Source organism: Ixodes scapularis, unplaced genomic scaffold (genome assembly GCF_016920785.2).
Source record: "Ixodes scapularis isolate PalLabHiFi unplaced genomic scaffold, ASM1692078v2 PGA_scaffold4__175_contigs__length_147842914, whole genome shotgun sequence".
Taxonomy (NCBI): Eukaryota; Metazoa; Arthropoda; class Arachnida; order Ixodida; family Ixodidae; genus Ixodes; species Ixodes scapularis.
The window spans coordinates 64,685,226-64,757,314 of record NW_024609879.1 but is presented as its reverse complement, the minus strand read 5'-3'; the positions used below and the strand labels follow the sequence as shown (position 1 = coordinate 64,757,314).

Below are 72,089 nucleotides of genomic sequence, written 5' to 3'. Positions count from 1 at the left end.
TCTTTCCTTTTTTCTTGTATTCATTTTGTGCTGCATCGGGGCGACGCGTGTTTTAAAATGTGGGGTAATGCCGCGTGCGGGGCCAAGCGGCAACGAACCCGACTCCTGCGAAAAGGCCTTAGGTTCGATTCATGAGGGCCGCGAAACTTGTATTATGGTGTTGTAATAATAATTTTTGCAACGCCCAATACACTTCGGGTTTACAATGTTTCAAGGCCGAACATTCTAGTTTGAATGTTCGCGAATCCCGTGCCTCTACAAAAGGCGCTGCGCGTGGCTTTACGAGGGCAGTTCTTCGTCAGCGCTCGATCCTTCTACTACGCTGACATCGACGCTCGCCTACGACGCCTGTTATTATTCTTATATTGTTTTGGGCACACGTTCGCCACATTACACTTTTGGTTTTTCCAGTTATTCGCCGCCTCACCATTGCTCATTCGTGACAATATTCCTCTTCGGGCAGCTGCGGCTGCCGCGGCGACGTCGGTCGCCGCATGCGCCGTGCGCTCGAGGGTCTCTGCGGAGTCGAAGCCGGCGCGCCTCCGGCGTCCCTGACTGTTTCGCCGGGGCATGAGCGCCCGATTGCCCTGATCCTTGGTTCGTGGGCTGCCATCCAGTTAGGGTGCTCCGATTCTTTGGGAGAGATGTCCACCCCTTCCACTTTACGACGTCTATCTTGTCTGATGGCGGCAGGGCGGGGGCTCGACCGCGCTGCGCCCGGCTTCGCTCCCGCTGGGGCGGCGAGGCCGACGTCGTCCTTAGGCCTCGTTATTCCTAGCGGGGCCGCCGGCGTGGCAGCGAAGAAGATTCGACAAAAAAGTTGGTCCACTTTTTAGAGTTTGGTGTCCCTGGGTTACGATGACCTTTGGCGACAGAAGACGTTTGCCGGTTTAAGAACAAACAAATCTTTATCACCACAATTATCAAAGAAAAGAGCTGCTAAAATCCATCCTGCTGCCGCCGTGATCCCAGCCAGTCTCGCCGTTCGGGTAGGGTTCGTGATTCTTGTCTGGTACGCACCACTGCGTGCGTCACGCTGCGTTGGATCACTGTCACGCGTTTTGACGTGGCAGGCATTCCTGTAGCTATCGCTTGTCCGCTACAAGGGCTACCTTCCCCCCCCCCCCCCCCCCCCCCCTAGAGGAGTCTCTAGGGTGATGTTTTGTCCACGAGACGAGCGATTTTTCTTGCACTGGGTGATTTTTAGGGGTGGTGCCAAGTGTGGGGAAGAGGAGGGCCAACATAGAGGCTGGACGCTTGAAACATCTGTTGGCTCAAGATGGGCAGGTTTAAGGCGGTCGATGGAGATGGAGTCTCGCCGCCCGTTTAAATCTAGCAGAAAGAACTTCTCTCATTTGTCCAGCACCTTCAAGGGACCGCTGTAGGGTTGGTCAAGCGGTTTCTTGACTTCGTCTCGGCGTGCAAAAAAATCTGTGGCCGAGGTTAATTCGTCACGCACATACGTCGGGTGGTGGTCGTGGTGCCTTGTTGGTGTGGCACGAAGGTTCCGCGTCACTTCTCGAAGCTGTGTGACATAGCTGAGAGTAGAAATAAGCGGAGTGGCAATCATTTCAGCTGGGAGGCGAAGCTTCTGTTCGTAGACTAGGTCTGCGCAGCGCATCCGACGTCTGTCTTGAGGGTGGTGCGCAAACCTAGTAGGACGATAAAAAGCAGTCTGGCCCAGTTATTAGGGTCGCTGTGTGCTTTTAGCGCGGCCTTTAATGTTGAATGGAACTTTTCCCCCAGGCCGTTAGCAGAGGGATGGTACGCTGTGGTACGAATACGAGATGTTTCCACGAGTACCATGAGCTCCTCAAACAGCCTCGATCCGAACTGTGCGCCTCGGTCGGTAGATATAGTTGACGGAACGCCGAAACGCGATATCCAGCCGTCGACTAGGGTCTTCACAATTGTTTTCGCGCAGATGTCTGTGATGAGGAAGGACTCTGGCCAACGCGTGAATCTGTCTATGCCCGTGAGCATGTATCTGGCCCCTTGCGATGGCGGCAAAGGGCCTACAATGTCCAGGTGAATGTTGTCGAAACGAGCGGTGGTTGCCTTCATTGTAGCAAAAGGTGCAAAGGTATGTCGTTGAACCTTGGAACGCTGACAAAGAAGACAAGTACGTGCCCACGCGTGCACATCTTTGTTCATTCCCTGCCGAACAAAGCGTCGAGCGATGAGATGTTGGGTCGCTCGGATGCCGGGATGAGAAAGGCTGTGCAGCGAGTTGAAAATGGGCCACCGGAAAATGGGCGGTACCACTGGTAGAGATGTACCTGTGGACATGTCGCAGATGACCGTTCCATCGCAGCCTGGCAGTAACACGTCGCGTAGATCAAGGTTGCTGGACGCAGAAGGTAGTCTCAGGATCTGCTGTTTGCCCTGCTGGGCTGCTGCTAGAGCAGCGACGTCTACAGCGTTGGGGATGGCTTTCCAACGAGTGATCAGAGACAACGCATCAGCAGGTGGGTTGTCAGTGCCCTTGATGTGGAAAATGTCACTAGTAAATTCTGCAATAAACGAAGGATGTCGACTTTCCCTGAAGGAGAGACGGCTGTGTGTTGCTTGGATCGCGAAAGTGATCGGCTTGTGTTCTGTAAGGATGTGAAATTACCGACCCTCTAGGTAGTGCCGAAAATGCTTGATGGTGAGGTAGGTACCTAGGAATTCTCGACTGAACGTACTAAAGCGGGACTCTGCTGACGAAAGCTTCTCGGAAAAGAATCCTAGAGGTTCAGCAGCTTGTTGGTGGACCAACAAGCTGCTGAAGCACTCCGCCGACAGCGACCTCTGAGGCGTCTGTCATCACACAGAGAGGCGCACCAGTTAGCGGATGCGCTAATTGTGCAGCTTCTGCGAACGATGACGTGATCGCCCCGAACGCTTCCGCTGCTTTTGGAGACCATGGTAGAGGGGAAGAGTCGCGCTGATTTCCCTTCAAGAGATCGGTCAGGGACAGCAGAACAGTTGCACAGTGCGGTAAAAACGCCGGTAAAAATGCACAAGTAGGAGGAATTCTCGAAGCTTCCTGCGCGACGTTGGTGTGGGGAACTTTGTGAGCGCGTCGACTTTTGATGGAAGTGGGTGGATGCCTTTGGAGTCAAGGTGGTGGCCTAAAATATCCAGTTCGGAAACGCCAAACTCACATTTGGCCTTGTTGATAATGAGTTCATAGTGAGCCAGGCGCTGGAACAGGATCTCTAGGTGTTTAAGATGTTGCTCGGCATCAGCGCTAGACACCAGGATATCGTCGAGATATGCCAAACAAAGTGTCAGCCCACGGGTGGCGTTGTCGACGAATCGCTGAAATGTCTGTGCCGCGTTACGAAGGCCGAATGTCATCCTGACATGCTCGAACAGGCCAAACGAAGTGATGATAGCCGTTTTTAGTATGCTGGTTCGGTCTACAGGGATCTGGTGGTAAAATTTGAATAGATAGATTTTGAAAATATAGTTGTCCCTTCCAACGATGCGGTGAAATCCGTAATGTGTGGTAGGGGATAGCGGTCTGAAACGGTGGAGTTGTTCAGCGCGCGGTAGTCGCCGCAAGGCCGCCAAACCCCGGGGGATTTCTTCTGCACCATGTGGAGGGGGAATGCCCATGGACTTAATGAAGTCCTGATAATGCCGAGCTCAAGCATATGCTCAAACTCAGCCTTTGCGATCTTTAACCGATTTTCCAGGAGTCTTCGAGGTCGAGCATTAGTAAGAGGTTCGGTCGTAACGATCTGATAAGGGACGTCATGTTCCACTGGCTGTAGAAAGTTGGCAGGACGTGTGAGCGTAGGAAACCTTCGAAGCACATCTTCAAACTTTTTGGTGGGTGGAGTGCAACGTTGCTGGAGTGATCATGAGGTTTCTATGCCTTGGACTTCGAAGTTGGTTGTTGACTCCCCAAGGCGCAGTCGCTGCATGTCCACTAGGAGTTTGAAGTGATGAAGGAAATCTGCCCGTAGGATTGGATGCGTCCCGTCAGCCACCAGAAACTCCCATCCCAGAGGTCGTCGCAAGCCGATGTTTAGTGTTAGTGCTCGTTCGCCGTAGGTGGCAATGGCAGACTTGTTCGCCGCTTGCAAAGTGACGTTGGAACGCTATGACTTGCTTGAGATGGACGTCACTGGTAGGATGCCAACCTCGGTGCCGGTGTCGACTAGGAACCGAAGACCAGAATTCTGGTCTGATATGAAAAATAGACGGCTGGCTTCGGAACCGGCACCACTCGCCGCCTCTACTGGTGGGTCTGGGCATTTTCCGAGGCCGTGCAAGGTGGAACGCACTTTTTGGCTTGCGCGCCGAAAGTGCAATGGTACCAGCACGTACCTTGGGAGGGCAAGGGAGAACGATACCGACACTGTTGAGAAGTCGATCTGTGATGTCGGTGTGTTGAAATACGGGTGGTGAGGGCAGCGATCTGAGCAGACAGGCGACGTCAACGCCGACGTCAGCAGCCCTAAGGCCGCTGACGTCCGCTGGGGCAGTCGTCACGCCAGCAGGTGAAGTCGTGAACGGTAGTGGTCCGATCTGATTTTTGCTGATTTAAAAACAAACCGATCTTTATCACCACAATTATCAAAGAAAAAAGGAGCGGCTAAGCATCCATCCTGCTGCCGCCGTGACCCCAGACAGTTTCGCCGTTCGGGCAGGGTTTGTGATTCGTGTCTGGTACGCGCCACTGCGTGCGTCACGCGGTGTTGGATCACTGCCACGCGTCTTGGCGTGGCAGGCATACCTGTAGTCATTGCTCGTCCCCTACAGACCTTTCAGTTCAAGTAGTGGTAGTCCAAGGACCAAACTTTGCTTTTCTCATCACAACCATAAGAAATCTCCGCAGTTCATGTGCTGTGAAGACCGAGCGCTCGAAATGCCCTCTGGCGACCCTCCACGGTTAAAGAAAGCAGATTCAATTTATAAGTTATTTGTGTCTTAAAATAATAAAAGAGTTTTAAGTGCCAAATCAACGAAAGGCATCAGGCCCGCCCCAGCGAAGAACCGGGGAATCATTTTTACCACCTAAGGATGTTCTGACGTGCAACCGCAATATCGGTTGCACGGAGTCTTCTTCGAAATCAGCCTTCGTCGGATTGCGGGCACCTCACCCGGCATTCAAACCCGGATACGGCGGGTCCGTAGGCCGGCGCTTTGCCTCGAGACACCAAGGCGGCTATGTGTGTCCAAACAGCTTTGAATTGGGCTTACCTTTCTCGTTGCGGCGCTTGACAAGCTGCGACGATGAGTGCATTGACCACGACGTCTACCGGAATGATGTCCATGAACAAAGTTTTGTCTCCCACGATGGTTGTTAACAGACCTGTGATGCCCTGTGTTGAACAGCGGATAGTTAGGGTGTTTGTTTAGGTATTTCAGATTTGTTTACATGAAGCTGTGAAAGCTACAGAAATTCCGTTTCTGAAGGTAAGGTATGCGGTCAGGGGGACATATTATCTTTGACTGATTGTCACGATAAGTCGGCTAATTAACTGCAATATGGTAATTAACTTCTCGATTAGATAAAAGAAACCTAATGTTCTAATTATATACTTGCTGAACGTCACCAAAAAACCCTAAATAAATCAATTTTGCAAATAATTTCAGCACGCGGAAAGGACGGTGCAGCGCTAAATTTACCACTCTTGGAGCAGACGAAACACTACCGGTGCGATTACGCTCCCGTGCCTGCTACATGAGTAGTAACTTCAGCGCTCTACTGCGCTTCCCACATGCTCGGAAGACTTCTGAACGTTACTGATTTAGTGCTTTCCATTAACGCTCAGCAAGTTTCCATTCGGACCCACATAGGTTTATTTTCTCTAATTAAACGTAATTAACCATTTCCACTCAGTGTTTCAACTTATCGCGATGATTATCCCCTGTATGATGTCCCTCTGGCCGTATTACTCACCTGTACACATTTCGTTTAAATAGCTTTGAAGTTTTTTTTGTTTTTTTCTTTTACAAACTTGTGAATCCTCAAAAACACCCAGTATAGCAGTTTCACACTCTAGGAAGCGATGAAGCACGATAGGAAGCGCACTTAGAAAACAAGCAATCCAGCGTTTAATAAACTATTTAACGTGACATTTGACCAAGTCAAAATATTTCAGAGAGCTATAATGCGCCTTCACGTCCGTAAACACACATTTAGATAACTTTCACATAAGTCTACGTTTCTATTCTCTATGTTGGCATTCACATGCCTGATAAGACACTCGGAAGTACTTAACTTTATCAGCATTTTACCACACCTCGTTTTTCTATGTACAAACTATGTAATTGTCATAAGTTCTGCTCTTTGTTTTTTTTATTTGGGGACGCTTTGAAGGTGTAGTAAGAGTATATGAAAAAAAAAAAACGCAGACAAGTTGGTGAATGACATAAATTGTGAGCCCGAGACAAAGGAATAATAAGAAAACGAACAGAACAATAAATTTGAGGGTTGGTTGTTACGTCTATTTTTTTATTATTCCTTTGTCACCTGTTTAAAATGAAAGCAAGATTTGCCTTGATGTATTACGAACACATGACCGTTAACTACTGTACCACAAACTGGATGGCCACCTCTAAACTACCAGTGTACTTTAAAAACAGTTTAGTTTATATACTCGTCTGTGTCATAACCGGCGTCAAAACATGAAAAAAAAGGAAAATACAAATACAGTCTGGGCGTCAGTAATCAAACCAATCAAATTTCAGTTGAATCGAATTGTGAAATTGAGTGCAGTCTTTCCACAAGCACGCAGCTAGGAGGAGCATTGCTTCTGTATAAAAGCGGGAAAGCCAACATTTTTTTCCTCAATCAATCATTACAATATGAAACGAAAATATACAGGGTGCTTCACGAAAGGTGGACAAATTTGATGTTGCGAAAACTACGCAAGAATAATTACCAAGCTAATTATCCCGTACTTTAATCATTTTCCTAAATAGTCCCCTAGCCCAAAATAAAAGCGACACAAGCCTTTTTTTTTTTTTTTTTTTTTTTTTGCGATCCGTAGTTTTAGCAATATTGAATTTGTTTACCTTTTGTGAAACACCCTGTACGTACCACCCAATTCCTGAATTTAAATTAAATTGTATTTGTCAGAGTGCGCAAGAAAAACATACTCACTGAAGCCACCAACAGGTTTGCTCCTTGTTGTCCGTCCACCCAGCCCTACGGTAACGCCAAAACCAAATATTATTTACACATCATTTACACTGTGAAGAATTTGGTGGCTATTGCACCTTACGGATCAGTGATGTTTGTGTGCAAGGTGTGGACGACCGTCTGACAAGCATATTGCGAGAGGCTCTGGAATTATTTCGCACTTTGAACGTGGTGATCATATGATGGCCGACAGTGGGTTTTCTCTCGATCCCGCTAGGGGAGCGAAGGGAGTGGCATTCAGCATGCCAGCCTTCCCCCGAGTGAAGGTCCAGTTATCTGAACAAGAGGTGACGGAGATGAGGAGGATTGCGTCTGTCCTCATTCACGTGGAGCGGGCAATCAATGGGCTAAAATCCTACAGGATTTTGAAGCAGGAACTTCCCATACAGTGTCGCAAGGATGCAAGCTACATTTTTTTTTGTACGTGCAGGGCTGTGCAACTTGAATGGGGCCATTAATCAAGAGACGTTTTCCCCAACAGTTCGCCCATATGAAAGTGAAAAGGTGACTGACGACCACTGCATACTGGCAGCATCTTAGAGGAGTGGCCATGGCAGCTTTCTATCCTCATTTCAAGCCTTGTCGCGTTTCGTTCACAATGCAAGCAAGCAGCTTTGGCCTCCACTCGATTGCACTGCCAGTACGGGGCCTTCGGCAATCGCCTGTTCACCTTTATATAAATCACGACTCTAATGATAATTAAAAAACTTATTTCTGTAAACTTGTCTTTTTGTTACCACTGCCTCAGAGAGCTGCAATGTTAAAGTGGATGGCGTGAAGCATGAAAACGTTTACAGGCCGGTGTAAAGGGAAGCCCCTGGTCAAATGGATGACTGGTTGCTCCATTGTTCACATTTACTTCATGCAAAAGTATGTATTTTTTCCCATATCATGCAGGCTGTTGCTGGATCACTGCCTATGCAGAAGCCGTTAAGCTACAAACCACTCCTCATGAGACGTTTCCTTGGAATGCGAAGGTTTATTTCGTTGCTGTAGGGGTACAATAGTGATAATAACGTACATTTTCATGAATGGCTCCCTACCTCTCTGATAAGTATAAAACTATTTCTGTGCTGAACAAATTAGAATATTGATTGCTGATAGCAAATAGAGATATTGCCACAATACTCCTGATTCGCTAAGGTTCTAGAGCTCAAGTCATGGTTGAAATGCAACTTCTTAGACCATTTTAAATAATGGTGTTTTATTACTGTTTACCGAATGTTACCGCCAAAACTTTGTTACCGCCAAAACTTTGAAGAATCACACACTGTATAAAAATAAAGAATACGGCAGTGCCAGTCACCCTCAGTCCTTTACATACGTGCAAGCTGCTTGTACTCACTTGAGAGCTCTATCTTTTCGGAGTTTACTTCATTCACAAATGCCGGCAGCAGGCTCTTAAAGTAAAAGTTGGTCACTCTTTGTAGGTGGCCTTTCATGAAGTTCTTTTTGTAGGGGACAACAACAACCTCGTCATGGCCCTCTGTACATACGTAGAGATGGCCGACGATTTAGGCAGTGCAGTCCATTCTGAACTCAACTTGATGGTAGAACTTATTTCGTCCCTTTGGTTGCAACTCAAAAACCGCATCGCCATTCTTTTTAGAGCGCAGCTCTTAGGGGCCCGTTCCGGCTTGAGCGGCGTCGCCGTCGGCGTCGGCGTGACCAAGGTCACCCCAAGGTCATCCCAAGCTCACGTGACCCCCAGGGTCACGTGACCCCTAAGGTCACGTGACACCCAAAGTCACGTGACCCCGAGGTCACGTGACCTCCCGATGACGTCATCGTCACTGATGACGTCACCGGCATCCGCATCGTCATCGTCATCATCACTGATGACGTCATCAGTGACGTCACTGATTACCTCGCCGGCATCCGCATCGTCATCCTCATCATCACGGATGACGTCATCAGTTACATCACTGATGACGTCACTGACATCCGCATCGTCATCGTCATCATCGCTGACGACGTCATCGGAGTCCGCATCGTCATCGTCACTGATGATGTCATCAGTGACGTCACTGATGACATCATCGGCATCGTCACGTGACCCCCAAGGTCACGTGACCCCCCCAGGTCACTTCACCCCCCCCCCCCCAGTACCCTTCCCTCCTCCTCCTCAAGAGCTGTGCTCTAATTCGGTGTTACAGGGAGTTGTAAACGGCTTTCACTTTTTATGTCATACGTTCCGGATTTTAGTAGTTCTTTACAGTTCGGTACGTTCGGACACTTCATCTCTAAAAGAGCTTCAAGTCCATCAAAGATGCCATCGGGGTTGGCTGCAAGCCATGGGAGTTCCATACAAACAACCAGACCCGTTTGTCGCACTGTGCTGTGGTAGTCAAGCATATCTTTCCTCCTAGCTATGGGTTAACTGCGGCGGCCATGCTCCGTCGCTTGATTCCCTCGAAAGGACGGATGAAGTATGTCCTTCACATTCTCGGAAGGGTCAGTTGATGATAGTATTGCTATTCCCTTAACCATCGACGACGTTAACCGCATGGGGCGGCTCTCGTGCCAAGTGTTCAATTGCCTTGGTCCGCTGTTTTTTTTTTTTTTTTTTTTTTTTGCGGCGCTGGTCTAGATTTGGTGAACTGGCGGCAACCAGCTCGTTGTATGCCTCCCAGCAGGCAGGACAGCTGCTCGAAAGGGTGGTTGCATCTTCGTGGCTGTAAAGAGCAAGGGGATTTAATGCGTCGCATTGAACTGCTGAAGGGTCTCGTGGTGCCATTAGTGTCTCTTCGAACAAGGTCCCTGATTGTTTCATGAGCCCTGCAAGGGGGCCGTTTTCAATGTGATGGAGGTGCTCTTCATATGTGGGAAACTGCAGCACATTCACGGTCCCAAGAATTTCTGTTTTACTCATTTTCTTCGAATGAAATATTGTCGAGGCTTGTTCGTAATACATTTTTCTTGGTGTCTCAGTTCCAGGTGGCAGCTTCGTCAGTGCAAGTTGTGCCCGTCATTTTGTTCAAAATTGCATGCTCCATCTTCCCCGAGATGGCCCCAACATGGCTGCACACGACCGCCTGGCCAGCCATGCAGGAGCAACGTCCTGTAACCACCCAACTAGTGGTTTACACGCATGACCATGCCTTGTGTGGAGCAACATCAAAGGACTGGGATCTACCCCCTTCTGCTTTGGACAGTTCCCACGAGGCCGCTTGTTAGGTAGAGATATGAATCTGGGCTCTTGTAGGCTCTGACCTCCTGAAAGTCGCAGGCCTTTGAGTGGACAGAGTAGAAGACAATATCCGACTTCTCTATGGGTGGCCACGACTTTATATTGTCCTCCTATATTGACACCTCTTGAGGATGCACAAACGGCATCAATTCTGAAAGGAATAAAAAAGGCAATCAATGCTTACGACTCCTGTATATCGAAGTATCGGTCAACATTGACTTCCCGAGATAGGGCAAAGGAGCTATTTTAAGCAATATTTCACTTTGTAATTCAATTTTGTAACTTAACAGATTTATCATGGTTCCTGTCTTTCCTGGCACTGCTACTCAATAGTGCATTTGCGTACTGGTGATAACGTGCGGCAGAGTTAATTAAACGCTGCATTTTAACATTTCGTGCTCGCGGTCGGCATTATTGAAAACGGCTTGTGTTGTATGGCGAAGTCGCTAAAAGAATTCCTATATTGCGTCTCTTTTTTTTTTCGCTGTACAGCGTAACCTCGCCACAGAGTAATTTCAGATGCAGTGACCCTGGCAATTTTTTTACTTATTCCGAATAGTAATTTTACCAAGTTAACGGCTCATCATATAAAGTTGCCAATCCGTTATCTAAGAGACCTTCACCCTCAAGAGAATATGTAATATATGCGCCTATTTTACTCGAGCAGTAAGCTCTAGCGCAGGTGAGCACGGTCATGTCATCTTAGAGGCCTGCCCGACTTCCTGACTGCAGTGATTTCCGCCAGCCGAGAGGACATTCACGAACTACAGCACAATGTAGCGCATGTCATTAAAGATTGTTTAACTTGTCTTGTGTAAAATATCTCTAATAGTCACTCTCCCAACAACCCCCCCCCCTTTATTTTTATTATTTAGGGCTATGATAGGTCGGTTCGGTGGGCAGACCAGATGCATGGGCTTCCGCCTTTCCACCGAACCACCACGCCTGTCCTACTTCCATTTTTTTTCAATTGTAATAAAGTATGAAGTCGCAGTTATTTGTGCGACCTCAAATCTGCCCAAGCACAACTCGGGCGAGTGGAGTTTGAAGCATACCGCCTCCGTGATCCGTCGTCGCTCAACCGGAGCTCTTGCTACGACTCCAAAGCACGCTCTTAAAGCGCGATGCTCGACCGTGTTCGAAGCGAGCGGTAAAGCTATGCTTCAACTCCGCAAGGTCCAAGTAGCGCTGAGGTCTGAGGCAGGACGGCAGTTCAAAGCGTAGACGGCTCTATCTCGCGGTCCTAACGTCTTAATATGTTTTACCGATGTGAATGCTACGGTTAATTATACTACAATTCTGTAAACAAAATTATTAGATATGCTTACCGTCAAGTACCAGGAAATCCAAAGAAACCCAGGCGTCGCTTGTGGAAACCATCGCCGTGGCTCGCAAAAAAAAAACAAGCTTGACAAAAAAATATATAGGGCTTCTTTACGGTCGCAACGGAGCACGAACTGATTAAAAAAACGTCGGGATAACTACCCACCGACTAAAACTTACTAAAAGTCCACAAACCATATAAAAGCGGAAATCGCTGACAACATTCACATTGGGTTTGCTGGGCGATTGTCAGATTTGCCAACACCGGGTCCTCGGAGACACACCGCACGCTAGGCGGCACCAGGATCATTCAAGATGGAAGCGCCATGTAGCAACACCACCTAGATAGCTTTCAAGCCTGTGCGTCACCTGAATTGACGTCACGTCCCGGAGGCCTGCAGGGGCGCTGATTGATGCGAGCGCCGCGTCGGCGGTTGCCGTGGGACTTGTTTCCTATCATGGTCCCACGCGAACGCTGACGCGGCACTCGCATTCAATCACCACCCGTGTCGGCCTCCCGGACGTGACGTCAATTGACGTGACGCGCAGGCTTGAAAGCTATCTAGGAGGCGTTGCCTGTAGCCAATCTTGCAAATGCGTACACAAAAAACATCAATGTTGTATTTCTTTTTTTTTAATTTCTAGATTACTATTTTTTTTATTTTTGGGCGAGGGACAAAATGACACAACAAGAAACAAAATAACGGGACAAGAAACATTGCATTAAGTACAACGCTTGGACTTTGAAATCTGGTCCGGACAACACGCACTACCTTTGAAGGACATTGAGTCTTCGGGGTGCGTACTTTATATGTGCGATGAAAATCAAACACTGATTTTTTTTCGGGGAACACGCCCCATTCTGTATCCGTAATCAGTAGTCCAAGATATTTTATAGATATTAGGTGGCACTAAACTAATTATAAAAGATCAAGTCATTATCATTATACAATTCGAATTTACTTCTTATTATTATCCTGGGAAAGTTTCATTCAGCAAAAATCAATTTATTCTACGTGAGTAAATAAATGCCTAACAAAAATGATAAACCCTCTTTTTAGTGATATTATATTTTCATTAGCATTCAGAAAACAACTTGCAATCTGCTATCAGTGTTCGATTAACATTGAAATTTAAGAAAACCTTGTATAAACCATTTTAATGATTATCTTCTCCGCGCTGTCACCCTAAATATGCGCATGCGCAGTAGCTCTCTTTTGCAAAACGTCTAACGCCACGCAGGCGACAACATCCCAGTTAGAATTTCTCGCATGGGTGATAAGTAGAAAGGTATGCAGAAGTCATCATATAGGTGGGGACTACGGGAACAGTGTTCAACTCAGCAGTGACCAGAAGGGACACTTCTAGAACAAAAAGACGTATCCAAATTTTTCAACAATCTTATACACCCCAAGCGCCCGCCCACGTTGTCATTAACAGCGCATTTTTAGTTTGTTGCGACATACCGGAACTGGTTCTCTCCACGAAGCAGACACGATGGAAGGTCGGACGATGACCAAGGGAAGGCCCCGGCCATGTTCTGCAACGATCCACTCAGCCAGATGCTTGGTGAAGGTGTAAGTGTTCGGTTTGGCTCCCAGCAGCTCAGGTGTTAGTTTCGCAAGGTCGACCTCGTCCATTGTTCTTCTCCATTCAAATACCGGTGCGTAAAAAACGAATTAATGACTTTTTCAACGCTGAAGTTATGAGTTAGACCACAAAACCGCAGTCAGGAATGTTGACTTAGCTAGATACAACGCACAAAAAAAACAGTGCCTTTCCCTTCAGCAAATCCAAAGTCTAGCTTCCCGTAATGCACGTAGCGGGGCTATCCTGGTTTGAGACAGAGGAGCCCTGGTGCACACTTCAGATTTAAAAGCGCTTTGGCTGTAAAGGTCACAATTTGCTGGCACAAAACGTGACCTCTACAACGCCACTCATCAACCTGTTCCAAGAGAGGACGCTTATTCCTTCTATATTGTTATTGACACCTTCAGGTTTTGAGACGGTGAGCCATGGCGCTTCAGAGACCTCAAAATATTCTATAGCAATAGATTTAAGTAACTAATGTTCCTACTGGCTCTTCCCGCACCGATATCTTAAAACAATCGGTTCCACAAAGACTGCAGCGTTTACACCGTAAAAATGTTTTCAATATTTTTAATGAATATGTTATAACATTGATGGCATTGATTATCTATTTCCATATTTATATAAAAGCCTGGATCTGAGGCGGTGGCTTCAAATTAAATTATATTCTCCAAAACTGCTTACTTATGGCAAACATACCTTAGCTGGATATAGACGATTTTATTTTAGTGTATTAGAATAATCATTCTTTGTATACTGTTAATAACCTTAGGAACTTAAGCACCGCATAATTAAGTGTAAAACAAGAAAGTGTATAAAATAAAGAGCTTTATGAATCACACTATACGTCTGCTTCCTCCATGAGAGGTTTTCTATGGTCGAAGTAATGTTGTTGTTCCTTTCAGTGTTGACAAATACGTTTTTTGTATTGTTTAGAATATTCCTAGGTTCAGTCAAGATGACGTTATACCTGCCTATATTCGCTTTTGTACTAAGTAAATATCGCATAGTGACGTTATTTAAACAAACGTGAAAACTATTGAGTCCTTTGTAAGTTCTCAAGATTTTTTTCACTGTACAGTTTGAACTTAACTATTTTCCATATATGCTAAAAAATGCAAAGGCGTCAGCGTACATTTTCTTAGAACATCCGACGGCGGAGAGGTCAGAATTGTTGTAAGATTATTTTATAGAATACATATGCTTTGATCCCTATAACAAATTTCCTATACGCGAGAAAATCTTGATAACAGACAATGTGTGGCATCATGTCGGTTCAAAGCTGAGACCACTATTCACGATTATTACACTGATAATTATTGTTACAGCGGGCAAACATATATATGAGAGTCTTACTTCGTTAACGTGATAATGTCATCCGTCTCTACCGTTGGTGGGTACAGTCGCTCCTCCAACGTGTCATGATCGGAGTTGACGAATGCTGTTGAGACGTGCACAATGGCCTAAAATTAAAAAAAAAAACATGATAATTTATTTGCAGCAGTTGTGACGGGTTTACTGAACACGCCCGAAATGTACTCACGAGGAATAACTAAATAAATATATATAGCCTCTTGCTCCATGCGTCCACCAAAGCTTTCACAGCGGAACGCTTCAGAAAACAATATATGAAAAATGGTCTTCGCCGTCTCGAGTACTTTAAATTCGAGGTGCCACCTATTCAAATACAATAATCGTTACGCCATCGGTCGCCACCTGAGGTGATTCACGTTATATGACTCAAGCCTTACTAAACTCAACATAAATGTGGACTCTGGTAGCCGTACTCTCAAAGTTTGACTAATTGGAACTAATTTATATTTAGTATCATACCTAAGTGCACGCGAATTTGTTAAACAGTCTGTGACTAAAGAGCATCTAGAAAATATGGTATTCACGCGCTCATACTATGCCGACAAAAGCTGGTGTGCCTCTAGTCGGGAATAACATGCTGGAGTGACGTGAAACATATAGGTCATGAAACCGCTTACTCAAGCGTTACGGCGTGCACTAGGATCCATATGTAAAATGATATTGAAATATAAATTACTTTTTAAGAAATCTTATAACGAAGACCTGATTGTCCGAAAAGGTTTCTACGAATAACACTTTGAAATACAAAGGAACGACGTAAAAACTGTCGCATTGCCAAAGACATAATCAATAAAAGCGCTCGTAGATAATAGAATCAGTGGTTAGGTCTTAGATCAGTGGTTAGACTACGCTTTCGCCTAGTCTAACGACTGATCTCTATTGTACTAGGCTGGGTCGCAAATCGGGGGTCCGACGTTCACGCCGCCGGCGGCCATTGCTTGATTCCTGGTTATACACGCAAGTCTATGAGAGAAACACATTAAAATAGGAATATTAAAGCTTCTACACGGTGTTCGCAGGCGAGTATTTTAACGCGATAGTGTTAAGGAGCTGGAGCCGCAGAAAAGCCGGTGTTGCTGTCGTGACAAGAAAATCGCGGACGCGAAAATCGCGACTGATCAATAGAGTCATGACGTCACACATACATGACCTCGTACGGGAATTTCAAACAACCCACAACACTCACGTGACGTAACGCGTGGAATGAAAGCGATTAGAAACACGACATGTAATGCGAATTAAAAGTCGCCGCATGTCTCGGGCGATATCACTTTATAAAGTAATTCATTTGCATTAGGGAAAAATTTGAAAACTTTTAGGCGAGACTCGAAGTCACGACCGTTCAGTTGCGAGCCAGGAAAGCTAAAGGCTAGGCCACCGTGTCCGCCGCACTTCTTGCTCATTGGCAAGAAGAGCATGCATGAGAGACGAACGACAAGGCGATGCGAACGGGTCAGATAATGCTGTCCCGTTTCGCTCTTCAAGACAAAGCTTAAACGTTCGCCTTTTTTTTTTCATTTCAATCACGTGCAAAGATATAATATGAGGTGTTTCAAGAGCTAATCGGTATTTGCCAAGCGTTCGAACGTCGATTAAAACAATCAATTGTGCCGGAGCACCACTGACACCGCCGGCGTCGCTTGCATCAAGTTCTCAATGAAATGGACGTTATACGAATCAACGACACGCTCCGAGTTTTAGTTCGTCACAAAAGCCCTCCCATCAATTCAAAGCAAACGTTTAAACCAGAAGTACTCTGTACGAGCGCTATAAACGATGCGAATGTACTTACTTCATATCACTAGATCACTCAAACAAAATTAGAACGTTTAGAGCCAGGGCTGACATACTGAAATATTCTTTTTTTCCTGAACACAGTCAGAGAATGGAACGAATTATACCAGACGACACAGTTGTAATCTCTTCCAGATTTCTTTTTTTCAATTTTATTTTTTCAATGAGGTGACTCGCGACGGTTTGGAAGCGCATGAATGATAAACTGCTTTTTTATTATGCGTGAGTTCTCTCGCTTCAAGTTTTCTTATTTTTATGTGATGGTGTGTGGTTTAACAGTGTACTTGAGAATGTTTTTTTTTTTTGTAACGCCTTGTTAAAACGTGGCGGTAGCTCTGAGCACATTAGAAGTAATTCATGCAATTGCTTAAACAAAAGAGTGTACTCCAGCGAATGTTTGTCGCTTCATATGTGAACTTGCTTTTCCCTTGTGAGTGTAGCAACATAATCATGGCTGATGTAACTGTAATCTCATCTCCCCACCCTGCAGTAATGCCTCCGGGCGCTGCGGGGTAATGGCTAATAAGCAAAGCAATAAATAAACTGTAAATTCCTTTTGAATTATCGAATGCTAAGCTATGATGAGTGCAAGAAGACGAACGACTTCACACTGACTCTCTGCAAATATTCTATCGCTGTATCTGTATCGCTGCCCAACAAAGTCACAACCCTCGACTCTCGGCCAGTAAACATTTATTAATGCGTTAGCATCAGTGCCCACATGACAGGGAAAAGCTGACGGCGTCCGTTTGTGGACAGAACAGTGAAAGAGCGAGCGCGCCGCGTGGAGAGGAGGAGAGTGGTGACGGACAGAGGGAGGCGACGTCATGGGGCGGAAGCCAATGCGCGCGCGGATGCTGGAGCGAGTTTGAACTTGCCGGTGCTCGGAGCGCTTATGCCTAGTCATGCGCTACAAAATGGAGGGGGAACTAAGTACTAGCGTTGGTCCAAGTAATCGTCAAAATTATTAAAGGTAGATTCATTGTTCGATCTTTACAAAATGTGTTATTAAGACCCTTGAGAAATGCAACGGACATCCCCTTTCGGGAAACGCTAACACTGACGCTGTAAAGAAGCCAAAAAGAGGCCGCAAAGTTAAGAGGAGGCAAAAAGAAAGGCAAAAGAGAAAATCAAAACAGAAACCTGAAAGGATCAGAGCTAGCGTTTTCCAAAGAGGGGCGTGTATGGCCATTCCCAAGCGTCACGCTAAAGCATTCCCTAAGGATCCTCCGATGGATATTCCTTTAATTAAAAAACATTCGGTATTCTCACGCTTTTGATATTTGAACCAACAATATGACTTGTCATTCCCGTCAAATGAACACATTGTTCACAGACGGACGCGCATGGTCCAATCCCTGTTATCCAACATTTATTCGCTCCAGTCATCGTAGGTTTCGCATATAAAAAGCTGCAGGTTGCAATATGTTGTCAGACTATCGCTAGTTTCGAATCCTGCTGCACAGCCTCACCGGCTACGGTGGCACCAGACATTGTATTTTGCTTTCTTATTAGTTTGTCGAAATGAACACTTTGTTTTATGACTTTACCACTTGCTTTTTTTTGTAATTCGTGAGAACATTAAACTATATCTATAAAAATTCCAATGGCTATTTAAGAAAGCTTAATGTTTCTCCGTGCACTTCATGGCCTTAGGTAGAACAAATATTCTATTAAGAAGGCTAGGTTTACTTGGAGCAGTGATTTTCTAAACAGGAAATATTTAATGTTCTACAATTCTCTTTCGGTGGCGAAATGTTTGTGCTCTTTCTTATATTGCCAATAAAACTTTCGCTCAACCAACAGTTTTGAAAAAAACGTGGCAGTTAGCTGTGATCAAAAAATTAGCCAAGTGCATTAATTACATCGGCTTTTGTCGTAGCTTGAGATGCGCTATTTTGAATTACGCGGATATGCCATTTCTACAGGTCATTAATATGTTTTTTTCTACGACAGGAATTCAACTCACCTTCATTCTTTTTAGCTTATGGCAAAGGTCCAGAACACTTTTTGTACCTTCCATGTTAATCTTCACAGCGTTTCTGAAAAAATACGCTCATTTGTGCAATCAGCGTAAATTTAATTATTGAGAACTTCGTCACCGTCACATATACAACTGAGGGGATCACAATAAATATAGAACAAGCAATGCGATTGTGATCGTGATGAAAACGCTAATACATTGCTTTTCTTCGATGCACAAACTCTAGTGAGACCCAATCTGACAATCACGCATCTGGCGGTTCTCATCAGATGTGGCGACTAGAAACATGCTTGTTCCAGACGGATATTTGTTCCAGACTCGGGATTTGGCTGACGCAGCCAAACGCTCCGTCAATGATGGGCTGGAGATCGCGTACCATCTGTGGACTACTGATTGAGCATGACTGTAAGGTAAACATTGAGGCCGCACTTGTGTATAATGTGTCCCAAGCTCGACCGATATTGAAGACGTATATAATTGAGGGAACAGTTATGTTGGTAAAAACATCGTACCGGGGAAAACAAGCTAAACAAAGCGCGCCCCGCAGTTTCACATTCTAATCACTATATTCGTTTGGCTTCATTTGCCAGATAGTGTATATTTCGGAATACACAGAACGCACTGAGAGCATAAAGCAGGTACGTCAATTACAGTGTTAATCGGAGTCGTCTATTTGAAGGCATTTCCTTTGAAGACAAAGGAAAGCTGGAATGCTATTTATCGCAGAAAGAAGTGCCTTGTGAAGGTTGTATTTTTCTCGGACCCATTTTTCCCGCATAATGGACCATATTTAAAAAGTCAGATATTATGTGGAAGAAACAAGTGTTACACTGGTTTGCTTGGCATTTTCAAAATGGTCTAACAAATTTCAAGCATTTCCTTCAACAAAAAAGCTCGCAAACTGTCCACTTCCATCTATAGACCTCAAAACCCTGACCAGGAAGTGCACTGCATTTGACCAAGCCACGTAATGGGTGAACGCACCTACGTTTTTCATACAAATATTAAGGGCTTAACGTGTGTTACATTGCGGAAGGCCAGCATTTAATAGACAGATCTCACTAAGCGTTCGGCGGATACGTGGCGACGCCATAATTTTAGTGCACTGGAGGCAACCGGACTCTATGAAAAGGCTCGGGCCGTCTCGTGCTCTACACGCCAAGAGCTTTAGCCAGGTTGTCGCTCGTGCAAAAACACTAAAATTACCCAGATGCATTGCTGCAGCGACTATGAAATCAAACTACAGCTGGTGAAATCGCTCAACCTGTTTAACACATTATTTAATGAAGAACACGGCAGTGTAAACGAGAACAACGCTCTCTTTGAACACCCACTTGCCTAAATAACAAATGAGAATATTTTGCGGACTTTAACCTTGCAACTTGCCCGTTGAAGTTCTTTTAAATTGTGTGCTTGCGTGAATTTGTGATTGAATTCTTCAGACGGATCCGCACTACGCCCCTCTTCCCGAGTTTACTAGAATACCTTAATTCTTTATTGACGTCGGTGGTTCAAAGGCTCCTCAAAGAGATAAAGCAAGGTGAAGGCGTGATACAAAAGCCCAGGGACAAAACAAGAAGACCAGTGGTAGTTTCATACATGCATAAGATCTCTCATAGCCTTAAAAAGGCAGCGAATAGAGTTAACATCGATGTAGACTTTTCAGACTCGAAAAATCTCTATTGCATACGCGAAAAGGTAAATCCAGTACACTGCTCCAAGAAGCAGAAACCGTACTTTGTTTCCTGTGAACAAGGTGTCATTTCTACCTTCCCACTTTCCGGCAGGGGAGAGTACATAGGTCACCTGGGCCCTGTTTAAATGACCGCCTTCGAGAGCCAGGCAAGAACATCACCAATGCCAACTCGGGTCATATAATAATTCACTGTATAAACTGCGGGTGTTCGGCGCTTTTAAAGAAGTTACTGGGCTAGGCAAGAGTCCCAACCAACTCACCACTGAAATTATAGAAGGGGCAGGCAATCAACGCGGAATGACAGGTGTGTCAGCAGCCCATCTCTAACTCTTTCAAAAAGGGAACCACAATATTTGGCCAAAGGGTGTCTCAGGCAACAAGAGTGGGAATTTCTTAGTATTTTTCACTTTCATCTCGTTCTTAGTGCTTAGAAAAAAGAGGGGTTCATTGTAAGCAGAACAATATGACCAATACAAGTTAAGAATTGTGAGTCAGCGCTGAGAGACTGTGTTATGTTTTAGTGTGCCTGTGTCCCTTGAGTGATTCTCTTTTAGTGCGCTCTAACGTTATATAACATTCCTACACAAAATTTCTTCGTGGTCCTATAAAGTTTGTGATATGTTTATTTTTGTCTAATAGATTTGAAGCGCTTTTGCAACACTTTTTGTTGGTATCTTCTTCAACGTGGAAGCGCGCGCTCGCATTTGCCTAACTAAACGAGCGAGCATAAAACGTTTAAAGCGCTGCAAGTCCACCAAGGCGATTCCACATCACTCGCAGCGACATCTGCGCCAATTTTTGTTGCCACCTGCTGCCCTTGAAAGCCAATGATCGCGCCGCACCTGTCTGCACGTGTCTCGCACGTTCACACGTCAATGGTTGTAGGTACTTCTAAAAACCGAGAGGGTAAATTTTATCCAGGAGCTTTAGCTTCGTAAAAAGCGTAAGTGTGCAGGCCAGCACGTTATAAAATATTATAATCTAAACCCTAAGACACGGAGGAAATAAAATAATGGACAAGACGAAAGAAAATCTCACACAGCTGGGCCGCCGCTTTTGGCCATCAAGAGAAGGGAGGACTTAAAGAAACAAAGTTCAAGAGAAGATAATTCAGCACTCTCGACTATTCTTGGATATTATTTATTCCTAGTGAAGTCCTTATTTCGCGAAGGTAAAAGTGAATTTGATACAGGGACCAAAATTTTGCTTAAACAATAGACCTCCCCGTTTCTATTCATTTTTGTGTGTGAAATCAATTGTGAAAAAAGTGCCGGCTCAGGAGGATCGAACCACTTTTCTAAATGAAGCAGTTAATCAATTTTGTGAAAATGGATGCCCTTTCTTTTCTTGTTGAACGGTCAAAATTTAGTAAGGTTTCAGCATTGAAAAACAAGCATTTCGTTAAGTCTTTGTCCTTGCTCCAGGCCAGATGGCAGTGGCCAGATGGCAGTGCACCTAGGGGGCGCATTAAATGAGAGGGCATTAAATGCAATTTCGGAACTTTTTAGAAAGATCAAGAAGGGCGTAATGGTTGTAAGGCCGAAGGTGTGTAAAGTTCTAGCTGATAATGAGGTAACTGCCACGATGAACAAGATTGGCGGGGATGCGCGTTTTTTTTTTTTTTTTTTGTGGTAATTTTTGCTTTCTTAAAGACCATAAAAAGGGCTTTCCGTTCCTCGTGGTTTTCATTTAAAACGGTTTGTGTTAGAAGAATATGTGTTCTTAGAGACTTGTTTGCGGTACGTCCATCTTGAAAGCAGTTCGACCCTTCCAAATTCAAAATAGTTGCTTTACAGCCTGCCTCCCATTCACCAGAAGGCCTGCATTTTGTTATCCTTAGACATAAAATATACATAGTATTCCTTGGACATTCAGCTGTCGCTGAGAAGGGTTCGAGACCTTCTTGAGCTGGATTTAGTGTCCTTTCAAGCTCAAGCGGGAATTTCGGTCGGCGTATAGTTACAACCCTTGAGCTGTTATTTAAGGTCAGCAGAGCAATAGTTTTACGGATATTCTTTTAATAAGCGGAGAGGTGTGTATCGGCTCTGCGGTGGCTACGCTGTTGTAGGAGTTTCATATGAATTGGCTGGACAGGGAGGTAACATCTTTCGTTGAAGCTGTGTGGTATAAGACATGATTGTTCGTAGATTTGTCAAGAACATATTGATATGTGCCCCAAATGAGTACAAGGCAACTAAGGTTCGGGATTTTATTATCGAAGTTGCAGGGGAGTTACAGTTCACGGCTGGTTCCACGGTCAAGAGGAAGTTGCAATTTCTAGATCACAGTTGCTAAAAGCTCGATTGTTGGTTGTATTAAAAAGAGTAAACAAACAGGGTCGTATCTAGGCTCATATGGCCGTTCAAGATACGTAAAGGTTAGTGTGGTAAAGTTACTTATTTGTAATGTCGTAAGAAAATCGTGCATTCATTGTGCCGGCAGTGCGCTAGTGACACAGTTGGAGTAGTGGACGTTAGTTATAGTTTTTATTGATTTACATCAATTTTGCGAAGACAAGTTGTAAAAATGCCGAAAGGATTTGAAGGTGCTCCGAAGAGAAATGCTGTTGTTGTTCCGTAGTTTCACACGTTTTCCCTTATTATAAAAGCATTTACTCTAGAAGTTCCAAGTAAACGTAGTTTTTTTACGGATTTCCGGATCGGTAGTTTTAAACCGCTTACGTTTGAGCGAGAACAGAGCTCAGTGAAGAGGCATAGGAATCCTCCAACTCTTTGCCTCAAGGAAGCTGTGTTAAAGATTCCGTTCTATTGGGGCCTCTGATACGTGGGCCAGAGTAGTCGGTGCGTAAATGACCGCATGTTCAAATACAAAAGTGTGAAAATGTATCTTCCTTATCAAAACTAGTCAAACATATTGCTAAATGCAATGCGTGTTAGCCACTATGGGAAAAAACTTCAATCCTGCGCAAAGAATGAAATTCCTTTAAAAGACTCCTTGACAAGCCTTAACTTTAATGGAAGAGTTAAACTGTGTAAGCCAACCGTCTATACTTTTGAACGAACGCGTGAAATTGTATTCTGTGACGAGTTATTTGTGTTTTTGCTTTGTGTTGTTGGTGAAGTCAAGGGGTAGATTGGTACCTTTCGCTTGGTTCACATAGCCTTAACAATGTTCAACATGTCCAATCATTGGGAGGCGGGTGTCTGTTGTTCGTGCGGTGCATAGGCTGGAGGTCAATCTGTTCGGCGGCGTTTTCGTCAAATCTTTGCGGTGGCATGTCTTTTGCCTTCCCTCTTTCCTGTCCGTGTGGACGGCTATATATTGTTTTCTTTTTCTCGGGAATAAACCCAGTAGTGTTTCTGATTTTGTGTCGTCTAGTTCGTTATTTTCTTTCCTTCGTGTTTCAGGATTTAGATTGTAAGGTTTTAGTTTTTTTTTTATTATTATAGTCTGAAGTCGTTTAACCTACTTTAGTTTCAACTTTAAAAACTTCTCGTTTTAAAGTGAAAGTTCTATTCCTATTCGGCGCCACAAATCGGCGTGTGTAGACGCGGCTTTTTGTCCGAGCTTGGACAAAATGGCAACTCTTAGACCCCACAGTCGCTGTCGGACGCAACCTATTCGTCTACACATACCTGTCGCTTTAATGACTTTCTGATCCACCGAGGTTAGGCGACTGGGACACGCCGAGCGCCCGGCTGCAGTGTTTTTCTTAATCTCCCGCTCAAATAAACGCTTTTGATTGGTTGTATTAGTGTAGGGTGTGTTTAGATGGACGGCCATAGAAGTTTTTGCCTATTTCTGTGTTCAACTATTTTTATATGAGATAGAAAATTATGTTTACCAAACGAAGCGCACATTTTTTTGCAAAATATTTGGCTTGTTATGTAACGGACAATCCCGCTTAATAGGAGGAGGAAAAAAGTTTTTTTTCGTTACATTTGCATGTAGACGCAAATTTTAGAACCACACGTATACAGAATACAACTTCCTACAACGTATATATTTTAGGAAGTTCGCCTGAAGTTTATCTTTCAAGCAAAACTTAAATAACAAACTTGGCCTTTTTAACATCGCTTCAAATTTAGGAAATTTTCGGCGATTCTTTAAGATATATCACAATCTGAAGCCTGAAACTTTTTGTACAAAATATTTTATGCTTTGTTCACTTGTAACAAAAGACATAGAGCTTGACTTCTGTAAGTGTATTTGCAGTGCAACCGTAAATTTATAAGTATGAAAAGAGTCAACATTCTTAAATGTTTGTCCGGAACATTATAAACAATCGGTGTCGTTTTTTTTTAAACTAACCTCGATGGACCCTTCGAAATCTTTAGAACTTTAGATCGGGCCAGTTGGTTGTTCATGTCGGTCGATGTTGCAGCGCACACTAAAAACTGCCACTCAAGCTATTACACAGACAAGTAACAGAACTCCCACACAGCGCTCACTGACCCCTTTGTATTGGGTGATTTTATTCTGCTTCTACTTCTACTTCAGTTTGAGAAAATTTTCAAGAAGATAGAGTCGAAAATAAAATTAAAAAGGCAAATATTTACTTCTAGCACCTAGACAAACTTGCGGCTAAAAAATCCATTTATTTTTGTAGCAATATTATTGATGGCGTACTGAGACATTTGTCCTCCAGTCGTATGATGTTCTCGGCTTCGGTAATTTCCCTTGTTAATTGGTTGACACTTATGCCTAACATGGTTTTGTTGCTGAAATCTGTCAAACAACCTTAATCCCGACAGTGAATTTTTATATGGCAGGAGTAGGCATGGCCGATGTTATTGTCCTGTTTACGAAGGCGGTCATTAAGACACCGCCCAGTTTGTCCTATGTATAGTCTTCCGCAGAAAAGGTGGAATGAATAGACAACCCCCAAAACGGCAAGGCACAAAGTTCATTCTATGTTTTTGGAGCAGCAGATTGCTCAATTTGAGTGTCTGGTCACGTTGTTGTTGCACAGGTTGGAAAGTTTGTTGGGAGCGGAAAACACAATATAAACATTTATTTATTATTTACAGAAACAACCTGCAGCGCCAAAGCGTTACAGCAGGAAAACACAAAAACACATAATCACGAGCATAAATAGAATGACAAAATTAAATAAATACTGTTAAATAAAACTCCAACTCTTTAGTGTTAAAATTTAGTATACTGAAAAAATACGCTACATCATCTTTAGTGAATGCTAATGCAGGCAACGAATTCCAATCCGTTATTTTCTGAGGGAAAAATGAGTATTTTTTTATAATCAGTTCGGCAAAATAATTTTTTGTTTCTTATTACAATGATCAAAGCGGGTTGCAATGTGGTGTGGTAATTTAAGGTATATATATTTATCAATTCTAGTTAAGTTACTAAACACAGAAAATAAAAACTTTAGACGAAATTTCTTTCCCATTAAATCCAGAAGTTCCAAACCGATCTCACGTTTAATTTCTGTCACAATAAGTGTTCTATTCTACATTAACTACTCATACCTAGCAGCACGGTTTTAAATTTGTTTTCTATTTTCGGGGCAAGGTGCGCTTCATACGAGCCCCACAAAACGCACGCATATTTAAGAGTACGTCTTACCAAGCAGCGGTAAACAGTTTCTTTTAGCTATTTGGGAGCACTGCATAGATTTCGATTAATAAAATGTAACATTCTACCACACTTTTTACAGACTGTGTTCCGTGAACATTAAAAGAAAGATCACTTGATAAAACGACTCCAAGGTACTTCACATCCATGTTTTTTTTGTTTTGTTTTTTTGTAAATGGCAATAATAGAATTAGACGATAGGGTTCTGTCGCGTTTTTTTTTTCCGAAAGTGACGTGGACACACTTTTCAGCATTGAAATTTAATTGCCACGTCCGAAACCAACTGGATATTTTATCAAAATCAGATTGTAAGAAAGCAGAATCACGTAAATGTTCAACTCTTCGATATGAAACACAATCATCTGCGAACAGCCTCACAGGCGAGTCAATCTCTACAGCTATATCATTTATAAAAACAAAAAATAATAAACAAGACCCCAAGACAGACCCCTGCGGAACGCCAGCTGTCACAGCAACAAATTCAGACTTTGTAGCGTTCATGACTACACATTGCTTTCTCTCAAAAAAATTATTTTCTATCAATCCGTAGACGTTCCTATCGAGGCTCAGAGAGCGCAGTTCATAAAACAACAAATGGTGGGACACTGAATGAAAAGCCTTCCGGAAGTCAAGGAAAAGAAAAATAGTTCGCTGTTTTCTTAAGGCCGCGAGAAAAATTCTCGATGCACGGGATGATGACTATATACTAGTCTTCTTGTCTTGTCGCTGTGCGTTTGCTTGACGCAGCTTCCTTGCTTCACTTCTTTCCGAATATTTTAAGCCACTGACACCAATAAGAAAGCAGGGTACCCTGTTTTCTTATTGGTGTCAGTGTTTTTGGGGTTTTTTTGTATTGAATGGGAGCATGATTTTGTGATTGAGCTCTTCAGGTGCGACCGCACTATGCCTCTCTTGGCGCGTTTTGCGTGCACGGAGTTCAAGGGGAGGAGTGTTTTTCCCCTCTGAGTTCAAAGAACCAGCGAAGATGGTGGGGTAGCTCCAACAGTCGGAAATCCAAGAATCTTAAGGCTCCTTCCACCGACAGCTCGTGGGTGGTTTCTAAGGGACTAATACAACCTTTAAATATAGAGGACGTCGTTCACCATGGCTGCCAAAATTGTTCCCGTCGGTGACTAAAAATTTTTAAAAATCGTCCACGTGTCCAAGCACTCGCACTATTTTGTGGCCTCTAACCTGTATTGTAAACTTCTCACGAGTTGTGCGAGATAGAGGTCACTGGATACAAGTGCAATACACCGAACCCAACCACACTCCTCTCTTTTGTGTGTCCATTCCAAGCAGCAAAGCTGGATTTTAAATAGATTGTTAGCAAGTCCAGAAACTTGCTCTGGGGCATGCCTGACGCACTGTGCAAAGCAATAATAATAATAATAATAATGATAATAACAATAATATTAATAATAATAATAATCTTTATTGGCTCGGTAGAGCCAATAATGATGCCAGCAATAGCACAAAAGGTGTCGATGCTGTCTTCAACCCTTGTTAAGAGAGGGTCTTGGGGTAATGCATAATAAAGGTCCTTAATGTCGATAGAGAAAACTTGCATACCTCAATTGTTCTGTTCTTTTAGGACGTTGAAGACTTCGAAGGAGCTTTGAATCAAATGTAGAACGTCTACGGTTAAAAGGTTTTGCATGTCGTGTAGGGATAAGGCGTCTGATGTTTGCCAAGTTCCGCCTACTGAGACGATGACTTTTGGGTGCAGTCGGGTTTGTGGGTTTTTCCAATAAAAATACTTCCAATCATAAAGTTTTTCTGCGGTCGAAATAGGAGCAACGATTGCTTAGTCCAAGTGATTGACAAACTTTTCTTGCTGTTTGTTTTACTTTACCTAATGCTACCTTGTCATGGCTGTTGAACACGGAATCAAACGCCGCTTTTGCCCTTTTCTCGAATGTATCTCCGTGCATAAGGACAAAACCTCCTTCTTTGCCGGCAAGTATAACTGCTAGGAAATGCTCTTTTAAGTGCTTCTCTACTCTATTTAGAGGTAGCGGGCTGACATGTGGCTTATGTCGAACAAGTAGGTTTACTACTTCAGTAGTGCAAGGATTTATCTCAGCTGCTGGAAATTGCCTTGACAATGGTCACACAATAGAAACTAGCTCCGGCGGCATTGTTTTAGGTTCCACAGCAAACTTTGGACCGAGACTGAGGACGTGCTGCACAGACTCCGGCACGAGGACATCACCTATAGTGTGCACTAGGCTGCACGAGCTCTTTTCTATGGGTGTTAATACGGAGGTGCAACAAAGTGAGTTCCACAGATGCTCTGCAGTATGACAGTAAGAAGGAAATTTCTCGTAATCTTTTTCTACCAAAAAGGAGATTGTATAAAAAGGCAATTATTGTAGTGACTTGCTTTGTGGTTGGTCGGCACATTTCAACAACAGCACCGTTTTAGGTAAATGTGCCAACCAATTAACAAGGAAAATTTTCGAAGTCGAAAACACTATACGACTGCAGGACAAATCTGTTTAAACGTCGTCAAAAATGTTGCCCAAAAAAGAGATTCATTATTTAACTGGAGGTTTGTCTGGGCTTCAGAAAGGAATTATTGCCTTTTAATTTTTATTTTTCGTGTTCTTCTATTTGAAAATTGTTTTCAATTGAAATAGAAGTAGAAGCAGAAGTTAATCACGCCATATAAAGTTGTTAGCACTGTCTGAGTGTTTTGTTCTTTGTCTGTGTGAAAGTTTGAGCTACAATTTTTAGTGCACTGCAACGTCGGCCAACCTTGGAAACAGTTAAATCAAAATCCGATAAAAAATATGGTGCACTATATTCTTATGAATTAGGAAAAATAAACACTTACTCAAGGCTGTGCTGTAAACAATTGCCGTTGGAAGGTTTCTGTTTAAGCAACAGGTGGTATTCATGCATTTTATCCACACTGACCGCACTTCCTCGCCTTATCATTGAGACATCATACAGCAGAGGTATCCAAACTACGACTCGCGAGCCACATGCGGCTCTTTGAGGGACCAAGTGCGGCTCGCGGCTGCCAGGTAAGCGCGCGCTCCTTCCCCTCCTGTGTCCCCAAGGCGAAAAAAGTTCTATAATTTAAAGAAAAGCTCATAGTCTCGGCTGTTTCGTACTAGTTAAACATATAGAATTGCGCAGAAAAAAGACAACGACAAGAAGTATACAGGAGAAGCGCTAACTTTCAACTTGTTTTTACTCAGGAAAAGCAAGCATATATATACATCTTGTATATATATGCTTGTCTGTACACTTCCTGTCCTTGTCTTTTTTGTGCTATTTCATGTTTATCTAAGATGTCCTGTACACTTCTTGTCCTTGTCTTTTTTGCGCTATTTTATGTTTAACTAAGATGAACCCAATAGCCCAACAACGTACCCTACTAGTCTTGTACTACATTTCGTACATACAGCTGGACTGCTTTTTGACACATTTTTTATTTCTCTATTTATTTCAACTACTGCCAACGTCAAACATACTCTTGTATCTTTGACGTGCAAACATGCTGGTTCAGTTGTTTTACCTTCTGAAAGCTGCGGTGTATTTAGATCAAGGCATTGGATTTGCAAAAACAATGCCTCAAGCCGGTCGTTCATTTTCTTTTAAAAATTTCGAAAACAGAAGCAACAATGATATGGGCCTGTAGTCATCCAAGTCATGTGTAGATTCATGATATTGTTTTAATATTTCACCTTTCTTAGTTAATCACGAAATATGCCGTATGCAAGGATACAATTGCAGGTACGAGTAAAATAAGGTGAAATAATGTGAGATACAAATTAAATGGGCTCTAGTTTAACGTCACCGACTCCAGAGGTTCTATTATTCTAGATACATAATAGGCACTATTGTTTTCTTGAGTGACAGGATACAGGCCGATCGAACTTGGATGGGTATTTTTTAAGTATTTTCCAAAATCACCAGGTTGACTTGTAGACAAAAATTCACAAGCCGCTAGAAAATATGAATTCAATCTTGTCGCGCCGAGGAGCTAATAACGTTTCAACGTCAATTTTAATTAACTAAGGCAGTTATCCCGATGCTTCAGCCTAATAATTTAACTAACCGACTCCTATACTAAGTTTTACAGCGCCGCTTTTAAGGGATAGTTTCTCCAGTATCGTGTCCGCGGGCAAACAAATCCCGACACAAAACTCTGGACAGCTACCGTCATCTATTAGCGACGGCGGCAACCAGACACCGGCTTCCGGGTTGTCTGGTTGCCACCGTTGCTCATGGTGGAAACCTCTCGAGCCTTTCCATTCTGGCTTGTCGACTTGTGGCCGGCCATTACTTCATTCCCACCATAGTACGGCTTCGCTGGTCTTCCTTCGTCACCAAAATGGACAGGCTGGAAGTTTTTTTTTTTTTTTTCATCATTCCTTATGTTCGTAAAATTGCGCTGTAAGAAACTATTTTTTGCGAATATACACGTTCAAGCGATTTCTATCTTTCAAATTCCAATAAACGGTGGTGCCCTAAGTTAAAACAAATCGAGAATAAATGTGTTTTTTTGTTTTTTTGCCGTATCCTACAGTAAAGCTCTAGCGTTATCCACAGTCTTCTATTTTTTCTAGTTACTATTTCAACCACAAGGAAAATGATGCCTCATAATAGTTTTTAGGGGTTCACATGATACGCTATACAATATTTCAGTGTTCCTTTCACACAAGACATATTCGCAGTTGTGTTCCAGCAATGAGTCGTAGAATTTACTTAACGTTTCCTCTGATCTATAACGCTACAGTCAGGAAACCGGTTCGTTACTTTAATAAATTAATTATTTTAGGCAAAATACAAAACATGGGTATATGATTCATGGTAATAAATCCCGAGACTCAGGAACACAAAAGGGGACGAACAAAACACAACGTCTCAAGCACAGCTGAAGGTTTATTTGTCAGACACTCGTTCAAAAAGGCGAGCCCCCCCGGTGCCCCAACCGACATCCACAGTCCCAAAGGTCAAGCCGCTTCCTCCCGTCCAGTCGACGTAAGCAGCCCTCCTCGCACACAGATACATGCACATGCGCTAGGCGCCACAGCGTCCATGAGAACGTACATGCAGTTGACTTATCACCCGCCACTGCTACCACTGTTAACCTCCACTTCCTTGCAACGCACCCTTGCCCTCCGCCGTCGAGTCGTACACAAACACACCACTCACATGTACCCCCTGCCCGTCCCCCCCTCCCCCTTTACAGTTTCCGACGTATACACAAACCTCGAAAACACATGTGGAAGCCCACCCAGTGAGCCAAAATGCGCCACAAAGTAATCTCAAAGCCTTAAAGTTTGTGCCGCTAACCGTCCGTCCCCCCCTTCTATGTACTTCCTCATGTTTAATTACTGTAACCAACACGCTCGTTTTGTACTTACTTAACCCCGACCTTCCCAAAAACCTACCTCCCCCCTTCCTTTATTTCTGTCTCCTTCCGATGCCTTCAAAAAAAAAAAAATAACAGATCAATTTTACCTAACCTTTCGGCTGGATTTCAACCGTCATGGAGACGGAAATTCCGTTTCTGGTATAGGACCAAGTTAGGTTGTCTAAAAAACGGAAGGATTGCTTATGCAGTCCCAATACTCCCTATTCTAATGGTCTCCCTAATATCCTTTTAGTCCCATCGATTTTACTGTAGATAATTTCTGTTCTGGCCCACTTCAGCTGTGTTTGAGACGTTGTGTTGTGTTCGTCCCCTTCTGTGTTCCTGAGTCTCGGGTTTTATTACCGTGAATCATCACCAGCTCGCTTGTTTTTTAAGTATTATGAGTATATGGTTATGATCATTTACTCCAGATAATATGTTGTCGGACTGAAAGTTTCTTACGCATAGATCTAATAATGTGGATGAAGTGGACGTCGCACGGGTGGGAGTGCTCCTTCTTTCCTAGCATGTAAAAGACTGATTAAGACTGTGTTTGAGACGTCGTCGTGCTTCTTCCACCCAGTCTACGGTGGTAAAAAATGGTAAAATTACACCAGCTCGCCTGCGCCCTAACTGTTTTTTTTTATTAAGAGTCAGGTGTGTTCAGGGAGAGACGGTCATGACAGAGTCAAAAATAATCCCTGAAAAAGGGGAACAAGAGGGACAAAGAACAAATACAAATCTCCAAACACAGCTAGGTGACTGGTGAGCGACAGAAAAAATTCGTCTGGTCCAGGTGGGACCTCTCCATTACAGGTGGAGTGCTCTACCAACTGAGCTAACCAGGGGTTAGACGTCAGTAGAGCAAACGGGTTTTATCAGCTCCCACCAGTCTAACAACAACAAGGTTGAAGCTTGCAATTTAAGGTTATTCGGTCGCTCAGCATTCACCTAGATTACTTGGTCGCTCACCAGTCAAAAACCAAAAAGGGTGAAGCTTGCAATTTAATGTTTGTCGGTCGCTCACCAGTCACCTAGCTGTGTTTGGAGATTTGTGCTTCTCTTTTGTCCCTCTTCTTCCCCTTCTCCAGAAATTATTTTCGTCATTCTTGTCCAGCTCGGTTGCACCTTTGCGTTTAATTGCATTATAATCATGATGGTGTCATGCCTATTTTTGTTATCAATTAAATCTTTATATCAGGTAGCGAAAACCGTCTTAATCAGGAGACTGACCTTACTTTTGCAAGATACTTCCTTGTATTCGTGAAAAAAAATCACATTCGGAGAAGGTTGAAAAAACGATTTTCCCGACTTCGCGATGACGCAAATTTGAAGCCGGAGGAATAAAGAACAAAGCTTTCTACACCGTCAATATTTTTACGTTTAATGCATGCACACTTTTCTGCCATAATTAGTTAAAGTTAACTTATATGTACATTCATTTCAAGCGAAATAAAAACCCAAACTTCGCTTCTGGAGCAAATCTTATATATGACAGGCCGGCTTCTTTGACGTCATTTGTTGCCGTTTAAGGAGATTTTTGATAAATGCATGGAATATCACGCTAAACACACCGGCCGATGATGCGTTTGAGATCCCGCATATATACTATAAGAACGCGAGGTGTTGACTTTCACACTTATCATTAGGAGCATTGATTCAGCGTGCCCACCTTAAGGTGTCGTTGAGCTTGATGGTTGCCGCGCTGTGAAAGACAACGGACACTTCTGAAGTGAGGCGTTCGTATTCGCTGGATTTCAAGCCTAAGTTTTCCTCCTTGAGGTTGCCTTGCACGGCCACAACCTTGTTCAAACTCTCTGGATATTCTTGATTCAACCGCTTGAAGCACTAAAGTAGGAGATAACGCAAGAATTAGACGCTCGTACGAGCAAGCCCATTTTCTAAGAACAATTTATTGGTCCAGTGCATGCAGAAACCTGGGGTTGTGAAAGACTGGAAAATGCTTTGCTTTGTTCCATCAAGAAACTATATGTCATGATCAAAAAAAAAATCAATCACGAACACCATTTTCTGAAATCTTTTTTTAGGGGGTGGTGGTATAGGCTTGTTGGCAATGGGGAGCACTAGCCCGACCACATAAAACTTGGAGTCCTTACGTAGCTGATAATGTTTCAGGATTGGCTTTACTCGTGAAGTTTTTCAAGCCGTTAATGCGCAGCTATAAAACTTTGAACTTCATTAAAACATATTTGTGCCGAGGACACCGGACAGAAAGTTTCCAATAGGAACCTTGACTAGTTCTGGTGTCTAAGTCCAGTGTCCGGTGTTCGGTGTCCTATGGACATAACGAAAACCCACTGAGTTCACAGTACCCGAAGCTTAAATGTGCGAAGAATTACAAGGACAAAAATAAAAGACAGATCGAAGAGTAATCTGTGTCATGTAGATTTCTGCTTCTCTTTGTAATTTTGGGCGCTTTTCAATTTTCAACGATGAATCCAATTGCCCAAATACCCGCGTTGTTGCAGTAAACAATAGCGTTTTTGACTTGTGTATTTAACTGTCGCCATCTGTCAAGACGACTGCTAATCATTTCTTACAAATCTAACATAATTAGATTTTGTCTAACAACCGGAATCTCTATGTATTTCTTTTACCTTTCTTGACACTGCTTATCACGGGAGTGGCACATGCAAAAGAATATCACGGAGTGTACTCTTTCAGCGATCGAATGCAACAAACCAGGAACATTGTAACATTCGGCAGGTAGTAACCTATTTGAATCTGTAATTTCTAATTTCTGGAAGCAAAGAAAAAAAAAGACATCTTTTTCGCTAATATATGTTTTTTGCATACTTTAGGCACGTCATAAAGGATTAGTTAGATCAATCTTAGGAAATTTATTTTGATCGCATTAGGTAGAATTACGAAGCCTGCATGGATACAAAGATTTGTGGGAGAGGCATACTAAAAATACATAATATGAACAAAGCGCATTCTTTAGGTTTGCATTCTTTCAGCTTTTGAACGGAACATACTTTCTTTGAATAACAAATTGTGCTTCAACAATATAAAATTCGCAGGATTCCAGTTTTGTTTAATAACAGTTTATCCTCAAAGAAGCCGTGTATTACATTATATTGCAATAAAATTAAACTTCCACTTTTTAACATTTATTTGACTAATAGGTTCACTCAACTAAATGCCTGATGTAATGATCACTATCAAGTACCACGAGGCTACACCGGGTTAGTTTCCAAAGTAAAATTTAAAAACCGAAAAACTTTATTTTACACGTCACTAATGTACAAGAATTTTTTTTTTTATATTTTCAGCTACACTCTTTACTGAATTTAGCACAGAAAAGGCTTGGATGCTTTTCGAAGAAGGATCTAAGCACTTTGGAGTCCATATTTTTTATAATTTTGTTTGTACAACTAACGCAATCATTTGCGAACGATCTTATAAAGGCTGGTTTTCGACAAGAAATATGATAAATTAAAATTACAAAGCAACAAAGACCTATTAGAACATCCTAGTGGGACACCAGACGGCACCAGTACAATACAGAGAATGTAGCTTTGAAATCTATAAACTGCTGTATCATCGTCAACTACCTTCAAAGCCACCTATGAGTACGAGGTTTCTTCAAACCAAGGGTCGTTAAGTAGCATTTCACTTGAAACGTCGTTAACTGTTTTTATATACATTGTGACTTTTGTGCGTTACTGACAGCTTAAACAGTAGCCGTCAAAGCTACACAAATGCAGTCTGTATAAATTAGCTTTACAGCTAGGGGGAGACAATATAAGCGAATGATTGCCACAAAGGGCTAATTCACCTTTCAATTGTTGAATAAAAACATGATTGCAATTACAAACCTGCTAAGCGTTGTCAAAAACTACTAAATCAGATAATTTTAAAAGTATTCTGAGCTCCTGAAAAGACCGGTTGTGCGCTTAACTTACTAATCGTGCAACAAGCGCCAGGCTGTTGTGTACAAAAAATACCCGCGCGATTTTTCCGTTTCTCACAATTCGCCTTTTCAGACCAATTGCACAAGAGGTAACTTTAGCAAACCACGCTGCTTCGCACAAGCTCCGAATCTTTCTCAAGATAAATGATTCAGTGGTTTTCGCTGATATTCAGCACGTTTCTAATTGAATAATGTTTATTTTCACTCATTAAAAACATAATTAATGATAATTAGTAATTTTACCTATCGTTAAGACTAGCCCCCTATAATATATCTATCTCCCTTGCCGTATAACCCACCTGCACAAACCACATTAATGCAGCGTTTACAGATCTTTTAATTCAAACCTGCCAAGCCTAAAACGAAAACATGGTGTACATATAAGCACCATAACAATCCCATAGATGACCCACCACAAAAGATTACCCACCTCTGTTTTAGGCTTCATTTGCTATTTTTTTAAATACCGAAAGATAGCTTACTCCTAGAAATCGTAGTGTTCGGCGCAATGGTGCCCTCGGCGTCAATTCCGATGATTTAGCTATGGTGGGGAACATCGCTGACTGGGAAGTACAGTGATTTTTGCATCATTGTCCATAGCCGCGATAACACGTTTGATAGAAAAACATGATTTACACACATTGTTTTTTCAACTTTTCTTGATTGTCCACCGAAAGTTAGCCTACTCCTTATTTTTGCCCAATTTGCTCTTAATTTTAGGTGGGCTATCTCTCGAGATATTACGGTGTACATCATTAGTTTGCTCTTGCTCAATAATTACAGAGGCAACTCGTTTACTGTGCATGTTAGAGGGTGCCGATAGCAGCCTTCCTCGGTAAACTTTTTTGGGCACTAGTAAAACGTAATTTAGCTCAGGATGTGGTGATACATGCGTCAATGTTACATGTTCTAAAATACATTACAAATATATTATTTTTATCGGCAACTAGTTTTGTACTTTAATATCCCAGGAAAATTGCCTCGTATTACGTGCCTTAAACTTGCAAAGAGCTGCGATGGATATGCAGTCATTTACTGAAACTGTACATTCCAGCAACTATTGAAACAGTGTTTTGAACCAAAATTATGAAAGCTTACTCTCGTGTAAATTCAAAAAACACTGATTCCAAATAGTTCCATACCTTACCTCTGACCTTAAGAGAAGCTCCAGTCTTTCTGCTGGACTCTCATTTTTATTTGGGCGGATCAACAGGTAAATCCGCCTGATGCCTGGGCATGACCGCAGCAATTTCTCAAGGAGAGTCTAGAAACAAATATTCACAAAATAAGCCAGAGAATCATACTAATGCAAATACCATACTTGACATATGAAATAGAGGCCATCATTCACGTCAAAGATCCTCTAAGCCCTGGCAAGTAAAGCGCTGGGAAGACAAAAAGGAGATAAAAGGAGAACCCTAAAGGTCCTACGAATTGAACCTTTTTAAACTGCAGATTTTACTGCATCCAGTGTGAAATATGTTTCAGCGTTTTTGGGGTTTTTTCTCGAGTATTTAAGGTTTCTTTTCGATCTCGCACGTGATGTGATAAAGGGTTAGCATGTTCAGAACGCACTAACAGACCCGGGGACTAAAATAGATTTGAGCCATATAATGGACGCACGAACATTTTGTCGAATATAAATCATAGACACTTTATTATTCAATTTGTATAAAAGCAGCGCTTGCGGTTCGTTTTCGTCTAAGAAAATGAGAAAACGCCATATATTCTAGACACATTTAGTCAGTCATATAATAGCTTTGTTAGAACTGGTTAAAATTTTTACCTTAATCGGACATCTGTTTATGTTCCACCCATTTTATTCGACAAAAGTACAGAACAGTGAAGCCCTTAGAAACAATTAGCATTTAATACGTGGGGATATATTCATCTTAATATTGTGTTTTCCATTCTATAGTTTGTGCTCACTGTGCAGTCCACAGGAGAAAATTTTTTCGAAAAACAATTTCCCTTAGATAGTTCACATTCGGTGCACACTATGCACTAGGTGGATTGTCCACACCTGGTGCAAAGTCCGTACTTTAATCAATTTTCGTACAACTCACATGTAAAAATATCTTTATTTGCTCACAAAAAATATTGTATCATCAGAAATCATAATTAACAAGATGTGTAATTGCGAAATTCGTCACGTCTCGTCCTAAATAACGATCATGAAAAAAGAAATCATTACGTAGTCCGCACGTGTAGACTGTCCGCAACACGTAAACATTCACCAAATAAACATGTGTAGTCCGCGGACTAGAGTCCCTAAAATATGGTGCGTAACTTGCGTAAAGCAAACTAATAGCCGGTGCAAAACAGGTTTCAAGACAGAATCTCCACAGGCATCGTACACGTTTTACATAAAAGAGTTCACTGACGAAATCCTTGTAAGGCGAAACTATTAATTGACTGTATTCAATATTTTAACGATTTCAGAACAACTCTTCATCACAAGCGCTTTAATAAAAATTTCTTACTTTCTCCTCAAACACATGTAGCGGAACATCAAATTTGTTTTTTGTCTAGATCTGGGATTTTACAGTAGCTGATAGAGTCGTTAGTAGATTCTATGAGCCATGTAGGTTTTAACAATTAGGTTCATGTACCGTTCTCTGCAGTCTTGCTTTGACTTGAATACAGATCAATTTAAACGAAGTTGTCAAGTAATCTATTTTTATGCTTTCATCCTGGAGCCTTAGATCGTCTTTTCACAAGCAAACATGCGTTTGGTTTAGCGCAGCCAATTTTGAACAATGAGCACATTACGTAATAAATCAATTTCATAAGTAGTTTTGTGCTAACCTTCACGCGCAAGGTATTTTCAATCATAAAAATAAAGTGCTATAATCTTTTAATTGATTTTATCTATTTAGGTGATTCACTGGAGTAGATGTACCCACCTGTCCAAGGAATCCAGTCGCACCAGTTATAAAGATTACTTCACCTTCATAGAAGCTCTGCACCTCCGAATACCTAGTTTCTTCTGGAACTGAAACAGTACGTATAATTACGAAGTTTTCTTACTAAACGATTGTTCGAGGCACTTCTTAATCTCTTTCCCTTAAGGCAAAATGTGTGCTATAAAAATTTTAGAGTACACAAGGAAGGAAGTAGAAAACTCAGCTATCTTCCACCCCACAAAATGGATCAACTTTCAGTTACTCACACACGTTGAACGGACAGTGATGGACAAGTTGAGTTGAAGCATGCGGTGAACGCACTATTATTTTTTTGTTTTAGTATATAACAACCTTCGTTCAAAGCTATTGTGCGAATGCGACATCGGAAACTAATGTCCAGACATTCAGAAATATACCTTAAATGGCGGTAATGGTACTGCGTCACACGAAAACTCATTGTCCAAAGTGTGAAAATAAATATTAGACAATAAATATATAGGTCTGTGCCAAAAGAATCTAGTCTGAATAATGGTAATGGGGCCAAAATAGCACGGCAGGTATAAGAACCTTAAACGATTAGAAGTACTGATCTTTTTTTTTACCTTCAAGGCTTTACGCGTTATAAAATAGTTTATACAGTTATCCGAATAGCCAGCAGAAGAAGGTGGTTTGTGCGTTTGGCAATGTTCTGATTCCGCGGTTGTTTCTTCTAGCCGGAAGCGTAAGAGACGTGCCAGAAAACGGTTTATATTTTGCAAGACTATGCTTTTGTCAGTCTTTCACTGCCTATTTAGTGTGATAATGCTCTTTCGCAATACCACTTGTGCAAGACGTAAGTACGCAAAGTTCGATAAGTGGGAGTTTGGGGCGAGCAAGATGAATGCATGAGCGGCGCTGTTCCGTTTTACGCGGCGCACGATGTTAGGCAACTTTGTCCATGGAGGCGAGCGAAACATGTTTACAACGGGCCTGTCACTTGTGCCCAAGTCTTGCTTTCAGAGGATGCAATTGGACCTGTTTTTACTGCTCTAGCAACAAAGTGCGGTGTTCCTTCATGCGCTGCTTATGCGGAAGGATCCCGGAAGCATTGTGCCGAACGTTAAAATACCACGTCGAGCCGGGTATACGCGATAAATAATCCCTGGAGAAGAGAAAAAGCTATTGTAATTCCTCCCATAGCGTAGGCACTTATCCCTCCTTCGGTCGATGAGGTTAGCAAGTAATTCGTGTGTATATAAGCATACGACAACGCACGCATTGCATGTGTGCCTTTGTGGTATAGTGGCTATGGTGTCTGATTCTCACTTCGCGGGCGCGGATTTGATTAACCACAAGTAATGTATGTTGTGTTCCTGTATCTTGTGTTCCAGCTCAAGAAACAATTAGGCGGAGTATCATGCCGGCTCTCTGTGCCTCCCAGTCTTCACAGAATGACGCAAAAATGGCATTGTATAATGTTGCCGCAATTTCAATTTTAGGCCGTGTAATCGTAGGCCCCTTATAGCCAGGAAAATATTGATCTCAAATACCACGTAGGCCGCATAAACCTTATCCACGTGACAAAGGGCCGCTTGAATCTGGGCGTCATGACAACGGGCCGCTTAAGTTGAGACACCTAAGCCTCCAACTGCTTGTAAGCGGCCCGCTTTCATGCCTATATGCGTGCATTTTAGCCAGGATTTAACTAAGAGTGTCTTTGAAGATATTGATAGTTCCAGAGAATATGCACCAGCTGGGTTTTCGCGGGTAATTTCTCACAACTGCAAAGAAGGAATCCCAAGCTATTCAAATGTTATTTTTACCATATCATCAGAAACTACTGCAGTTCCGAGTCACTGAAAAAGCGCGAATGGAACTCCGATTTTATTAAGTCTTAATAACAAAATCTTGCCAAAAATCACCATTCGGTGTCGTTAACCTGTATTTCTTGTATCGTCTCCGAACGTATACAACTCAATGTTCTGTTTTCTGGAATCTTGCGATGCATTACTGCTTCCCAGCACGGCTTCAGTCGAGGCTATTCGTGCGTCCCCCAGCTAGAGGAATTTAACCATTTTATTTCGAATGCTATAGAGTCTATAGCACAAGTTCCGCTACAGGTTTTCTGCTGTCTATAGTATAGACAGCAGAAAACCTGTGTATTGTGTTGTTTTTTCTTCTGTACAGCTTTTAATACCGAGCCGTATTTGATTTATTTGAAAAATGCTGCTGTAACCGGGCATTAACGGCAAGGTGACCAAGTCAATAGCCGAGTACCTGTCCGGTCGTGAACCAAGCGTCGTGCTGAATGGTCAAAAATTTGTGCCATGCAGTACTCGTTACTTTCGGGGTTCTGCAGGTAAGTGTACTCGGGCCGTAATCATTTTTTTAATATTTAATAATAAACTGTGTGCCATTGTACAGTCACATTTTAAGTTATTTGAAGATGACTGTGTAGTCTACCGAATCGTTGAAAATAACATGGAAGATAGTATATTTCAAAGCTATTCAAAATTTCGGCAGGACTGGCGTGATTTTTGGAAAATGACCTTAAATAATCAAAAGTGGAAATACATGTTTCTCTCGACGCGTTGATTCTGCAAATATGTATGAACTGAACAAATGTATACTTGAATGTGCAGAAAAATCAGTATATTAGAGTTTATTCTCCATTCAATTTAAAATACAATTTAAAATACTTTTCAAAATACATCTCGCAACGAGAAACAAGCATTGCATTTTACTTTTGAGACCATTTTTAGAATACACGTTGTTATTTGGAACCCCCCTCAAAGCTCCCTCGCACATAACTCAGACCAAATTCAAAATCAAGCGCCAATATTTGTGATAAGCGACTACAGCGCCTATGCAAGTTGCCCTGAAATAAAACAAAGATTAGGTTGGAACCTTTTTGTTACCATACACTTTTTTTCTTTCTTTTTTTTTTCTTTTTAGTCAAAACTATTTGTAATTGTACTGTATTAGCGGATATTTATATCGCCAATGCTGATCGTTTCTACGATATATTGCAGAAATTTCTTGTAGAGTAAACCATGTTTCTTTGTATATATATTTGTGTGTTTTTGAAATTTTCTCTGATGTACCTCCTAATAATGCTTAACGGCGCAGGCTCTATATGTGTACATAAATAAATAAATAAATAAATGAATATACAAGCTTGGGAATTTCGTTAGTTCCCGTCAATTTCTTTTAAGATAACGACCAATTCATCATTAAAACTTCGTCAGTGCAAAGCACGGGAATGACTAAGTAATCGTGTGTCCTTTGTAACGGAGTTTGTAATCTTGAGGCCTACTTGCTGGTTAATTAGAAATTACAAATAAAACTTTACAAATAGAGAAACGTCACTCGCATTGATGATATGTTCAGAAAGACACGAAAGTTTTGTTCTATGTGTAGATCAATCAGAAAATATTTTGTGTATCTCCAGAACACCTTCATTCATCGGATAAAGATAACAAGCGACGCATCCTTTGCTTATGTCTCAGCGCCTTTTACTGTTTTTGCCGCTTTTTTACTTTGATATGTGTATTGACGGTCTACGATTTTTGCCGACTTGAGACCTGTCGTATGTATTCCTATCTTTGAATTCTGTGGGTTTGAAGCTCTTGAGAGGCTAAGAAACGCACTGCGTCTTCTGCGTCTTCTGCGTCTCCCAACTAAATGCGAAGAGTTAAAGTGAGCTGCACCATTATTGCATTAAATTAAAATTTACGTGAAGCCACATAATCTGCTCATGTGATTGCGGCGCAACGTGAAGATACACGAGAGGCTCACGTTACCCTGTCTTGAAGACGTCACGTGTAGAGTTGCATGTGACACAATTACGCGGATCTGGTGGTTCACGTGATACCGTGAGTGGTCACTTCATCACGTAACTATAGCTTACGTAATCAAGGGACCTACTGTGCCTACCTTATCACGTGCCATCACGTGGCCTCTCCTGACATTGGGGTGGCCAATTTTATTCGACAACCTCAGTACATTACAGCTGCAAGAACAGTCGTTAAAGTAGTCTGTTGACGCACATTTATACCACCGTAAAAAGGAATGAGAGGCAAAGTTACTTCGTTTCCTCGGTGAGGGAGCAAGAGCTCTAAATTTCATAGGGCTAGCCTCGGGGATTTTGTGCCCGTGGCATGTAGCCTCAATGACGGCAGAGTACCACGTGACATTGTCACGCTACTGTGTCACGTGACGTTATGGTTTCAAGTGACGCTGTTACGTCACGTGACCATGACGTCATGTGGCACTGCAACGTCGCGTGGCGTTATAACGTCACTGACACCATTGCATCAAAGCGCAATGGGACACTCTGACGGCTTTTCAATATATTCGAGAAAAATCTTCACAATATGCCCCTGAGCGGCCTCCTTACCATGCAATCAAAACGATGAGCGCACAGAGGCCCTCTTAACGCAATGCATTCAGAGCGCCTTTGAAAGTTGCCAAAGATAGCTTTTTTTCGCACACACGTACCTGACGGGCGCCTACGAAGATTGACCGCGTTGTCAGGTTCCCGGAATAACTTCTCGTGACCCTTTCGACTTTGAACCAGCCCCAAAACGCGTCATGCGTTAAAGCGTCGTCGGTTCTGATTCCGCTTGAGGGCCAATTCAGTGTTCTTAATGTCTATGTTTGTGGTCCCGACGGTATCAGCGTTATATCAAAAACAGCATTCGATTTAGATTTCCATACCACCAACATCTATCGGTATACGGTAACGCCTCGGATGGCGTGCCTTTTTTCCTCATTAAATGTTATAGTTCATATGACACTGAAAGAGGAAAAAAAAACTTTAAAGGTGAATATACATTTAAAACACGCGAAATAAATATATTACACTATCGGTGAAACGATAATTGCAAATTCGCGTTCTCGAACATTTTGAGAAGTGCAATTTTTGCTTCTAAAATACGTCTCTAAGCCGCAGACATCCTGTACTAAGGTGATCAAATTTATTACAAGTCCACTCAGATACCACGAGCGAGGTGTCAATTAGATTGATAAAAGAAACAGGTCCTTGGAGCATACACTCATTATCTGTAACGTAAATATTGAACAAGTTGGCCTTGTAGTTGAAAAACACTTTTTCTGAAATACTTATTAGTAGTTTACGAGTTCTCGCAGATTATTGGATTTTATGCACACGTTATAACTATCAGACCTTATGATACCATGTTCCAATTCACTCGATTTTAGGTTCAAAATTGCTGGTAAAAAAATCACGATACTTCGAGAATTTTCAATAACTTGCTCAATAAACGAACTGGGTACGGACTAGTCACATTCTGAAAGAAAATAGTAATTTCCCAAGCAAATATTACCGTCTTTTAGCTTTGATTTCCGCCCATCCTGTTTTTTTGCAAGTTTCCATACCAGGTCTGCAAAACGATTTTAAAACGCGTCGAATTGACATAAGCACAACACCTCCGGGAAAATAGTTATAGCTTATTTTATTTTTGCCTCGCTTTAGATTACGTAATTGGACGGGAAATAATCGGCACTAAAAATATCCTTCCGCGTCCTTGCTTTTTCTTATAGGGCAAATTTTATAACTAAGACGAAGGTAGTTTGCTATTAATATGACAGCCTTTTCACGACTGCTACGGACAATTTGGTAATACAAAGACAGTTTTTGCCCACTATTCATCGTGGCTGTGGTGTGTGGTAATGTTAATTGATATTATCCAATAACGCGCATTAACGGAAAGTAGAACGGTCGTAATAGGCAGCCCTCAGCCCACAGTTTTGTGTCGCTAATGACGGACAGCCTGTCACCAACTGCCGCAAAGTGAAAATATTACTTTGAGTATGACTTACTTTTCTTGATGCACTGGCCGCAGTAACCTGGTCACATGTATTGAATACTTGAAGTTTACAGATGTCATAACAATTCTATTCAACGTTTTGAATGCCGGAATTTCACACATATATTTTTTTTAGAAAATGTACTGGGTGAAAACTAGTCACGAGCAGAATCTTTAATGGGCGAAGAATGCTTGAAAGGGTCGACGACTTACATTTTTTGACTCTCATGGTGACGTCGCTTGAAAGGTTTCCCTCTTGTCGTGGGACGCAGTAGCTGTGGGGTACACAGCTGCTTACGTAGTTTTTGCTGGCGAAGCAGCTTGCTGGATAGCGCAGCTCGACCTTCCCGCTCCTGAGGAGTTTTGTACAACCACGCAGGACGAAGCTTACTGCAATAAAGTGAAGAATGGAGCTAGTGAGTTAAAAGTATAAAAGCGCCGAAAACAAGACAAGCACAAATGTTCATGGGGCATACGAAATTTACATTTCATAAACGAGGCGTCTATCGCTCGGTGTAAAAAAAAAAAAAAAAAAAAAAGAGAGAGTTCGATTATATCAAACAAACTTTGTAGTTCACCAACATGATATAATGCTGACTAGACAGGCCGACGGTGCCTAACAATAATATTTCCTGGGTAAGGGGAACAACGGCGACAGAAAACAAACAATAATCTCGAAACACACCTAGGTGACTGGTGCGCGACTTTTCAGTCGCGCAACAGTCACCTAGCCGTGTTTGGAGATATGGGTGTGTCCTTTGTCCCCCTGTTCCCCTTCTACAGGGACTATTACCATTATTCTTTTCCACCTCGCTGCGCTTTTCCATTAATTGCATTATCATCATAACCTAAGCCAGGTATTGTCGAAGCAGAACTCCTTATTGTGGACGCCTGTGGGAATTATATGAGTGTAAAACAGTTATCAGCAAGAAAAAGGATACAGTAAACGACTTAATTTTTGCGAGGCCCAAATTTTCTCGAATTTCGCAAAACGCCTACAATTCGCGATAAGTAAGTCCCGCAAACAATTCCGGTAAAATGTAAACACAGTGGAATCTATATTAAAGATCCCACCCGCGAATTATTCCAATAATTCAACTTTGACCTAAATCGCGAAATACTGAGCCCCTGAAAAATAAGTCCTTTACAGTATTGATTTCATTCGTGCGGACAACTTTTTCCGCTGAAATAGACGCTACGTGCTACCACAGTGTTATTTCTAGCTTTAACGATATTAGGCTTAGTTGGACGTTGTCTCATTAAAATATTTGGTTATTCTCAATTATGATTTGATCCAGGTAACATCATGTTCTCACATTTTCGCGTTCTATTCAACCATTAGCATCACATACTTACGAAATGCGAGCCTTCTGTGATGCATAGTTTAATTACCAGGGCTTAATAACACAGTTCTCTTTCTAGTAATCTCATTGCATATCTAGCTATAGAACCGTTACTATTCAATTTTCTTTGGCTGGTTATTAAAACCTATGTAAACAATGCTAAATATACAGCACCACCTTTAAACTTTCGATAGCTGGATATAGATTTGTTTTGTACAAGTAGCAGATTGACGACCGCTAGGGTATCTTCAGTCACCGTGAAAACATTTTGTTTTTGAAGCTATTGGTTTTTAACAGCTATAATTGTTTCAGCTGCCTATAAAATGTTCAAATGTCTCTCCCTACTGTTTTTTAGGCCTAGAATAAAAATATTAAATATTTCACTTATTCATTCATTCCATATGTTTTATGATATACACTTTCGGCAATTATTTAACGAGATATAAATTTCTATTAATACCTATAGAAAATAATACGGAATTGATGTTGCCTTGATAATCAATGGTGTATCCCAGTCATATTTATTTTATTTTCTGTCATTGAAAACTGTTTTATGAGAAATATGTTGTTTACAACAAGAAATCATACGTTTTTTTACGTGAAGTCGATTCTATTCATGAGAATTCATATGCTTTAGATCTCACAAGGCATGCACCAGCTAGAATAATGTGATACAGAAATATTCTATTTTCATAACGCCATGGACTGACCAAATGGCGTCATCATTTTTTAACAAATCTAACCGAGACAAGATCCCTACAGGCTGTACGGAGAAACCCTGAAACAATTATCATATTTTATTTGTATGATGTCGGTACGTAAATTCAAGCATGGTATATCGCAGGATAAAGCTACCGCTCCAAAAATTTAAACGGGATTAAGACGCTTACTGCAGTGCAGAAACCGATTTAAGTGTAAGGAAATAAGAATATAGTCTTAAATATGAACTCAAGTCAAACCTTAAAAAAATTGTCCTGAACTTTTGTAACCTACTTGATTTCTTCGTGAAAGGGTAGCTCAGGAAAAAATTTGAAGAGTCACTGATATAACTCAAAATTTCTTCAGAACATTATTAGACAAAACTAAATAATAACCCACATTATAATATTTTAAAAAATTGGCTAAACAATTTATTTCTTTTTATTTTGTCTGAGAGGTTCTAGTGAAAAGAGCTTAAAACGTTACGTTAAACCTTGTGATATAGAAAAAGTATAGCTTATGCGCGAAGGGTTACAAGAAGCTTGATGGTGTGAATTGAATGCTTGAAACAATGACGCCAGCAAAACAAACAAAATATGCGCAAAATATTATATCTTCTATTCTGCCTGCTTGACTTGCAAGTGAGAAAACATGTGATATAAACGCGCTGGAGTCCTGTTTTGAATACACCAGAATTCTACAAGGTGTTTTTTTTCGGGAAATGGTTTTAGCGTCACACTCGCACGCATTCTGCAAGTTGTTTTGCGAGGGTTCATGATATCACAGCGCATGGCAAGGACATTGACCTCGGGCGGAACATCCGCGTGTTGTCTTTTATTTGCTTAGCCATTCCGAAAAGGTCTTTGTTTTGCCGGTAAGGGCAACGGGGCTCTCTGCACCGGACATCATCTACATAACGTCTTGGGCCTCCTTCTTGGGGACTCGATCTTTCATTTGTGGAATTCATTGTCTTTGTCTTGACACTGGATTGTGAGCCACCTTAAGTCCTTTTTCTGCGAGTACAGGTGCAAGCGCTCTACTGGTGCTCTTCATACAGGCGATGCCGAAGTGAATCTTCTATATGGCTTTGACGCCGCTACCATGACGAAGGGTTGGGGCCTGAGCTAGCTGCCTCAGCTTAAACCAGTGGTGGCCAGGCGGTAAGCCAGAGAACATTATTAGCTTCAAGAAAACTCTAGCACTCGATCCAAACAAAAAAAAAATATGCCCTTGGTAGATCCAAGTGTATATCTCTACTCTTCGCATCACCGCGCTCATTCACTTATATGTACGCTAGAAATGTTGTTGCTTGGCTCAACCTGAAGGAGTATTAGAGCTTTCTGGAAAGTAGCGCACTCCCTCAAGCAGCGTACGTGATGCACTATGGGAACAGTGTGTGTCGCTCCGCCGTCGTCTGCTGCTACCGCCGTACCACCTTCGAGAACCACGTTGCGTACGTTCGCGTTGGGTCCCTGTGTGTGGCAAACGCCAATATTTGCAGCGCACTGTGCTGCGCTGCGTTGACCACATGAAGTGAGAAACCCTCCATCAAAGCAATTTTTCCCACTGTCCTTCTTGGGATGGGCCATCGCTCTGCATAGACCACTGCTCCATTTTGAATGGGCTTCGCGCGAGGGCCACGCGTCAGAAGTGCTAGGTATCACTCAAGCATTAAAGGAGCTGTGCAACGATATTCAGTTGGAATGTTTTTCACTATACACGAGCTTACTGGCACCAGTGGGACTCAAGGATACTCACACGCAACGCCACTGGCCAAGAAACTCCTTTGTTGCTGTGTAATTTCAAGGACAAAAGCGATCATTTTCATTCAATCTCTCCTTTGTAAAATTTGATGACGTAACGTGGGGATCGCAGTACACCCAAGTGACGATATTTGAATGCGGTTCATAGATTGGACCCGAGCATTGCGTGGGCACTCGACTTAGGCTCGTGATAATTGCTAGCTCGAGAAGCATTCGGGCAGTGGCCCGTGTCCAATCGCTGCAACGACGACAATAGCCGAGCCATAACAATATCTGGAACTCAGCGCGTGCCCTGTGCTTTGCCAACCCCAGCGCGTGGCTATGATCTACATTGGCGGCATATAATCGGCTCCAGATCACGTGGCCGCTTGTTCTGGCTGCGAGTTGAGGGGGTGAACGCTGCTCGTTTTTCTTTAATTTTTTCTCTGGGACTTCTATTGCGTGGGGTGAAAAACGAACGCGTGTTTCATAGGTCATTAACGTTGGGGACCCGTTTTAAGCGGTATTTGCGCAAAGTACAAAAATTGTTGCATTGCTCCTTTAATGTTTGTTTTCGTTGTTTGTTTTTTTTCTACGGGAATTAGTAGAGCTATACTTCGTTTTAGTTTAAATTTAGGCGCAGCTGATGGAGGGAGGAAAGGATACGGATGAGGAGGAGGGCATACCCTCCCCTTAGTACCCTCCCCTCCTCCACCTCAAGAGCAGCGCTCTAAATTGGCATTACAGGAAACTGTAAACGTCCTATAACGCCGATTCTTTTTTTTTTTTTACTTTCTCACGGGAATTTCTTAAGCTATACTCCGTATGACCTTAAGTCCAGACGCTGCCGATGCTGCAAGCGCGAGCATGTGACCCTGAACAGTGTCTTCAATGCACGAGCGCACGTGCTTGGCAGGGATGCTGAAAGCCTGGAGCTCGCTCTTGTAGCGTCGGCTGCGTCTGAACTTCAGCTGAAATGAAGTACAGTTGGTACATTTTGTTTTCTTTTTTTAATTAAAAAAAATACCGCTTGTCGCAACAATATTTGACGACCGTTAGCTGGCCTGGATGCATGAATGGACTAAGAATGGTGTTGCAGTTCGGGCGGTAGCGTGCGCCACCTAGCGTGCAAAAGCTCGACTACGCTAGACCTGGTTGGCTAAGGGGCGCGACACCCTCACAGTTCCCAGCGCTGGATTAAGGGAGGGGGGGAAGGGGGGGCTAAAGAGGCTGCAGCCAAGGGCCTCAGCCCTAGGAGCAGAGGAAGAAAGCCCCCTTGCCCGGGCGTTTTTTGTTCGTTTTTTTTTTGTGTTATTCTTGGTTTACAATAGACCGATCTCACTAAGCGTTCGGCGCATGCGTGACGCCGCCATAACTTTAGTTCACGGGAGGCAGATAGCCATGCATGCAAGGGCTTGTGCCATCTCGTGCTCCACAAGCTCAAAGCTCAAGCAAGGTCATTCCACCTGCAGAAAGACTAAAGTTTCCTCGATGCATTGCGGCAGCGGTGGCGTAGTGAAACGGGCTATACTTCGTTTCAGCTTCGGTCCGAGCGCGGCCGATGTTATGAGCCGAAGGGCCGATCAAACAGCGAAAGAGGCACAACGTCATGGCGTGCTCTCTGCAGTTGATAGGACCAGCCGGTATTCGCCGTCTCTCTCTCTGCGCGCTCCTCCGCCGGCTAGTCCTATCAAGCGCAGAGAGATCGCCATGACGCTGCGCTTTTTGTGCTGTTTGATTGGCCCTTCGGCTCATAACATCGGCCGCGCTCGCACCGAAGCTGAAACGAAGCAGAGTGAGATCGGTCTATTGCGGAGAGGGCAGAGGAAAAATTGGGGAGCCTGACAGCGTCCTGCCCACTTCAAGTCGATTAACTCCAGATAATACAACTTCAAGCAGCGGGAGAAGTCGGGGCCCCGCCTAATGTCGCTTCCTGTAGCTTGTTTACTTCGGGTGTCCTTGTCAGCACTTACAGAAGCGAGGCCTCCGCCTCTCAAGGGGGTCCCCCGTCGTAGGGGCACTCTACCCCGTCCCACTATGAAGTCCGCGTTTGCTGGTGGATTGTCGCGGGGCCTTTGGTGGTTGTTCGTAAAAGCCCCTGATTACCCCCTCGTCTCGACGGGAGCACAAAGCCCTCCGGCGGGGCCACCGAGAGACGAACAAGTACAGAAACACTACATCGGCATGTGTTTTCAGTTGCGCATCAGCTTGCACGGTCATTAGCCGCGCAAAATACTGACAAATGATTTCGTAGACGTTTTTTGTTTTGTTTTTTCCTACTGGCTGGGGGAAGCTCAACACGGAAAACTTGAGCCGCTCTTCGAGAAATAGATCCAGATGCGGGTATGCTGGGCGTCTGTAAAGTTTCCAGACTGCTATTGTCACTGAAGAGGACTATTGAAACCTCAAATTTTTAGCTTAATAAAAAATAAAAAAATAAAAAAATAAACGTTTGGGGTGGCGCCGCTTGGAGCACTCGGCACTCTAAGTGTTCTCCTGCCACCTGGTCTTTCAAGGCAGTACCGCGTTTGCAGGCTGCCTTTGCCGCGGGATCCTCCGATTGAAACTCTTCCTGGTTAGAACCAGATGCGTCCCAAATATCCCTTCCTCTTACCACTGTAAAAGCCATGTCCCTATTCACGAGAAGGCACATGCGGCTCTCATTCGCAGTCTACGTAGCGTTTTTCAATTAAGATGGAGAACTTTACGCTTCCCCAAACGGCGCGCATATTGCCGCGCGCAGGGTCACGGACTTGTAGAAAGTTCTCGTTACTCTTGCTGCGGACATAACTATCGTTCATCCCTGTTTTTGTTGTTCTAGAAAGTGCTTGTTCATTCTCGCCCCGAGCGCGCTACGCTCGAACCTTCTCCGCCGAATCTTCGAGATACTGACTCACTCTAGATAAGAGGCCGCCCGCGACCTTGTCGAGTCAGTCTCGCCCCAGCGCTCGATTCTGCTGACACGCCGACTTCGACGCCCGCGACGCTCTCCTTTCTTTTGTTTCCTTCTTTATTTTTGGCACAAGTTCGCCACATTAAACGTTTATTTATTTCTGTTTATTTCTTGTTTATTGGTCACGACTCACCACCCGTGACATTCTGGTGGAGGTGCGGGGTAGCACATGCCCGTGCAGCGTTCCCCTCCCAGGACCCGCAGTGCAAGCCCGACTCCAAGCTCGCTGAGAAGACCACTCAGCGCGGAACCTGAAACTCGGACCAGCCGCCGCACCAAGGGAGAGGATCCGGAGTACGGTTTGCTCCTGGATAAACCCAAGCCGAAGAAGACGACGATGGACAAATCAGTCGCAGGCCCCCGCCGCTCCTGCCGTCGTCTACCTACCCGTCGCTCCTCGGACACCGGCTCCGTTCCACGGCGAACTCCACGAAGACGTTGAAGATTGGATCGACCAATTCGAACGCGTCGCCCGCCACAATAGCTGGACCAACGAGCAACGGCTGCAGAACGTGTATTTCTCGCTCGAGGGGACTGCCAGAAGCTGGTACGAAAATCACGAGTCTTCATTGACATCCTGGGACATTTTGAAGAGCCAGCTGAAGGCGACATTTGTCAACCAGCACCGCCGAGAGAGAGCCGAAGACTTACTGCGCACCAGGACTCAAGGCCCCAACGAGAGCATCACCGGCTTCGTGGAGGATGTTCTCCGCCTAAGCGCCGGCGCCGATCCTCAGGCTACCGAGGAGAAGAAGCTGCACCACCTGATGAGGGGTGTGAAAAGCGAGATTTCCGGCGGTCTCATCCGGAATCCCCCAACAACAGTCGGCGAGTTCATCACCGAGGCGACAAATATGGAACGGGCCTTGCTAGCCCGCGCCAGACACTACCAACGACACCCTGGCGTAACTACTCTGGCGACATCTGGATCCGACCTGGGCACCACCCTCCCCGGCATCCGTGACCCTGCGCGCGGCACCACCCTCCCCGGCATCCGTGACCTTATCCGTGAAGCCGTCCGGGAGGAGTTGAAGAAGTTGCTACCTGCTGCCACAAGCCTGGATACGCCCTCAGTCGCCGAGATTGTCCGGGAAGAACTTCAGCAGGCGCTGCAGCCAGAAGTTCTCGCCAGCGCCACTCCTGAACCACCGAAGCTGAGCTACGCCGCAGCTACCCGACGACCACCGCCCCCTGCTCACCCGTATACGGCGCCACCTCGACGTGAACCTCTTGCGCCGCAGTATTCACGACGCCATGAAGATCGGGCGTACGTCTGCCCAGAACAAGCTGCTCCACGAAAGACCGACGTGTGGAGGACGGCCGATCGACGCCCGTTGTGCTACCACTGCGGGGAGGCCGACCCTATCTACCGTCGTTGTCCCTACCGGCAAATGGGCCTGCGTGGGTTCCACCCGAACGACCCACGCCCGAGGTACGGCGAACGCCCTCACGACATCGAGGAGTACCTCCGACGTTCCCCCTCCCCAGTGTCGTCTCTCCGCCGTGAAGCCCGCTCCCCATCGCCACGACGTTCAGCCTCCCCAGCGCCACGATCCCGCCGAGAGAGCCTGTCTCCCCTGCGTCGTCGGGAAAACTGAGTGCGGCAACGCCTGGAGGTGACGTTGCCGAAAACGACGGAAGCAAACAGCCTCCAAGAACGCCGGAGCGCTCCCACTCTCTCGATGCCCCGCATTGCACCGACGCGCCTGCAACGGTGTCCAACAACCTAAACGTTGTTATCGATGGCCAAAACGCATCGGCACTCGTTGACACCGGGGCAGACTACTCGGTATTGAGTGGGAGGCTCTCTCGCCACCTTCGAAAAGTCACGACGCCGTGGGATGGACCGCAGATACGAACCGCCGGAGGACACCTCATCACGCCTGTCGGAAGGTGCACCGCTCGCGTCGAAATTCACGGCGAGACGTGTCCTGTGAAATTCGTCATTCTACAAGACTGTTCCAGAGACGTCATTCTCGGCATGGACTTTTTGTGTGAATACGGCGCCGTCATCGACCTTGGAGAAAACAGATTGACGCTGCGGACACCTGTTCCGCCTTCAGAGAAACTCCAAACTGCGTCAGCCGCCGTCCGAGTCGCTGCCGACCACGTGAATCTGCCGCCGCGATCAAGTGTTGTCGTACCTGTCGTGACCGATGCAGCTACCCGTAGCGAAGTTCTTCTGGAAGGTAACCTCCAGTTGCTCCTGGGAAGAGGAATAGGCGTCGCACGAGGAGTAGCTGAACTTCAGGATGGCCGCACTGTGGTCCTCGTGACGAACTTCCGGAATGAAACGCAACACCTCACGCAAGGTGCAGCCGTTGGCCACGTCGAGGATCTCCGAAACTCCGCCGAAATCGCCACCATTACTGATGAATCCTCGCCACCTCAGCACGACGGTACGTCGCCAGCGCAACTCGACATCGACCCTAAGCTTCCGGACCCAAAGCGACGGCAGCTGATGAACCTCCTCGCCGAATACCGTGACTGCTTTGCGACGTCGTCGAAGGTACGCCAAACAGCCGTTGCGAAGCACCGCATCATTACCGAGGACGACGCGCGCCCTGTGCGTCGATCACCGTACAGAGTCTCCGTTAAAGAAAAGGAGGTGATCCAGGAGCAAGTTCAAGAGATGCTGAACGACGACATAATCCAGCCATCAAGCAGTCCGTGGGCCTCTCCAGTCGTACTGGTTAAGAAGAAGGACGGAACGCTTCGGTTCTGCGTGGACTACCGGCAGCTGAACGCGGTGACGAAGAAAGACGTCTACCCACTCCCCCGAATCGACGACACGTTAGACCGGCTGCGCCACTCTCGATACTTCTCATCGATGGACCTGAAGAGCGGCTACTGGCAGATCGAAGTCGACGAACGGGACCGAGAGAAAACAGCTTTCGTCACGCCGGATGGGCTGTACGAGTTCAAGGTAATGCCCTTCGGACTATGTACGGCGCCAGCAACTTTCCAGCGTGTTATGGACACCGTACTGGCAGGACTGAAGTGGCAGAGCTGTCTGGTCTACCTCGATGACGTCGTGGTGTTTTCCAGCGACTTCGACGAGCACTTGCGACGACTCCGAGCTGTTCTTCAAGCCATACGGACCGCTGGACTCACCCTCAAGCCGTCAAAGTGTCGGTTCGCCTATGACGAACTGAAGTTTCTAGGTCACGTGGTTAGCAACAAAGGCGTTCGCCCAGACCCTGAGAAGACTCGCGCCGTCGCGTCATTTCCAGTGCCGACAGACAAAAAGGCCGTGCGAAGATTCCTCGGACTTTGCGCCTACTATCGTCGCTTCGTTCGGGATTTCGCACGGATTTCCGCACCGCTCACAAACCTCACGAAGGACGCCGAGAGGTTCGAATGGGCCAAGGAACAGCAGCAGGCATTCGACGAGCTGAAGCGACGACTCCAGACGCCTCCGGTTTTTGGACATTTCGATCAGGATGCGGACACCGAGATTCACACTGACGCAAGTAACGCAGGACTTGGCGCGGTACTAGTTCAAGTACAAGAAGGCACCGAACGATTCATCGCCTACGCAAGTCGGACACTGTCCAAGGCAGAGAGAAATTACTCCACGACTGAGAAAGAATGCCTTGCGGTCGTCTGGGCAATCACGAAGTTTCGTCCGTACTTGTACGGAAGCCCGTTCCGCGTAGTCACGGACCACCACTCGCTCTGCTGGCTTGCGAACCTCAAGGACCCGTCAGGACGCCTCGCTCGATGGAGCCTCCGGCTACAAGAGTTCAACATGACGGTGGTTTACAAGTCAGGACACAAGCACAGCGACGCTGACTGCCTGTCCAGGGCCCCTGTCGAAACACCTTCCGGCAGCAGCGACGACGATGTTGACGAGTGCTTTCTAGGGGCAGTGAACACCGATGACATGGCACGACGTCAACGAGACGATCCGGAGCTGCGAGCCTTAATCGAGCACCTGGAAGGGCGCGGCGGTACCGTACCCCGTGTTTTCTCACGAGCCGTGCCGACCTTCACCATTCGGCAAGGTGTACTCTACAAAGAGAACTTCGGGAACAACAACTCGCCGTGGCTGCTGGTAATACCGACCGACCTTCGAGGGGAGATCTTTCAAGCATGTCACGACGACCCGACGTCCGGACACCTTGGATACAGCCGGACACTGGCCCGTATTCGTGAAAAGTATTACTGGCCCAAGCTCCCCAAGACCGTCCGCCTGTACACACTATCATGCCACGAGTGCCAGCGACGCAAGAAACCTCCGACGAGGCCGGCCGGACTCCTGCAGCCGATTTCTCCTCCAACTGCACCCTTCCAGCAGATCGGAATGGATCTACTTGGTCCTTTTCCGCCTTCGACGTGGGGGAACCGCTGGATCATCGTCGCCACAGATTATCTCACGCGGTACGCCGAAACGAAAGCTCTTCCTTCGGGGACTGCTGTGGAAGTTGCCAAGTTTTTCATTGAGTCCATCGTCCTCCGGCACGGCGCTCCAGAAGTTCTGATTACAGATCGCGGATCATCGTTCATGGCACAACTGACCCAAGAAATCCTACGACTCAGTCACACCAGCCATCGTCGTACAACTGCGTACCACCCGCAGACCAACGGGCTGACGGAGCGACTCAACAAGACAATCGCCGATATGATCTCTATGTACGTCGACGTAGAGCACAAGACGTGGGACGAGGTGCTGCCCTACGTCACGTTCGCCTACAATACGGCGGTTCAAGAGACCACTGGATTCACCCCTTTCCAGCTGGTACATGCTCGGAAGGTAACGACCATGCTGGACGCCATGCTGCCCCATGAGCCATCTGACAACGAGAGCGACGACGCCCAGGCGGTTGCTCAACGCGCCGAAGAAGTTCGCCAGCTCGCCCGACTCCTGATTCAAGACCAGCAACGCGTCGACGCCGGACGCTACAACCTTCGTCCCAGGGACGTCCACTTCCAGCCCGGAGATAGGGTGTGGGTATGGACGCCCATCCGTCGCCGCGGCCTCAGTGAGAAATTGCTGAAACGATACTTTGGACCCTACAAAGTGCTTCGTCGCCTCGGTGATCTTAACTACGAAGTCCTCCCCGACGGAACGCGCCCATCTGCAAGACGTCAGCCGCGACCCGAGGTGGTGCACGTCGCCCGGCTGAAGCCGTATTACGAACGACAGAACTTTCCACTCTCGTCGACGGGTGAACTGTGAACTGCGACTCGCGATTCTGCTGCCTTTTTGTTTTGGATTTGTTTTTGTTTGTTGTTTTTCGTTTTGTGCTGCATCGAGACGATGCACTTTTTAAAGGGGGGGATAATGCCGCGCGCAGGGTCACGGACTTGTAGAAAGTTCTCGTTCACTCTTGCTGCGGACATAACTATCGTTCATCCCTGTTTTTGTTGTTCTAGAAAGTGCTTGTTCATTCTCGCCCCGAGCGCGCTACGCTCGAACCTTCTCCGCCGAATCTTCGAGATACTGACTCACTCTAGATAAGAGGCCGCCCGCGACCTTGTCGAGTCAGTCTCGCCCCAGCGCTCGATTCTGCTGACACGCCGACTTCGACGCCCGCGACGCTCTGCTTTCTTCTGTTTCCTTTATTTTTGGCACAAGTTCGCCACATTAAACGTTTATTTATTTCTGTTTATTTCTTGTTTATTGGTCACGACTCACCACCCGTGACAATATTGGGATGATTCTCGATATTTTATTGCTGCACGGAACGTCGTGTTCATTATGATGATGTTCTTTATGATAATGAATTTCCACCCCCTAGCCTATGATTGGCTCTACTGGGTTAAGCGAGTGCACATGCAACGCAGTGGTTTAGATTATATGTATTCTACGTTTGGTTGGTCAACTCTTTTCATCACCTGTGACGTCGTTCACGTGGAAAGAGAAAAAAATAGGTGCCACCGATGAACAGCGTCCGGCTAAAGCTTCCATGTTGAGTGAGGTGTTTATAAGAGTTCAAAACTTTTTAAGATACTTATCTGGTTCTAAAATTCCGCTTCGAGATGTCCGGTCAAAAGCACCAAAGTGGTGCGAGTAAATGAAAGGCAAAGTTGGCGAGAGAAGAGCACGAGAAGAAACTGCCAAAAAGGACAAAATATCTAGTGCACGCAGCTTCCGCGGAGTCGCATGATTCCTCCACCGTTAGTCATCATTTGAAAATCCCCATTACCATTAGTACAGACACCGCTCCTGCGAAAGACTCGTCTACTCCACCCTGCCCTCGACTTCCTGATGAGCAGCAAGCATCCACTCTTCCTGGTCCTCCGGATGCTGCACAAGGGATACCCAACTCACCAATTTTTACTGCTGATCAACAGGCGCCGATTGCGAAAGACTCGTCTACGCCACCCTCCCCTCGACTTCCTGATGAGCGGCAAGCATCCACTCCTCCTGGTTCTCCAGATCCTGAACAAGGGATGCCCATTTCACCAGTTCCTATTGAAGAGCAACCGACGTCGATTGAGCACTGTCTTGTTCCGCAGCAAGTGACGTCGATTCTACCTGGCCCAGCCCATGCCGTCGAGCTCCATGCGTCCGTTCTGCCCTATCCGATCTCCTGTGCTGCTGATCAACGAGCACCAACCCTCCACAGTCAGATTCCTGCTGCCGACGAGCGCCTTCAAACGACACTCCAAGAGCCATTTTACCTGTTCCCAAGGGGTTTGGATCATCGTCCTGCCACCCACGACGTGGGCCTCGAGAAAAAGGATCAGCTGCCTTCATGTTTGGACGGAAACCTTGCAGCTCACAAGCATGATGAGGTAGGCTCTGTGACTGCCCGAGACCCAGGCAACTGGCCGGCTGTTATTACTGACCGGTTCCGGCCTGAATGTATCGAGAAGGGAGCGATGTATTTTCAAAATCGGGCAGCGACTTTTCCGTCTGCCGAGAGACAATACAAAAGCCAGAAACGCTATATGTCTCCTGCTCTTTTTAAAGCGTACGAGAGGCGCTGGTTAATGTACTCGAAGTCAAAAGGTTCCGTTTATTGTTTCATGTGCAAACTATTTCTGACCCCGAGTAACCCGAGTTCCCTCACCAGGCATGGCTTTTGTGACTGGAAAAGAGGTGAGGAAAAGGTTTGCGCACATGAAAACAGTTTCAAACACAGGACCTCCGTGGCGGCATGGCTATCCTGCTCTAATTGGGGCAATACCGTTGACAAGGAGCCCGTTTTCCGGACGGAGGTATTAGAGCGCGTGGTTGTCGTGGTCAAGCTTTTAGCCGAACGAAGCCTAGCGTTTAGGGGACGTGAGGAGGTTTTTGGTTTGTAAAATGGAAATTATATGGGAGTGCTTGAAGCCATTGACCAGTTTGACCCCTTTCTGGGCGAACACACTAAGCGCCATGGAAACAAGGACAAAGGCCACCCATCATACCTGTCAAGAATATTTGTGACAAAATCATCGAGCTTATGGCAAAGACCGTCTTGTTGACGAGGTTAAACGAGCAAAATATTTCTTTTTAATAATTGACTCGACTCCAGACCTTACTCACGTTGACCGGCTGCCAGTTGTTTTACGCTGCTGTTTAAAGGGAGAAGTGCCTGAACGCTTTCTTGGATTTGTTCTGATTAAATCGCATACAGGGTTGTATATTTTCGATACCGCGATGCTTCTGTTGACAAGCACCGGCATCTCGATTGACGACTGCAGAAGACAACGCGAGTAATATGTCGGGGAAACAGAAAGGACAGCAAGCGCAAGTTAAACACCTCAACAGGTTGGCCGTTTACGTACCGTGCGCAGGCCATTCACTAAACTTAGTTGGCACGTGTAGCGTCGACAGTTGCCTTGAGGCCGTCAAACTTTTTAGTATAACTCGGAAACTCTACGCGTTCTTTGTTGCCTCCCCTAAGCGGTGGAACTATCTTTTAGACAGCATGAGTGAAACTGGTGAACACCTTGTTCTATAAAGCCTCTCTAAAACCAGGTGGTCAAGACATGCCGAATCATGTAAGGCCATTCTTAAAAACTTCAAGGCGGTTAAGTGTTGCCTTGAATCTATCTCAAAGAACGGAGAAGAAAACGGGACACCCGGAACGAAGCGCGCTTTCTTTTTAAGAAAATGACAAAGCTCGAGACCGCGTTTACGACCATTTTCTGGAGTGAAATCTTGGAGCGTTTTGACAAAACCAGTGCGGCACTCCAGAAGCCTGGCTTAGATATTTGACTGCTGTAGATCTTCTGAGCTCTCTGGAACGGTTTGTTAATTCGTTGCGACCTCTCTTTGATACCTTTGAGGCGACAGCACGCAAGCTGAGTACCATTCAGTGTTATTAGGATGAGGGCAAACGTCTCGTTCCAAGAAGGTACCCGGACGGAAAAAGCGATTGTGCGCTACAAGGTGGGGAAAATTTTTTTATAGAGACCTACAATGTCGTTCTTGACAGTATGGGCTCTCCTTTGCGGGTGCCAAAGGTTGCCTACGCCGAACACTCTGCGAGAATTTCGGGTTTTTAAAATCGCTGACAGAGGTTGGGATCGAGATATCACTGGCACAGCAGGCCGAGAAGTTGGTAAAAACCTACAAAAATTATTTAGAGTCAGCATTTCCAGCCGAGGTAATTCAGTTTTCAAACTTTCTGCAGAGTTCTGCATGCCAGGACAAGAGTGCCCTAGGAATAATGCAATTGCTGCACGAAAGAAAACTTATTCTTGTGTTTCCAAACCTTTCGATTGCATTGTGAATATACCTAAGCGGCACCATGACAGAACAGCATACGACAAAACAGCAGCTGACAAACCAGCACGGTCGAAACAGCACGCGTCAAAACAGCATAGTGTCAAAATAGCGCGCCGACAAAACAGCACGCGTCAAAATAGCACGCGACAAAACAGCAAAGCGTCAAAACAGCACAGCGACAGAAGAGCAGGTGCCAAAACAGCACGGCGTAAAGACAGCACAGCGTCAAAACAGCACAACGACAAAACAGCAAAGCGTCAAAAGGGCACAGCGACAGAAGAGCATGGCGTCCAAACAGCACCTCGACAAAACAGCACAGCGTCAAAGCAGGACATCAAATACCGTGGAAGCCAATACTGGCAACTCCCGCGGAAAACGGGCGAAGAGTGACTGCAGCGCCCCTGGCGAGCTCGGAGTCTCCGCTAGCTGACAAATTCTCCAAAATGCATTGGTTTTGCCTATCTCCGTGCGAGGTGATCAACGAAAAAAAATTGTCACGAACATTCGCTTCTTTGAAAGTTAAAAAATGGGTGCCAGCTCATGAGTGAAGGACATTCTGGGCGCAATTTCGGAGTTCTCCCAAAGAAAACATTCTGTATGCAAGCCAAGCAAAACACGAATGTATGCCTTCACGCTGTTTCGTGAAAAAGGGAAATGTACAAACATTTCAGAACATAGCTTCGTTTCAACTTTATTGTTCTTATCAGTCAATTCGTTTTTTCGTTGCAATTCCCATTTCTCATGAATGTCTTGCTTATAACCGTTTCGTCGAACAGGCGAGCTGGCTAATCCCGTTAAGATCGTCTCCGGATGAGGAAGCAGAAGTCAATTTTGAACCACGTACGTTACGGCGATGTCAGTATGCTCCGAAAGAAGTTGTTGTGCATATGCAAATCTGACGCGATTATAGATGAACAAAAGCGGAGTTACGAAAAAAGCAGACTTCTAGCGCTTGCAAAGAAAGAAGGGGAGAGCGTCGTAGCCCCGCGAAAAAGGTGATTTCAGTCACGTTATTTTCAGTGCACAAATTCCGAATGTTAGCGCGGGGACGATCAACATCTTCTGCCTCGCTGCTTCTTTACCTCTACGACAAAGACCGACACCCGTTGAACCGTCTCCACTCTTTCCATTTTTGAGTCTTCTTTCTTTTATATTTTTGAGGCGACGCCACTCTGCCGCGTTATTTCTTCCTCCTGCTTATATGCTGCTGTGTATATTTTTTGTTTTCTTTTTGCTTTTTTTTTTTTTTTGCCCGACGTGTAAACAATTGTGTATCCTCGCTTTGTTTGACTTAGTTTTTACCCCCTTTCCTTCGCTTCAGCGCTACTACTCCTGGTTCGTCTGTGCTAGGCCCGGGCATTTTGAGGGCATTCTGCAACTTTGCTGTTGTTGTTGTTTTCTTCCACTGTCGTCTCCAATAACCTCCTATTTTCGCCTTCGATTGAGTTTCTAATCCAAAATCGTCATACGTGCTTTTTGATTTTTATTATATATATTAGGAAGTGTAAGCTCGTTATACATTTTTATTCAAATTTTATTTGTGTACTCCGGCCGGCACGTCTGCTACGGGTCATCATTTGTTTATCAACCGGCCGCATTCGAGCATTCACCAGAGCATACTTAGAGATGGCAGGCATGCTATGTGCTGCCTACCATTGCAAGAACAAGTTTGTGCGATGTGGTGGAAAATCTTTCTTCTGCTTCCTACGTCAATCTACGGACACCTACGTCAACAAGTACTTGAATGCACTTTTGAACTGTTTCGCCATGCGAGCGAACGAACAACCCGCCAAAGTCACTGGAAAAAGAAATTCGAAAGCAAAAAAAGGTTACTCACTGCTAGCACATATAGAAGATTGCTGCCTGCGACCAAAACATTTCTGCGACTTTTTTTTTTAACGGGCAGTGTGAGCTGGCATTACGTTATTTATTTCCCCTGTTTTGTTTTTAGTTCGTACCTACGCCGCGAAAGCAAATAAAGAAATGGACAACAAGCAGCTGAAAAAAAAAGGGACCCATTCTTCTTTTTTCATTAGTTTCGTCTGTTGCTTCCGCTTTGTTTGTCGTGAACTCAACACCGGTGGCGACCACCAGCTATTCATTTGCTGCTTTCCATTTTCTTTCTTTTTTTCTATTCGCGACTCCAGCGACCCACAGGGGGCGCCACCACCAAACAAAAATGGCGGCTGAGTCCAGGTCGCGTCGGCTCGGCCGGGCCACCTGAACAGGTGGCGCGTTCAATTTAACAGGTTTTCTTTCGTTTAATGCCCAATTTTATAGGTATTTGAACTGAGACGGTTACGTTATGCCGGCGCACATAAGTTTGCAAAGCATAGTTTTGTTTTCCCGGTGTTTTTTATTCTTTTCATGTCAAACTTTTGTTTCGGAGATTTCGTTCAAAACCGAAACTACGGGTTCCGGAGAGACGGTAAGATACTAATCCGTTTCGATCATCTAAGAAAAGCGGCGATGACTACAGAATTGTTCCAACGAGAGTAATTTTCAGCTAACTCGCATGCCTCGACCATGCGACTTATCTGTCCGCGAAAGCGAGCTTTTGTGCGTATCCGCGTTTAAGAAACAGCTCCAGTCGTCTGCTCGGCCAACAACACAGGCTGCAGGAAAATTAAGAAAATTAAGCAAGCGCTTCTGCTAAGGACCATGTTAACTCGCCGGCGCCCCACTAAGCCGCTGATAGTCGTATTCCAATTCAGGTTTTAGTAGCAATCGAGAAGTCATTTTGAAAGAGCGGGTTATGTATTATATTACGTACTATGGTCCCACTAAAGCGATATTAGTATATTCCTCGGGTTGAAATATGAGCTTAGTTGTCTATAGCTATTAGGTGAACTGCTGAATAAAGGTATATTTGACAGACAAAGAGATACTACTGAAACTTAGCCAAATGGTTCTAGCCGGTAGCACGGAGACAAACTGAAGAGAGTCTTCATCGGAGATTCACGCGCAACCTCTCTGCATTGAACTTTGCTTCAAATCCCGAAAGGAGAAAATTAGTTGCTTCTTTTTGTGGCCGGTCAACATGAGCAATGTAGACGTATAATGCTGCTGGCTTTGACGGGGGTATAATAGAAATATAGGAGGCGCGATAGATCGAAATGCCGTGACAGCTTCTAACGTTGCGAGACTCGTCCCCCACCTTTTGAAAACAGATCATTTTCCTCATTCATCATTTGCAGCGAGCAGGTTTTTCTGAATCAAGTAATTGCGAAATCAGCCCAAACTCCTTCAGTGGGGTCCAGAGTCTTTTTCGGCGAAAAGCAGCCAAGATGAATAGGCAACCCACCGACCGGCGTGGGTGGCTCAAACTTGAAGGTAATCAAACATAACCAAAGTCAAGAAAGACAGCTGTCGAACCTTCCCATTCACTTGACTGCAACATTGGTGTTCCCTACAGTGTAACGCCTCGTCTGTCGTCCTCAGTCCACTGTTCTACATCCTTACAAAGAAACCACTTATCAGTTACCAAGTAGCCGTCACTTTGGATGTGATTAGAAACAGACAAATAATCAAAATCTTTTTCCGTGATTCATTTCCATCCAAGAAATCGAAAGCACGCGACCGTGTGCTGTGGAGTAAACGGGCTTTCAAACAGGTGATGGAAGGAAACAATCTCCTGAGGCTTCTCCACACTAATGAACACTCAGGCAAACTTAAGAAATTGTTGGACCTTCGTCAAATTACACTGTTCGCCACCGCGCCGACAACACGTGTCCGCGAAAGCCACCAGTGACGCGGAGGGGCGCGGAGCGACCTGGTCCGGCTGGTTCCCGGTTTTCCCGCTTGGTGGCGTCCGTTTTGCTGGAGTCGCGAATAAGCGCCGCAACGATCGTCGTCGTTGAAATAGTTTTTTGCTAGCTTCTTTGTTTTATTCGCCGTTGTTCGCTTCTCTTTCCCGTTTCTTTTTATTTTCGTCGGAAATGGCGACACCACTTTTTCTGCAAAGTTCGGTAAGTCTTTGCACGGTCATTTTTATCCTTACTTTTTGTTTTGTTTTTATGCTCCAGCAGCTCGTGCGCTTGCTCTGGTAATATTAACATGTCGTTTTTGCATGTTTTAATGATTACGACGTAGTTCGAGTAGCTAAACGCCTTTTTTCCGCTTCCCAGACGCGTTTCAACCGCGTGTGACCCCCTGAGAGGCGTTTGAGACCGCTAAATAAACTGCTCTATCTTTGTTTATGCGCGCGTTGTTATTCGAGTGTCGTTGCAGTTGCGATCAGTGGATTCCCCTTTGCAAGCGGACTGACCGTAATAAATTGTTTCTTCTGTTAGGGTGACGAAACGGGGCTCGTAATGCTCGAGGACGTCGCGGAGCCTATACTTTTCCATTGCGTCGACTGCTTCCGTAGACTCCGAGTCCGCTGGAGGCGCCACTGTCACGTTCGCCGCCGCTCCTATGTGTTTTCGGAGGAGTTTCCAGTATTGGCGAAGCTATATCGTATTTGAGGACATTGACAATATAGCTTGGGTTTGACGTTTTCGGTTTTTATAAGTTTAAAATGCGGCGTACTTTTTTTTCGTTTCTTTTTTTTATTATTCTAAACAGAAGTTTTCGGTTATTTGTATTTGAATATTAGTAGACTCACAAACTTCTCGGTTATTTTCGGTTTATTGACGAACACCAGTATGGTGACGAAAATGTAATATTTAAAAGCGTTTGTTTAAAATATATAGTGAGTAAACCAGGTGCTAGTTTTCTTATGTGTTGCTGTCCGGCAGCCGACGCGTCTTGTTCCAAGACTCACTGGGGCCCTATCGTGATCTGACATTATTGTCGTGTGCTCGTATTTGTGCACAGGACGAACATGAACTTCACTATCACTTCGGTCGGAGAGGCAAATATGAAAATCCAAAAATTTGCAAGGATTGTACTCAGTGCGTTTTTTCCCCATTTTCATGACTCCGAGAGGTGGTTCATTCGCGCAGACCAGAGAAACGGCAATACAACAATCGTATTTATGCCCTTCTCTAGTAGACGGAAGCTAGGGGTGTTATAAAATGTGCGGCATTTACGGACGCCCTTGTATTTCATTGTAGAGTTCAGGATTAAACTCTCTTCTTTGAGCAAAGAATTTGGCACACAAATCACTATCAGGTGAAAAGCCCAGATTTCGGCGGGAAAACCCCAGTGCCCGGAGCTTTAGTTAAATGTTGAACCCATCTGGGAGACAAGATGAAAACTGAGAAAGGAAGTAGTTTTATGGTCAATATTGAGTCCTCCCCCCCTCCCCCCCCCCCCCCCCCACACACACACACACACACACATTCCTCCAGACGCCTTCGAGAATTCTCACCTTTTTCAGTTAAACCCAAATTTGAAAAAATGATTTCGGTGGACTTTTATGGGTTTATTCAGTTTAAGGCGAAAACGCTGAACACTAAATATAGCGTTTCAAGTTTAAAAATGCATGTCCCAAAGTAGGCACTGTAAAGGAATGAAGGGCCTGACTAATTCGTCGAAAGCCAACTCGTCGACGGCCAATTTGTCGAATACGTTCTCTTGGGAGCAAATTTCGGAGTGGGGAGTATACTCGATGCGCACATGAAGGCTCCCTGGGCAGTACCGAAGCCCCCACTAGTGCGTATTGTGGCAATTTCTCGATCAGTTCTGCTGATTTTGGCACGCAAGTTTGCTGGTGATGTCGCCAACAATAAATGAATCAATCGCACGGCAATGTGCTGCCGTTAGTTGTTGAAAAAAAAAACAGAAAGCGTGTGCGGTAATGGTGTGCTGTGCTCTGCCCATGCTGTACGACAACAGCATTGAGACTGTGGCATGTTTCTGCTTCACCGGTTTTCATTCGATCAATGCCTTCGTCGGCAATAATCCGTGAATTTAACTCAAAAGAACTTATTGCCTGGAAGCTGCAGCCGCGTGTTTTCGGGACATTTTATTCACGGCGAATGAACTTCGCAGAATCGGTTAACATTAAAGTCACCTTATCTTACCGGTTCTAACAATGCATCTACAATCGGCATCTGCCGCTTTTTTTTTTTTTTTTAGGGGGGGGGGGGGATTGTTTTACGTTTAGGTGGTAATTACAAAACGACGAGTACTACGGAACCTCACCGGACCGCCGCAAACCAGACGGTTCATAACTTGAACTTTTGTATTTCTTTTTCCCAATAACGTTTCCTATTTCGATGGTTCTACAGAAAAGACCAGAAAACGCGGCCTACATCGACGCAAAGATATCACCTCTAACTATCTAATCTCTTAAGAGATCACCGTAGTTCAATAGTAGTAAGTACTGCTAACTCTATTTGTTTTTAGCTATCACACAGCAGCAGCACTCAGGACACTGACTTGAGTGTGATCCCGTCGCCGCCAACGAATGCCATAAAATGGCCAACCCTTTTCTTTTTCGTTCTGTTTTGTTTTCACAAAACGCTACCTATTACAGCCTTTTAAACGATCAGCACTCACGGATCAAGATAATTATCGAGCAGAGAAAGGTGAAGAGCGCGCGCGAAGTTGCTACATGACTGCTGTTTTGTCGCTATGCTGTTTTGAAGCCGTGCTGTTTTGGCACGTGCTCTTCTGTCGCTGTGTCGTTTTGACGCTGTGCTGTTTTTTCGCGTGCTATTTTGACGCGTGCTGTTTTGACGCCGTGCTGTTTTGACGCTGTGCCGTTTTGACGCTGTGCTGTTTTGACGCTTGCTGTATTGACCGTGCTGTTTTGTCGCGCGCTGTTTTGTCATGTGCTGTTCTGTCACGTTCCCATACCTAAGCATACCCGTGGCAAATTTTGAAAGCGAGCGACCGTCTTCTAAGTGTCACTGATAAAAAATCGCCCTCTTTCTAATTTTCTGGATGGGAAGCTGAACTCGCTCGCTATCATGTCAACTAAGAGTGACCTTCTCCACGATTTATCTTTTGAACAAACTATATCAAATCTTGCCAAAGCAAAGGCGCGAAAGATGCCGTTTTAGAAGAAAGAAATATTAGTGCACTATACTTATATGTTCAAGCCATCTGTCCTATATAACTTCCACGTTGCCGAGAAAGCACTTAGCTAGCTGCCAATAAGCAAAGTCGAAGTTTGCTCTTTCTCTCGTGTTTGTTATTCTTACGATATCCTTCCAGGTTGAGAATGTAAACGTCAGCATTGTCTCATTCGCTTGTTTGCTAATTTAAACGATCTGATGATTTTTTTTTTGTCCAACTCATTACACGGGGTTCATGTGAGAAGCATATAGCGGTTGTTTGGTGTCGTATTTGTCAATTATTTTCAATGTCCGCGTTTTGGTACATTGTTTCGTAACTTAGTGTTTGTAATTTCCATTTGTGCAGTAGCGTCCACTTTATCATTCGTGTCGCCTTATATATTGTATAGTATTGATTATATGTATTTATTGTGCATTCGTTGTGTAACATATGTAGACATTCTCGCTCTGCTGCTCTGTGATGTTTGTGTTAGATTTTAATAAACAATTTTTCGAATACAGTCTTGTCTACTTATGGGATTATGGGTCTAAACATTTCCGGAAAACGAAAATATGTATAAAATTGACGTTCGAACTAAATGTAGTCGTTGGTCCCTACAAGCAAACGTTTGATTCGTTTCTCGCTTTTCTTAGAATCATAATATTAGGGGGGGGGCGAGGTGCTTATTAGCTTAGGGCCCCTATATTCCTTTATTCGGCCCCGACAGTTCCCGTACTGCCCGGGAGCGCTCACTGGTGGCAGTGGCGTTTCCAGTAAAGTCCATTGAAGGGCTGTCAACACACTATACGTTCTAACTCTTTGGCTCGCGCAACGGAAGAGGGGACGCTACGAGGAAGAAAAAGAAGGGACGAAAAGGTGGGAGCGACCAGGAGCCCTATGCTACAGCGCGGAACCAAGGGCCCTAAGCTGGACGCTTGGCGAAAACGACGGCGAGAAATCTGGCGGCCGCGATTGGCCAACGCCACACTTGACCTTGGCGCCGGCCAATCAGAGCCGCCGAATTTCTCGCCGACTTTTCCGCCAAGTGTCCACATTAGGGCCCCAAGCGGGACAGGGAGACCGGGACGAGTATTTCTGACTGCCTAAACGCCCAATGCAGCGAGGGAAAACAAAAGGAGGGAGAAAAGGACACCCTAAAAACGATAGACACCCTAGCAACGGCGCGCACGCCGGATTGGCTGCTCGCCAACGCGCTGGAACTTGGATTTCGGATTCGGACGCCGCATGTATCTCTGGGGAGCTCGTTAACCCGCCCCTCCCCCCCCCCCCCCCCCCCCCCTAGCCTCCGTTCACGCCCCTTCGCGGCGACAGTATTCAACTGTTAATTACAAACTATTAACTATTAGTATTAACTAAAACTATTAACTATTAACCAGGACCGAAAATACTCAGCACGAGATATCTTTCGGGAATCATGTTTTTGTAACGTATCATATTTATAGGCAAGGCGGTTTTTCTGGATATTGGAACTTTTCCAAATCATTTGCTAATCTTGATAAAACAAGAATTTGAGTGCATTACAGACTAGCACTGCTGTGCTGCTCATAATTTACCACAGCACGCACTTTCCGTTAGCCGATCAAAAAGCAGTCCAAAAATAAAAACCCTCAGGTCAGAGTTTTCTATCGCTGATGATGTCAAGCTTATTATCGTCTACAGCAATGCAAAAATATTAATACATACAGCGTGGGGGAAATGGACTGCACGCATTTTAAACTGACCGTACGAAACGGTTTCTTACCTTATTGTGCTAGAATTTACTGCAAAGGCGCCTGAAATTTGTGGAAGCCTTTCGCTACAATTGTTAAAAGATTCGCTCACCTGGGTATATCAAGAAAAATCTAAAACTTTGTTTTCCTTATACTTTGCATGTACACTAAAACAAATATGTGTTACTGTGGGGCTTATTTGGCCCAAATGAATTAAAGAATAGGTAATCCAATCATATTTCCTCTCATTTCACAAATCCTTCAATCGTAGTAAACGCCAGAATAACCCTCAGCGATTTTTCTGATGATTTTGAGATAAAAGACGTAGCGGTAATATTTTCATAGCCAAAATCAGTTTCTATTTGCTTTCATTTGAAAGAAATTCGGTTCTGTGTATGTTTATGCAGCCTAGAACTTGGTCTGCCTCAACGGGCGACGAGACTTCCAGCTGTAGATGAGCAATTCAGCCACTGCAGTACAACCGGTAGCCTGGGGTCTTTAACGTGCACCACGCAGTGGTCATACACGACCGTATGCCGGTAGGATGCTCATCCAGACCGAAACGGGCAGGGGTGGGGATTGAACGCGAGCCTTCGCTTAACGTGCTCCAAGCTGGTGTGGGCTAGCCCACTCGGCTCCGATCCCCCTTTCTTTCATTTGCTCCGAAGGTTTCATGTATTTATACTCTCCATTGATGCATTCATCAGCTTCGAGCACCTCTGCAGTAAACTCCAGCAGAATTTACGCGGTCAGTTTAAAGTGCGTTCAATCCAATTCTCCCGCCCTGTAGATTGCATGTGACGTCATTCGCGGTCACGCCGGTTTTTCATACGCCTCGAGCGTTCGATTCACCGTGCTTGTTTCGAACCGTACACATAGCTTGCAGGTATCGCCATTGCTGAATACTGACTCTTCTTTCTACTTACTGGTCTCTTTGAACTACATATTCTGCGGTGGGCCACTAACCCCGAAAACCTAACGCTCACGCCGCGTAAAATACTGGCATGGCCCCGAATGACGTCACATGCAAGCTATGCATATGTCTGGAACGTACTTCTTACCCTGCTGTACTCAAGACAGCCTCAATAATAAAATCAGCAGTTGACACGGATCTTCGCAATTATCCGGGTGGAAACCGCTCCCAGCCAAAATATTATGCTGTCAAAGAGCACCTGAAATGCTTGACGACTTACATTTGCTGGCTCTCATGTTGACGTGAACTCCACCCGTGCCGCTTTTGTTTCCCAAAACTCCAGTACCTTTGAGGGTACGAGCTGTCTGCGTACAACCGCCTGGAGACAGTCTGTGAGACGGCACTGGTCAACTTGCCCGTTCCTGGATATATAGGCAGAATGCCGTAGAACGGAGCTTGCTGTTTCGCTCGGGACAAAAAAAACAAAATTCTCAATTCAAGGACATTTACGGCGTCCAACATTTCGATCGTATCGGCTGATACTTCCTCATTTCAGGTCACGTAGAGAGAAAAAGAGAGAGTGAGAAAGAGAAAATATTAATTTTAACACGCCTAGTTCGGCGTCGTCAGCAGCAGTCACATACACTTTGCGAGGAAACCAGCGCTGCAATCACGCCCTACTGCAATCACAGCAGGTCGTGGCTAATACCCCCTCGACTCTCCCGAGAGGTAGTTTCACGTGAAAGATAATCTTGCTTTCTTTTCCTTCTATTTTTTGGCATCGTAAACATCCGAGGACTCTCTGACCTAGGTAATGTTTTATTTTTCGATTAATGCGTCGCTTGGTTATTCGTGAAATACTGCCCAAATACAGACTTTGCATAAGTACGTATGCATTTTTATCCGTGCCAGCAGGCCCCGGCTACCCAAGCAAGAGAGTAGGCGCGGTGAAGAAAAAAAAGCAGCTCGAGGTTATTTTCGCCGCACTCGATTATAAGAGCAAATTTTGCGTAGTCTTTTGAACGAGTACAGGGTTTGGAACGTTTCACAATCGAATACCCAAAAATACGTGTCAGAGAGATCGTTTTTCTTTAGAATTCATGGCGCCGAACACTGCGCTAAAATAGCCCAATACACATTAGAATACGTGTTGACGTTGAAGACTGCTATTATAGGACACTTATTTACGCATATAGTCAATGCTATGAAGCACACAGAGTCAATCAGCTTTACAAAACACCAAAAAGATGCTAATATATGCCAAATCAAACAATCAAAAGAGACGACAAGAACGAAGCATAAAGTTATGGAACGAAAACATGTACAGGATTAGTAACAAACTGTGCATGAATAATCAAAATAAAGCAGTAACCGAGTATTGTTGCCCCGAAGTAAATACATTCGATTGTTGTTCTTTTTTCTCCAGTTGATAGGATATCTATTGACATTAGATGTTGTACAACAAAGACCTGGGCCACAATTTTTGGTTACTTAAACATCGCTCAGTAATAAAAAAAAACATTAAGGAAATAAATTACACTTTTATAATGTGAATAAAGCTATACAGTACACGTTCCCAGTAAAGAAACTAGGTTGATTTCTCTTAATCCCTGGCGAAGAGAAAAATATCATGTACGTTTTCCCATAGTACGTTTCCTCCTCTTGTACCACGACCAACTCTATACATATCATCTCATAATCATCATCCCTAAACGTGGCATTGTGGGCTTCCATGGTACTGGCAGTTGCCTTTCCGCGATGCCACGGCTCTCCTGAGCCGATAAAGATTACTATTACTATTACTAGTAATACACAGGAAGACTGAAAAAGTAGACTGGTTGCTGTCTGCTTCAATTTGCAACTGGAAGTGCCGTAGACAGTAGCGCCAGTTGAGTCTATAGCGTTTATTGTAATAACTTTAGGGGCCGGACCACCTATTAGCAGTGTTGCACAAAATACTCGATAAATGTAGTCAGTATTCAAGACACTATTCAAGCTACTATCAGAGTAAACTATCTTGAGTAAAGTACAAATACTGAGAAATTAATGACTGAAACTTTTTTAATTAGAATGGTTGGCTATTAGGCCTAATGGGGGGAGCGGGGGGAGGAGGAGAAGTTCACATACGATGGTCGATGACGCTGCACACGCAAACCTCCAGAGGAGAGCTGTGTGTCGCGGGTCTGGCTATCATTGGCTGGAGTGGTCCACTCTAGGAGAGGCCGAACGTGTCGCCGGAGGTGCTCCTGCCTGACGTTCTGGTAGCCAGGACAGTCCCATAGCACGTGCTCGACGGTCGGGCGGACTCCTGTTCTACACGTCGAACACGATACAACGGGAGCAACCTCTTCTTCCGAGTCCCGGCCTGCACTGGTAACGGCGGTTTGATGTCGGTCTTTCCGGTGAGTCCACAATTTGGCAAGTATGTCCTCGGTTAGCACGGGCCTTGTTGATGAGAACCTGAGCACCACATGGCAAGCTTGGCGCCAGCGGATGGTCGTTCGCCGGAACTTGCTCCCTAAGGGTACGTCTCCATTCTCTCTTGGCTGCACTAAAGCGGGCGGTCGGATCGGGGTCGCCAGGTGCGGGAAGGGCCTGTTGCGCCGGGACGGAACGGTTGTCCTCCTTCTCGCAAGCCAACGCGTTCGCGGCTTCGTTGCCCACGCCGCCTGCATGTCCCGGTAGCCAGTTCACTCTCACCTCCACGCCATGGTGTCTGAGGAGCCTTGAGCTCAAGGAGTTCACACTAAAAAAAAAAAGGGGGGGGGGGGGGTATATTCTTGCACCCCTTGTCACATATACGACACCCCGAAATTTCAGTTGGACGTACAGCGCACTGACGTTGAACCGACGCTACCAAATCTCACCATCGGCTTGATAGCCGAGCTCTACAACTTATTAAAATAGCTAATGTTACTGTGACTGACTGCAAAAAAAAAAAATCAGTTATCCGGGTTTTCTTGGCACTACTGCAAAACCTCTGTTTTTTTTTCTGTAGACTTTGATACGTACTTTAGCTGTTTCATATGTTATACCCACCGTCATCAACCCTCTGGTAAAAGTTGGGGGCAGTCAGTTCTACGTCGGTGCGCTCGCTGTACGTCGAACTAAAGTTTTGCGGTGTCATGTATGTGACACGCTTATGGTCAAGAGGTCCGACGAGTCAAAAGGTCCAACGAGTCAAGAGGTCCAAAAGCCACGTGACAGCCGAGTCAAGAAGTCCAACGAGTCAAAAGGTCCAATTCGAGTCAAAAGGTCCAACGCGTCAAGAGGTCCAACGAGTCAAGAGGTCCAACGCGTCAAGAGGTCCATCGAGCTTTATTTTTATCTTCTCTGTTTATAATTATATTGCTATTAATAGGCTGCTTGTGACGGTTACTGACTGTTTGACGTATTTGAATGATTTTGGACA

At 44.6% G+C, this 72,089-nt stretch overlaps 2 protein-coding genes across 2 annotated transcripts in view; both read right to left on the bottom strand.

The window, feature by feature from the left end:
• The window catches only part of LOC8031910 (putative fatty acyl-CoA reductase CG5065), a 137,931-nt gene extending 126,214 nt beyond the window's left edge, over positions 1 to 11,717 (bottom strand). Inside the window, exon 1 of the mRNA XM_042293585.1 lies at positions 11,666 to 11,717. Within this exon, the coding sequence (XP_042149519.1) occupies positions 11,666 to 11,717 (52 nt within the window). The remainder of the gene's footprint in view (positions 1 to 11,665) is intronic.
• A 1,277-nt stretch (positions 11,718 to 12,994) lies between these two features.
• LOC121047731 (putative fatty acyl-CoA reductase CG5065) lies at positions 12,995 to 43,910 on the bottom strand. Its single transcript, XM_040503215.2, has 8 exons — positions 43,895 to 43,910; positions 37,872 to 37,960; positions 36,113 to 36,229; positions 32,701 to 32,876; positions 18,388 to 18,460; positions 14,607 to 14,713; positions 13,127 to 13,304; positions 12,995 to 13,024 (listed from the first exon to the last, which is right to left on the bottom strand). The coding sequence occupies exons 1-8, from the start codon at positions 43,908 to 43,910 to the stop codon at positions 12,995 to 12,997; spliced, it is 786 nt and encodes a 261-aa protein (XP_040359149.2).
• Positions 43,911 to 72,089: the final 28,179 nt, after the last annotated feature.

What these genes read in the sequence shown, in the direction of transcription:
- LOC121047731 (XM_040503215.2), bottom strand. An exon ending in AGCTTCTCTTAAGGTCAGAG is followed by an intron (nt 32,877 to 36,112) that starts GTAAGGTATGGA and finishes CTCCTACTTTAG; the next exon opens with TGCTTCAAGCGGTTGAATCA. An exon ending in GACATTATCACGTTAACGAA is followed by an intron (nt 13,305 to 14,606) that starts GTAAGACTCTCA and finishes TGAATGGAGAAG; the next exon opens with AACAATGGACGAGGTCGACC.